The 71,604-nt window shown below is 47.5% G+C and overlaps 2 protein-coding genes, 2 long non-coding RNA genes and 1 pseudogene across 5 annotated transcripts; 3 read left to right on the top strand and 2 right to left on the bottom strand.

The window, feature by feature from the left end:
* Window positions 1-27,390: 27,390 nt before the first annotated feature.
* Window positions 27,391-46,768, bottom strand: LOC118473084 (uncharacterized). Its single transcript, XR_004851902.1, has 3 exons — window positions 46,629-46,768; window positions 31,513-31,586; window positions 27,391-29,706 (listed from the first exon to the last, which is right to left on the bottom strand). It is a non-coding gene; the product is annotated as an uncharacterized lncRNA (long non-coding RNA).
* Window positions 28,219-28,289, bottom strand: LOC111590030 (uncharacterized; annotated as a pseudogene).
* LOC118473083 (uncharacterized) lies at window positions 30,614-31,475 on the top strand. Its single transcript, XM_035961612.1, has 4 exons — window positions 30,614-30,714; window positions 30,798-30,922; window positions 31,013-31,084; window positions 31,184-31,475. The coding sequence occupies exons 1-4, from the start codon at window positions 30,635-30,637 to the stop codon at window positions 31,258-31,260; spliced, it is 354 nt and encodes a 117-aa protein (XP_035817505.1). The 5' UTR covers window positions 30,614-30,634; the 3' UTR covers window positions 31,261-31,475.
* On the top strand, window positions 38,459-42,495 carry LOC103634920 (uncharacterized). 2 transcript variants are annotated; one of them, XR_557007.4, is made up of 11 exons: window positions 38,459-39,346; window positions 39,436-39,590; window positions 39,686-39,898; window positions 39,979-40,104; window positions 40,185-40,318; window positions 40,393-40,468; window positions 40,553-40,968; window positions 41,051-41,249; window positions 41,333-41,449; window positions 41,526-41,945; window positions 42,043-42,495. XR_557007.4 is itself a non-coding variant. In XM_020542553.3 (10 exons), the coding sequence occupies exons 1-10, from the start codon at window positions 39,247-39,249 to the stop codon at window positions 41,814-41,816; spliced, it is 1,827 nt and encodes a 608-aa protein (XP_020398142.1). In that variant the 5' UTR covers window positions 38,459-39,246; the 3' UTR covers window positions 41,817-42,495. The 2 variants fall into 2 exon arrangements, 1 of the variants encoding a protein (XP_020398142.1); XM_020542553.3 differs by having other exon boundaries at window positions 41,526-42,495.
* LOC118473085 (uncharacterized) lies at window positions 43,598-46,567 on the top strand. The gene is made up of 5 exons (XR_004851903.1): window positions 43,598-43,815; window positions 43,947-44,914; window positions 45,558-45,725; window positions 45,837-46,143; window positions 46,245-46,567. It is a non-coding gene; the product is annotated as an uncharacterized lncRNA (long non-coding RNA).
* Window positions 46,769-71,604: the final 24,836 nt, after the last annotated feature.

Genomic DNA, 71,604 nt, shown 5'->3' with positions numbered 1-71,604 from the left:
CCGCCGAACTGCAGGCTACACCCTGGCCCCCGTCCTATAAGCCACCCCAACTTCCCATCTTTGACGGCCATTCAGACCCGAAGCAGTTCTTGATGAGCTACGAAGCAACAGTGTCTTCGTATGGTGGCAATGCTGCAGTCATGGCAAAATCTTTTGTTATGGCTGTCAGGAGTGTTGCTCAGACCTGGTATTCCTCTCTTCGACCAGGAACAATCACTTCATGGCAGAAGCTGAAGGATATGTTGTTAACCAGCTTTCAAGGGTTTCAGACGAAGCCGGTCACTGCTCAAGCCTTGTTCCAGTGCACTCAGGATCATGAAGAATACCTTCAGGCGTATGTCAGAAGGTTTTTGCGTTTGAGGGCGCAGGCACCAACGGTGCCCAATGAAATTGTCATCGAGGCCATGATCAAGGGGCTTCGTCCTGGACCTGCAGCTCAATATTTTGCTAGGAAGCCCCCTCAGACTCTGGAGAAGCTGCTCCAAAAGATGGACGAGTACATTCGTGCCGACAATGATTTTCGCCAAAGAAGGGAGGAGGCTTTCAGATTTTCTGAGTTGACCAGGGGCTTCGGAGGAAGATTCTATCCGAGGCATGTCAGGTCCATCCATAACTCTACTCAAAATGATGATAAGGGGAATCAGCAGCACAGGCCGCAGCCCTCCTCACAGGCTTCGGGGCAACAACAAAGCTTCTTCCGGCCACCAGCTCCAAGAGGAAGAGGCGCCAGGGGCTTTGGCGGAAGATTTGGAGATCAACCAAGGAGAATATTTTGCTTGTTTTGCGGTGAAAACAAGGGCCATACCACCAGGATGTGCCATGTTACCATCCAAAAGCAAAAGGAGATAGCCGAAGCTGCAGCACAACAAGCTCAGCCGAAGCAGGTCATGCATACTGCTTCGTGCCATGTGCCTTACATCCCAGAATACGTAGGTAACCACCCTGCAATTTCTGTTGCTTCGGCAAGTCAACCTCAAGCTTCCTGGCAACAACCTCCACCTCCACCACCGCTGCAACAAGGCCAACAGCCAGAAGGGAGCCAATATGCTCCACACCAAAGGGACTTCAGAGAGCAGTCCGAAGCTCGTACAGTCAACAGCACCGTGCCGGAGTCAAAGCACATTTATTGACAAGTATCCTACCTTGATAGCAGTCTTTTCCATTTAGTTCTATTTTCTGTATAATAAAGAACATTTCGATTTTCATGTAATGGTTTTGTGGTTGGTCATAAGGGAAATCTATTTTCTCCGAAGGCTTAAGTTGCTGAAGCTTGAAAGTTTGCGGAGGACCTTCGAATTATTAAAAATCCTTCGAAGTAACAAAAAGTCGTTCTAAGGAACGCAGAGTAAGTTGCTGAAGTTACAAAAAGCCGTTCCAAAGGGAGCGCAGTGTAAGTTTTTGCTCCAAAGACGTTCCTAAGGGAATGCAGAGCATACAGCGAAAAGTCAACGCTGATACCGCCTAAGTAAAAGGCGAAGAAGCTCCAAAGACGTTCCTAAGGGAATGCAGAGCTTATACCGCCTAAGTAAAAGGCGAAGAAGCTCCAAAGACGTTCCTAAGGGAATGCAGAGCTTATACCGCCTAAGTAAAAGGCGAAGAAGCTCCAAAGACGTTCCTAAGGGAATGCAGAGCTTACAGCGAAGAATCAGCGCTGATACAAAAATATTGTGTGGGGATATGTGTGTATCTTTCGGAACAAATGTCATCTACGTAACATAACATCATCACATCATTTTGCACAGCATAAGCATCATACATCATGTTGCATATGGCACAAGAAGGGGACACAATATTGATCTTCGGAAGTATGCTTTGAAAGAGTGAAAATCGTGTTAAGTCACAAGGAGACACAATCTTCATCTTCGGAGTATAGCTTCGGAGAATGTTTTCACGAAGCTTGGATATTCTTCATCTGAGCACTATGGACATTGTTGTGATACATAAAAATTTTTCTTCACGAAGCATGAAAAGAAGGGAAGGTGTTTTTTCGCCGAAGGCTCAAAAGCGGTACGTATGTAAAGTTTCATGCATCGTAAAGAATTGAATAATGAACAGAGACCTGTATATTACATTTAAATGTACCAAATATTACATAAATCACACTTCAACTGTTTTTCCTAATAACACCTAGTCTTCTCTTAATACTACTTCGGCAGCCTCATTTAGAAGCTGTTCAACAACTTTATCCACGATAGTTTCGGCCATTTGTTTAATTTCGTCATCCCCTTTTGTGTGAAGGTCAACAAACGATCCAGCAGGTTCTGAGGGAAGAGAATATTTTTGCATTACTATTACAAACCGCGAACAAAGTTTGAAATAAAAATTACAACACGATACAAACTATTAATTAATACCTAATTGACCTTCGGGCTCTGCGCTCTTTTCAGCAGCCTTAGCCACTTCTCTAGCATCGTGAATGCCCTTTTCACTTCTTTGAATAATTTCTCCTGCCATTTCTCGGCCACCATTATCCCAGACGTCGGTGAAAAATTTTCCACCAACTTGGCTAGCTTCGGTCGAGGGGTCTTTAATATCTTCAGCGGATAAAGTGGCTTCGGATTGCGCAAGCAGCTTAATATGATCACAACCTTTCTTCTCTAGAATAGTAGCAACTCCTCTGGCGCCCGAAAATGCGCAGATATCACCGCGGCTGCTCAGGATTTCCTCGAAAGCTTCTGCTTCATGACTAATCCATTCCAATGGACCTTCGGGATTGCCTCTGGAGAAACTTTCTTCACTAGAAAATGCGCCAACGCTGGCGAAGCTGGATTTTATCTTTTTGACGCATTCTATAGATTTAACATAGCATTTCCTCTGGGATGCACGAAGCTCCTGAGTACTTAACTCTAAATGATTAACCAACTGATCACTAAGCTCTCGTTTTGTTTCTTCAAGCACACGTTCCTCTTTAGCTCTAGCCAGCTGTTTCTGAAGATCTTTAATCTCACGTTTTTGGGCTTCGGCCTGGATCTTTGAGGCAGCTTCGTCCTTTTTAACCTTGTCTACCAATGTAAGCAAAATTTTATCCTTTTCCAGAGCTTCGTTTCTCAGTTTAATAACTTCTGACCGAAGGTTGTTGAACGCAATTTCATAGCTCTCATCTTCGGCACTCTTTTGTGCTCTTAATGCGTTGCTTAGGATTAAGCCCTATATGTAAAGACTTGGTATAAGAATAAAAGAATGAATTACGTATTGTAAATTTTTTTCAAAACGACTAATTCCCATACCTTTAGGCTGTTATACGCAAGACTGTCCGCGAGATCCTCCTTCGTCATAGCACATAATCCAGCTTCGAGCTTCGGGAACCCCATACTTCTAGCCATCTCTCGGCAAACAGATAATTCTTTGTTATCAGGGAGGCAGTATAGGAAGTCATCCTCATTTGTCCCATTGAACACCACTGCTCCCTTTGGATATTTTAACTCTCTGGCATAGTGATTGGCTTCATAAGTCTCTTCTTCAGATAATTTTTTCCCCGAAGCATGTCGTATGATATAATCGCATGTGCTGGCAGGAGCTTCAGGGACGGCAGTGTCAATCTTCTCAACCAAAACTGGTTCTGATGTTTTTTCGGTTTCCAAAGATTGTTCCTTGGTGGGCTCTGAAGGCCCAGCTTCAGCTTTAGCTTCAGCTTCAGCTTGTTGCTTCGAAGTTTCGATAGACGCTTCAGCAAGTTCGACAGTCTTCTTTGGAGTTGTGCTTGAAGACATAATTGTCTCCAAGACATCTAGTACGTTCACCATTCTTTTTCTTTTTGGGGTCATCAATGGGCCCTTTTGGATTTTTCCTGTTTCAGCATTCGCTGAAGGACTTAAGATTTCCAATACTTTTTGTCCTTCAATTCTCGATTTTTCCGCCTTCTCTGCTAAAGGCGCTTCAGATTTCTCTTCTATCCTCGGCACTGGAGCTGGTTCTGTAGTTTCAGAGGCCAAGGAAACTTCACCAATGAATTCTGGCACTGTGGCCGGCTCAATAAAGCGCGCTCGGTGGGTGAGCACCTTCATCTTTTTCCTTTGCGGCGCTGGCTCATTAGTGGCACTTGTGGTAGTTTCTGTTGCAGAAGAAGTATTCTTTCTTTTGCGACCCAACACCGGATAGTGATAGTCAGGGTAGACAAACCCGACTGCGTCAAATACCCGGTTGAGTCTTTTCTTCTTTCGGCCTCCGAAGGCTGCTGATAATGCAGTGTTCTCGGCCTTCGAATATGCCCCAAGCAGTTCGTCACTTAATGTTTCAATGCTTTTCAACCAGTCGTCATCAGGTTCAACAAATTTATCCCCGTATTTGAATGTGTATTTTAGTCTGACCAGTCCGCCTTCGTCGGACTCTTTGATGGTCTCCTTCGGCATTTCCCACTTTCCTGCAAGTGGCCACGCCCTGAAGGCAATATGTTCTTGAATCAAGTCCCTTGTCCCAATAAAAGAGCAGACTACGCCGAAGGCTCTTTGGCATTCCTCGGCTGCTTCATCCATTTCAACCTTCGGTCTTCGAAGTCCGAAACGTTGCCAGATGGGGCGCATAATGATACTCTTGACGTCTTCTTGCGTTGTTAGGTCATTTTTTACATAGAACCATTCAGTCATCCAGGCTCCGGGCCATCTCTTCCGAAAGGTCGGCACAGGGCAGCTTGACCCGGAGCGGGCAACGAAGCTGTAACACCCAAAGTTGTTGTGATATTGTTCTTTCCCCCAGGGCTTCGTCTCATATAACAACTCATGAATGTTGCAAAAGCTTTTGGCATTTGGTTCTAAACCTTGGCTTCTCGCAGCCCAGACAAACATCCCCATTCTTATGATAGCTTCGGGAGTAATTTGATGAAGGTAGATTTGAAATGTTTTCAGAACTTCAACAACAAAGTTGCTCAGGGGGAATCGAAGCCCAGCCTTGAGAAAGCTTCGGAAGATTACGACTTCATCTTCTTCGGGGGTGGGAGAAGTTTTTTCTCCAGCATCAGCTCTCACAATAGATATATCTTGAAAATATCGGCCCCTCATATTATCAATATGACTCTGCTTAATGGTGGTTTTCCCGAAAACCGCGTGACTTGGCCGCCATGGCCGATCTTCGGACTCTTCCCCACCGCTTTCTACATCATAACTGTCGCTGTCACCAGTATCTTCAGACAAGCCTTCCAGTATCTCCTTGGTAATTTTTTCCGTATTGGTCTCCGCCATCGCTATAAGGAACCCCAGGTTCTTCTCTTCAGAGAGACTCAGCTTCATCTCAGGACCGGCCTTTTTGTCTTCAGACATCTTCGGAAATGCTAAAAACTGTTTTCAATGCCGAAGCTTCAAAACTAAAAGCTCAGTAAATTTTTGCGCGCAAGAGATAAAATTGAGTAAGCAGGGGCAGATGGCAAGTGTGCGTACCAAAATGAGTTTGTGGTATGATCTTATTTATACGCCCAGTGCGTTGAAAGTTGAAAGACCCACTTGTCAGTGAATGTTGCTATTCTAGCAAAGGGAAGGTGTTTTTTCGGACCTTCGGCTTAAGGCCTTCGTCCATATCGCAATCTAAATTTATCATTAATAAATTAATATTGCGAGGGGCTACTGTTGGGGGCCTTCGTCCTCCGAAGGTCCTCAAAAACATGATTTGACAATATCTTCCAAGTGAAATGTATGAACATATATCTTCGGACCCAGATTGTGAACATGAAGTACGATCAGGACGAAGCTTAAGCTAGACGAAGGAAGATTGAGATGAAGGACGGGCTGATCATCAAGCCGTACGAGGGATGGTGCATAGCCGAAGCTATGCGCAGGGGAGCTTCGGCATAGTGGCAGAAAGGGGAACCGACTTAAAGATGAAAAGACTACTTAGGCTTTGACAGATCCTCATAAGTCATTAGCAAATGTAGTGGACATGAATGTAATTTTACATGGGCTGCGTCCCACGTCTATAAATAGATGAACAGTACTCCCGTACTGTTCACGCTGACTTGGCATTTGCTTTTGCGTCACATTTGTATTTTCATCTCCTTCCAAGCCGAAGGTACATTTGTAATTCGATATTGTCTCTATTTTTCTATGATGATATAAAAAAGCTAAATTGATGATGTTATATGATTATTCATGCTATCTTTTATGTTTCATATGCTTCGTCTTTCATTAATGTATACTGTGATGATGAAGGTTCGTCCTTCATGACCTTCGTCTGAAGATCGTTATATCCTAAGGGAAATAATGCTTCAAAGGACGAAGGATTTTATCGTTTAACATTCTCTGTGTTGCCTTGTTCTTAACTCATAGCACTTGAGAACAAGTCCCCAACACAAACCAAACAACAGACCGGTGTGTGTTCAAGGATTTGGAGGTAGCTAGGGTACCGTTCTTCTGCATATGCAAGGAGCATGTGGACTTTAAGGTGCCATTTGGTTCACATATTGCAGTGGTGTCGGGGACCATAATTAGGGGTACCCTCAAGACTCCTAATTCTCGGCTGGTAACCCCCATCAGCATAAAGCTGCTAAGGCCTGATGGGTGCGATTAAGTCAGGGATTGGTCCGTTCGAGCGACCCGATCACGCCTCGCCCGAGCCTAGCCTCGGACAAGGGCAGCCGACCCCGGAGGATTTCCGTCTCGCCCGAGGCCCCCCTCCGACGGCGAACATATTTCCGGCTCGCCCGAGGCCCTGCCTTCGCTAAGAAGCAACCCTGACTAAATCGCCGCAACGACCGACAAAATCGCAGGAGCATTTAACGCAAAGGTGGCCTGACACCTTTATCCTGACGCGCGCCCCCCGGCAGAGCCGAAGTGACCGTCGTCACTTCGCCGCTCCACTGACCGGCCTGACAAAAGGACAGCGCCGCCTGCTCCACTCTGACTGCAGTGCCACTTGACAGAGTGAGACTGACAAGCAGTCAGGCCCTACCAAAGGCGCCATAGGAAGCTCCGCTCCACCCGACCCAGGGCTCGGACTCGGGCTAAGCCCCGGAAGACGGCGAACTCCGCTCCGCCCGACCCAGGGCTCGGACTCGGGCTAAGTCCCGGAAGACGGCGAACTCCGCTCCGCCCGACCCAGGGCTCGGACTCGGCCTAAGTCCCGGAAGACGGCGAACTCCACTCCGCCCGACCCAGGGCTCGGACTCGGGCTAAGCCCCGGAAGACGGCGAACTCCGCTCCGCCCGACCCAGGGCTCGGACTCGGGCTAAGTCCCGGAAGACGGCGAACTCCGCTCCGCCCGACCCAGGGCTCGGACTCGGGCTCAGCCCCAGAAGACGACGAACTCCGCTTCGCCCGACCCCAGGGCTCGGACTCCGCCCTGGCATCTGCCGACGACCTCCGCCTCGCCCGACCCAGGGGCTCGGACTCGGCCTCGGTCATGGAAGACAGACTCGACCTCGGCTTCGGAGGAGCCTCCACATCGCCCAACCTAGGACGCAGGCCAGCCACGTCGACAGGAAGCGCCATCATCACCCTACCCCGAGCTGACTCGGGCCGCAGGGAACAAGACCAGTGTCTCATCTGGCTAGCTCCGCCAGATAGGCAATGATGGCGCCCCGCATGCTCTGTGACGACGGCGGCTCTCAGCTCTCTTACGGAAGCAAGAGGACGTCAGCAAGGACTCAACCGCTCCGACAGCTGTCCCTCCGCCAGGCTCCATCGCTCCTCCGACGGCCACGACATCACACCAGCTGGGTGCCAAAATCTCTCCGGCTGCCACATCGGCATGTACTTAGGGCGCTAGCTCTCCCCCGCTAGACATGTAGCACTCTGCTACACCCCCCGTTGTACACCTGGATCCTCTCCTTACGCATATAAAAGGAAGGACCAGGGCCCTCTTAGAGAAGGTTGGCCGCGCGGGGACGAGGACGAGACATGCGCTCTCTTGGGGCCGCTCGCTTCCCTCTCCCGCGTGGACGCTTGTAACCCCCTACTGCAAGCGCACCCGACCTGGGCGCGGGACGAACACGAAGGCCGCGGGATTCCCACCTCTCTCACGCCGGTCTCCGGCCGCCTCGCTTCTCCCCCCTTCGTGCTCGCCCTCGCGCTCGACCCATCTGGGCTGGGGCACACGGCGACACTCACTCGTCGGCCCGAGGGACCCCCCAGTCTCGAAACACTGACAGTTGGCGCGCCAGGTAGGGGCCTGCTGCGTGTTGACGAACAGCTTCCCGTCAAGCTCCAGATGGGCAGTCTCCAGCAACCTCTCCGACCCGGGACGGTGCTCCGTTTCGGGAGTCTTGAGTTCATGTCCTTCGACGGCAGCTACGACATGATACTCCTTCCACCACCGCGCGACAACGACAATGGCGACCGACAGCCCGCCCGCCGGCAGCGGAATCGACGACGTCTTCCCCGCATGGTGGAAGGACAACCTTCGGCCTCGTCCCGCCTTCTTCCCCGCCGACGGAGGGGAAGGCAGGGCAACCAAGGCCAAGCAGGGGGCAGGGCCTCGTTGGCTGTCGAGCGAGTCGACAGCGCCGGCACCCTGACGAGGGGCGCACCGGGTATCGACTTCGTGCCTGAGACGAAGACGAGCGTCGTCTCCCCGCGACACGCCAGTCCCGAGCGAGCGGACGACGCCAGCGCGCTCGCGGAGAGCTTGCTGGACGTCACCCTCGTACCTGAGACGACGGTGCAGTCAGCCCCCGACGTGACTTCACCGCCGCTCGTCGACCGAAAGGTACCGACCGATTCCCATCCCACGTCATTTGGATTCAGCCTCAACCCGCCTAGCGACCTCGCTTTGGTGCGCGCTCTCGTAGGGGCGAGTCCAAACCCTCTGGGGTTTCGCATGCGGTCGCCTTGGGACCGGGTGACGGACGTCTCGACCTACGGGCCCTCTGGGTCCGAGGAAGACGACGAGCCCAACATCTATTGGGATTTCTCTGGACTTGGCAACCCCAGTGCCATGCGGGACTTCATGACCGCATGTGACTACTGCCTCTCCGATTGTTCCGACGGTAGCCGCAGCCTCGACGACGAGGACTGCGGCCCAAGCCGCGAATGTTTCCACGTCGATCTAGGGGGTCCCTCCGAAGGCAATCATCTTGGCATGCCGGAGGACGGTGATCTCCCTAGGCCGGTGCCCCGCGTTGACATCCCACGGGAGCTAGCTGTGGTCCCCGTTCCGGCGGGGGGTCACGACCCACAGCTCGAGCAAATCCGCGGGGCGCAGGCCAGGCTCGACGAGGGAGCAGGAGCGCTTGAGCCGATCCGCCGGGACGTCGGGCAGGCATGGGCGGGCCAACCCCCGGCCGGAGAAATACGTCATCTGCCCCAGGGTTTCCAGCACCGCGTCGCCGACGACGCCAGGGTCAGGCCGCCACCCGCATCTAGTGGCGTCGGCCAGAACCTGGCTGCAGCAGCGATGCTTCTGCGCGCGATGCCAGAGCCATCCACCACCAAGGGTCGGCGAATCCAGGGGGAGCTCAAGAATCTCCTGGAAGGCGCCGCGGTCCGACGGGCCGAGAGCTCTGCCTCCCGAAGGCAGGGGTACCCCTCGGAACCTCATGTCGCGACTTCCCGATTCATGAGGGAAGCCTCGGTCTACACCGGGCGCACGCGCAACACCGCGCCTGCGGCCCCGGGCCGCCTCGGCAACGAGCACCATCACCGCGACCGTCGGGCTCACCTCGACGAGAGGGTGCGCCGAGGCTACCACCCCAGGCGTGGGGGACGCTACGACAGCGGGGAGGATCGGAGTCCCTCGCCCGAACCACCCGGTCCGCAGGCCTTCAGCCGGGCCATCCGACGGGCACCGTTCCCGACCCGGTTCCGACCCCCGACTACTATCGCAAAGTACTCGGGAGAGACGAGACCGGAACTGTGGCTTGCGGACTACCGTCTGGCCTGCCAACTGGGTGGAACGGACGACGACAACCTCATCATCCGCAACCTCCCCCTGTTCCTCTCCGACACCGCTCGTGCCTGGTTGGAGCACCTGCCTCCGGGGCAGATCTCCAACTGGGACGACCTAGTCCAAGCTTTCGTCGGCAATTTCCAGGGCACGTACGTGCGCCCCGGGAATTCCTGGGACCTCCGAAGCTGCCGGCAGCAGCCGGGAGAGTCTCTCCGGGATTACATCCGGCGATTTTCGAAGCAGCGCACCGAGCTGCCAACATCACCGACTCGGATGTCATCGGCGCGTTCCTCGCCGGCACCACCTGCCGCGACCTGGTGAGCAAGTTGGGTCGCAAGACCCCCACCAGGGCGAGCGAGCTGATGGACATCGCCACCAAGTTCGCCTCCGGCCAGGAGGCGGTCGAGGCCATCTTCCGAAAGGACAAGCAGCCCCAGGGCCGCCCATCGGAAGATGCTCTCGAGGCGTCTACTCAGCGCGGCGCCAAGAAGAAAGGCAAGAAGAAGTCGCAAGCGAAACGCGACGCCGCCGACGCGGACCTTGTCGCCGCCGCCGAGTACAAGAACCCTCGGAAGCCCCCCGGAGGTGCCAACCTCTTCGACAAGATGCTCAAGGAGCCGTGCCCCTATCATCAGGGGCCCGTCAAGCACACCCTTGAGGAGTGCGTCATGCTTCGGCGCCACTTCCACAGGGTCGGGCCACCCGCGGAGGGTGGCAGGGCCCACGACGATGACAAGAAGGAAGATCACCAAGCAGGAGAGTTCCCCGAGGTCCGCGACTGCTTCATGATCTACGGTGGGCATGCGGCGAATCCCTCGGCTCGGCATCGCAAGCAAGAGCGCCGGGAGGTCTGCTCGGTGAAGGTGGCGGCGCCAGTCTACCTAGACTGGTCCGACAAGCCCATCACCTTCGACCAAGCCGACCACCCCGACCATGTGCCGAGCCCGGGGAAATACCCGCTCGTCGTCGACCCCGTCATTGGCGATGTCAGGCTCACCAAGGTCCTTATGGACGGAGGCAGCAGCCTCAACATCATCTACGCCGAGACCCTCGGGCTCCTGCGTGTCGATCTGTCCTCCGTCCGAGCAGGCGCTGCGCCCTTCCACGGGATCATACCCGGGAAGCGCGTCCAGCCCCTCGGACGACTCGACCTTCCCGTCTGCTTCGGAACGCCCTCCAACTTCCGAAGGGAGACTCTGACGTTCGAGGTGGTCGGGTTCCGAGGAACCTACCACGCGGTTCTGGGAAGGCCATGCTACGCGAAGTTCATGGCCGTCCCCAACTACACCTACCTGAAGCTCAAGATGTCGGGCCCCAACGGGGTCATCACCGTCGGCCCCACGTACAAACACGCGTTCGAATGCGACGTGGAGTGCGTGGAGTACGCCGAGGCCCTCGCCGAGTCCGAGGCCCTCGCCGAGTCCGAGGCCCTCATCGCCGACTTGGAAAACCTCTCTAAGGAGGTGCCGGACGTGAAACGTCATGCCGGCAACTTCGAGCCAGTGGAGACGGTTAAGGCCGTCCCCCTCGACCCTAGTGGCGACGTCTCCAAGCAAATCCGGATCGGCTCCGGGCTCGATCCCAAATAGGAAGCAGTGCTCGTCGACTTCCTCCGCGCGAACGCCGACGTCTTCGCGTGGAGTCCCTCGGACATGCCCGGCATACCGAGGGATGTCACCGAGCACTCGCTGGATATTCGGGCCGGAGCCCGACCCGTTAAGCAGCCTCTGCGCCGATTCGACGAGGAGAAGCGCAGAGCGATAGGCGAGGAGATCCACAAGCTGATGGCGGCAGGGTTCATCAAAGAGGTATTCCATCCCGAATGGCTTGCCAACCCTGTGCTTGTGAGAAAGAAATGGGGGAAATGGCGGATGTGTGTAGACTACACTGGTCTCAACAAAGCATGTCCGAAGGTTCCCTACCCTCTGCCTCGCATCGATCAAATCGTGGATTCCACCGCTGGGTGCGAAACCCTGTCCTTCCTCGATGCCTACTCAGGGTATCATCAAATCAGGATGAAAGAGTCCGACCAGCTCGCGACTTCTTTCATCACGCCCTTCGGCATGTACTGCTATGTCACCATGCCGTTCGGCTTGAGGAATGCGGGCGCGACGTACCAGCGGTGCATGAACCATGTGTTCGGCGAACACATCGGTCGCACGGTCGAGGCCTACGTCGATGACATCGTAGTCAAGACGAGGAAAGCTTCCGACCTCCTTTCCGACCTTGAAGTGACATTCCGATGCCTCAAGGCGAAAGGCGTCAAGCTCAATCCCGAGAAGTGTGTCTTCGGGGTTCCCCGAGGCATGCTCTTGGGGTTCATCGTCTCTGAGCGGGGCATCGAAGCCAACCCGGAGAAGATCACAGCCATCACCAGCATGGGGCCCATCAAGGACTTAAAGGGCGTACAGAGGGTCATGGGATGTCTCGCGGCTCTGAGCCGTTTCATCTCACGTCTCGGCGAAAGAAGTCTACCTCTGTACCGCCTCTTAAGGAAGGCCGAGTGCTTCACTTGGACCCTCGAGGCCGAGGAAGCTCTCGGGAACTTGAAGGCGCTCCTCACAAAGGCGCCTATCTTGGTGCCTCCAGCTGCCGGAGAAGCCCTCTTGGTCTACGTCGCCGCGACCACTCAGGTGGTTAGCGTCGCGATTGTGGTCGAGAGGCAAGAAGAGGGGCATACATCGCCCGTTCAGAGGCCAGTTTACTTCGTCAGCGAGGTACTGTCCGAAACCAAGATCCGCTACCCACAAGTTCAGAAGCTGCTGTATGCAGTGATCCTGACGCGGCGGAAGTTGCGACACTACTTCGAGTCTCATCCGGTAACTGTGGTGTCGTCCTTCCCCCTGGGGGAGATCATCCAATGCCGAGAGGCCTCGGGCAGGATTGCAAAGTGGGCGGTGGAAATCATGGGCGAGACAATCTCGTTCGCCTCTCGGAAGGCCATCAAGTCCCAGGACTTGGCGGACTTCGTAGCCAAATGGGTCGACACCCAGCTACCGACGGCTCCGATCCAACCGGAGCTCTGGACCATGTTTTTCGACGGGTCGCTGATGAAGACGGGAGCCGACGCAGGCCTACTCTTCATCTCGCCCCTCGGGAAACACCTACGCTATGTGCTACGCCTCCATTTCCCGGCGTCCAACAATGTGGCTGAGTATGAAGCTCTGGTCAACGGGTTGCGGATCGCCATCGAGCTAGGGGTCCGGCGCCTCGACGCCCGCGGTGACTCGCAGCTCGTCATCGACCAAGTCATGAAGAACTCCCACTGCCGCGACCCGAAGATGGAGGCCTACTGCGATGAGGTTCGGCGCCTGGAAGACAAGTTCTACGGGCTCGAGCTGAACCACGTCGCTCGGCGCTACAACGAGACTGCGGACGAGCTGGCTAAAATAGCCTCGGGGCGAACAACGGTTCCCCCGGACGTCTTCTCCCGGGATCTACATCAACCCTCAGTCAAGATCGACGACTCGCCCGAGCCCGAGGCGCCCTCGGTCCAGCCAGAGGTACCCTCGGCGCAGCCCGAGGCACCCACAGCTCGGCCCGAGGCGCCCTCGGTTCAGCCCGAGGTACCCTCGGCCTCCGAGGGTGAGGCACTGCGCATCGAGGAGGAGCAAAGCGGGGCCACGCCTGATCGAAACTGGCAGACCCCGTACCTGCAATATCTCCACCAAGGAGAGCTACCCCTCGACCGAGCCGAGGCTCGGCGGGTGGCATGACGCGCCAAGTCGTTCGTCTTGCTGGGCGATGAGAAGGAGCTCTACCACCACAGCCCCTCAGGCATCCTCCAGCGATGCATCTCCGTCACCGAAGGTCAGGAACTCCTGCGAGAGATACACTCGGGGGCTTGTGGCCATCACGCAGCGCCTCGAGCCCTTGTCAGGAATGCTTTCCGACAAGGCTTCTACTGGCCGACGGCGGTAGCCGACGCCACTAGAATTGTCCGCACCTGCGAAGGGTGTCAATTCTATGCGAAGCAGACCCACCTACCCGCTCAGGCTCTACAGACGATACCCATCACCTGGCCCTTTGCTGTGTGGGGTCTGGACCTCGTCGGCCCCTTGCAGAAGGCGCCCGGGGGCTACACGCACCTGCTGGTCGCCATCGACAAATTCTCCAAGTGGATCGAGGTCCGACCTCTGAACAGCATCAGGTCCGAGCAGGCGGTGGCGTTCTTCACCAACATCATCCATCGCTTTGGGGTCCCGAACTCCATCATCACCGACAACGGCACTCAGTTCACCGGCAGAAAGTTCTTGGACTTCTGCGAGGATCACCACATCCGGGTGGACTGGGCCGCCGTGGCTCATCCCATGTCAAATGGGCAAGTAGAGCGTGCCAACGGCATGATTCTACAAGGGCTCAAGCCTCAGATTTACAACGACCTCAACAAGTTCGGCAAGCGATGGATGAAGGAACTCCCCTCGGTGGTCTGGAGCCTGAGGACAACACCGAGCCGAGCCACGGGTTTCACGCCGTTTTTCCTAGTCTACGGGGCCGAGGCCGTCTTGCCCACAGACCTGGAATACGGCTCCCCAAGGACGAGGGCCTACAGCGATCAAAGCAACCAAGCTAGCCGAGAAGACTCGCTGGATCAGCTGGAAGAGGCTCGGGACAAGGCCTTACTACACTCGGCGCGGTACCAGTAGTCCCTGCGACGCTACCATGCCCGAGGGGTCCGGTCCCGAGACCTCCAGGTGGGCGACCTGGTGCTTCGGCTGCGACAAGACGCCCGAGGAAGGCATAAGCTCACGCCCCCTGGGAGGGACCTTTCGTCATCGCCAAGGTTCTGAAGCCCGGAACATACAAGCTGGCCAACAGTCAAGGCGAGGTCTACGGCAACGCTTGGAACATCCAACAGCTACATCGCTTCTACCCTTAAGATGTTTTCAAGTTGTCCATATACCTCGCACCCACGCAAAGTTTAGTCATGAAGGAAGGGTCGGCCTCGCCTCGGCAAGGCCCGACCCTCCCTCGGGGGCTAAAAGGGGGGCAACCCCCTCTGCGTCGAAATTTTCCTCGAAAAAAGATCTCTTCTGCCAGAATATCTTTCGTGCTTTTTGACTACTTCGAAAAGTGGATCCTGAAAACGACGGAGTACACGTAAGCAACCAAGGCTGACCGAGCCGAGGGACTCCTACGCCTCCGGGATACGGATACCTCACTCATCACCTTCTGCGATAAGTAACTCACGTTCGGATAAGTGATTCCGCGGACCGGACAAGTCTTCACGTTCGGAAGTTCTTCTGCCGAAGCGACCCTTCGAGCCTTCTCGACTGAGTCGGTGACAGAGCTTCATGGACGGGTAAAAGTGCGCGTAAGCGGCAAGGCCGACCGAGCCGAGGGACTCCCACGCCTCCGGGATACGGATACCTCACTCATCACCTTCCGCGAGAAGCAACTCTTGCTCGCACAAACATCTCTGTTACCGACAAAAAAGTCCAGATACTCGAAACAAGAGGAAAAGAGACGCAGCTTTACAACGCAGCAAGGGTGTGTGTTCCGGCCTCGGCGGCCGTAGAAGGCACACGCTACAAGACAATCTGATCCTGCAGGCTCGGGTCTTGACGCTGGAAGGGGGCAGCAGCACCCTCGGCATCGACGACACCTTCGGCGAGGTTCGACCTAGCCTCGGACGGCGACGCGGTCCAAGGATCTCCGCTCTAAGGGACGACGTCATCGCCACGCCCGGGCAATCGCTGCCAGGGACTTCTCCGGGAATCCGGTCCGAGCAGGCGGCTCGGCCGGTCACTCCTGGGGCCTCGGCCAACCATCTTCCAAGGGCGCCAGCCCGACCCGAGGCCTCGGCTGGTCAACTCCGGCATCGGTCCCGCCAACGGACGACCCGGCTAGGCTCCGGCCAACCAGGTTTCATTTTCGAGCCAACTATGCCCCTGTTCATGCTGATGTCGCTACCCCTGGCCTCGGCTCATCGAAGAGCGGCCAAGGGGTCCCTTTAACTAAGCTAGAGAAGCCTCAGACAACAAGGCTGACCGAGCCAAGGGATTCCTACGCCTCCGGGATACGGATACCTCACTCGTCACCTTGACACGGGGCGACTCACGCTTGGTGAAGCGGTTCAGACAACCAACGGGCGAGTCTTAGTGCTCGAAAATGAGGAAAAAACGCGGCCCCGTGCCAAAATTACATACATGTTCAGGCCTCGACAGCCATAATGAACAAAAACACTGGCATTCAAAGTGCCGTTACAAACGGAACTCTGGTTCCGTCCCCGCGGGTATGAGCAACCTCGAGCCTGCGGGGCGACGAACGTCGGGAGACCTGCCAGCGACCTCTGCGGCAGCAGCCATGGTCCCGGGTGGACGCGGCCACCGGAGGGCTCTCGTTCGCGTTCCCGCTCATGGGACGCGAACCAGCTATTAAAGCCAAAGAGCGGGCCGCTCCCAAGCGCACCGGCAGGTCCTCGCTGCCGTCCTCGCCGCGAATGCGAGGGAGAGGGCGGAATGTTGCATCCTAGCTGGGCAGCAACAGTTCGCCTTCCCCGGCATGGCTGGAGGACGTCTCCGCCGCAGGGCTGGAGGGCGATTGCCACCACCAGAAGCTGGAAGAAGAGGTGGCCCGCCGACCCGCACAGGAGGTAGAGCCCCGGCTCGCCTCGCTTCCCGCCCTAGCGAGGATGACGAACACCCTCGACGCTGAGGGCGGGAACGAGATCACAGCCCGGCTTGCCTCTCCCCATCCAGGAGCTGGAGGTCACCGTCCTGGGTGACCACCAGCGGAGGGGCGCAACCGGGCTGTGAGATGAAAATCCTTGAAGCCGAACGATGGCTGAAAGGTACCAACTCCCACGGAGTTGCGTTCCTCCAACGATGAGGCGGAAAGACGGCGGGTATCCCCCATCCGGGGGCTTGGAAGGTGGAAAGACACGATGCATAAGGGAGCGCGAAGACATGGTCTACTTCCAAGGGGGTAACCCTCCTTTTAAAGGCGACTATCCCTACTCGCGTCCCCAGCCGTCACGAGCCGAGTCTTCTCCAACACGCTCCAAGGCCCTCCCCTGCGGCGGGGGCTGGGTCCCACACGTCATGCAAACCGGCTCAGAGCAGAAGAAGCCAAACCGCCGCGCGCGGTGCGCACGACCGCCCAGCGGTTACAAGTGACCCTCCACTTTTGCCCAGACCAGCGGGCGAAAGGGGCGGGCGGCCATGCAGGCGGCATGCAACCACGCCAAGTGGACGCGCTTCTCTGACTCCCGACACGCCCAGCATGGAGGCCTAGGCCCACGCGTCACGCAACCGGCACGCCGGATGCTTCATGCAAGAAACTGCACCGCCACTTGCGCCACCACCGTGCCTCCTCGATTGCGGAACCAATACCGCGACTCAAGGCGACCCAGCGCACGACCCAGCAGCGCCAGCCTGGCGCGGCGGTCAATGCGGCCAAAAATGGGCCGGCAGTAATGACGGTGGCAGGCGGGTGGGAGCAGTGGTCACATCGTCAGCCAAGCTCACGTCCCATCCGGGGGCAGCGAGAGAACCCCCTCTCACGGCATGAAGACAACGCGCATGTGATCCGTTCCTCGAACGGCTCGCGCACACGCAACGGCCGCCCCGCCAACACTCGCCCCGCCGCATTAACTCCGCGGCGGGACAGGCGGCGCCTCTGGCAGGAGAAGCGGGCGACGCTTCGCCTTCGCCATAATGACCGCGTCAGTAAAGGTACGCCGCGTCGTTCGATTTCGTATCCTTTTCCTTTTTTCCTCTTTCTCTCTCTCTTGCAACAGGGACCGAGGAAGGGGGATACCCCGGAAAGGATCCTTCCCCGTGAAGGAACCAGGCTCCAAGCCTCCCTACTGATCAGAGGTTCGAAGGCTGCCCCCCCGGAGGGTTCGACAGCCGCCTCAGATCGCGTGGGCCCTACCCCCACTACTAGTCAGAGGTTCGAAGGCCGGCCCCCCGAAGGGTTCCACGGCCGCCTCAGGCTACTCGGGCTCCGCGCCCATTACTGATCAGGGGTTCGAAGGCTGGCCCCCGAAGGGTTCACAGCCGCCTCAGACGCCGAGCGAGGGATGACCATGGGTATGTTCGATACATAACCAAGGCTCGGGCTGTGCTCCCGAGGTACCCTAGGACATTTCCGAGACCAGCGGGAGCGATCTTGTAACGGAATCCTATCAGAGGGAGGCATCGAGCCCTCGGACCCCGTCGCCAGGGGACCGGGTCCGGCAGATCACCCGCAGGTACTTTTGGGCGTGCCTCTGGGCCCCTAGCCGACCCCTAACGAACGGGGCACGGACGTCCACTCGGATTACCCGCTTGCAGCTCACCGGAGACACCATGTTCGGCGTCCATCGAGGGCAACATGGCGCTTCCCCCCCTCCTCCTTGCGGAAAGGCGACGCAGGGGCGTATGTAAAAAAGCCGAGTCTGTACCTGATCGTCCTCTCGCCCTATGCAGAGGCTCGGGGGCTGCTCTCGCAAACCCGGCTCCGGCCGAACCGTTGACAGCGTCAACATACCAGCCCGAGAACTTGGGACCCGACCGTACACCCGGGCTACGGCTAGCTCGCATGAGGGAACAACCAGACCAGCCGAAGCATTGCGCGAGGCATTAAGACCTCGAAGGAGTGAAACCAATCCTCCGAGGCCTCGGGGGCTACACCCGGCGGGTGCGCTCGCGCGCACCCACCGGAACAAAATGCAACCGAGAAAGGCTGGTCCCCTTGCAAAAAAGTGCGACGAAAGCCTCCAAGCGAGTGCTAACACTCCCTTCGAGGCTCGGGGGCTACTGTCGGGGTCCATAATTAGGGGTACCCTCAAGGCTCCTAATTCTCAGCTGGTAACCCCCATCAGCATAAAGCTGCTAAGGCCTGATGGGTGCGATTAAGTCAGGGATCGGTCCGTTCGAGCGACCCGATCACGCCTCGCCCGAGCCTAGCCTCGGACAAGGGCAGCCGACCCCGGAGGATTTCCCTCTCGCCCGAGGCCCCCCTCCAACGGCGAACATATTTCCGGCTCGCCCGAGGCCCTGCCTTCGCTAAGAAGCAACCCTGACTAAATCGCGCACCGACCGACAAAATCGCAGGAGCATTTAACGCAAAGGTGGCCTGACACCTTTATCCTGACGCGCGCCCCCCGGCAGAGCCGAAGTGACCGCCGTCACTTCGCCGCTCCACTGACCGGCCTGACAAAAGGACAGCGCCGCCTCCTCCACTCCGACTGCAGTGCCACTTGACAGAGTGAGACTGACAAGCAGTCAGGCCCTACCAAAGGCGCCATAGGAAGCTCCGCTCCGCCCGACCCAGGGCTCGGACTCGGGCTAAGCCCCGGAAGACGGCGAACTCCGCTCCGCCCGACCCAGGGCTCGGACTCGGGCTAAGTCCCGGAAGACGACGAACTCCGCTCCGCCCGACCCAGGGCTCGGACTCGGGCTAAGCCCCGGAAGACGGCGAACTCCGCTCCGCCCGACCCAGGGCTCGGACTCGGGCTAAGCCCCGGAAGACGGCGAACTCCGCTCCGCCCGACCCAGGGCTCGGACTCGGGCTAAGCCCCGGAAGACGGCGAACTCCGCTCCGCCCGACCCAGGGCTCGGACTCGGGCTAAGTCCCGGAAGACGGCGAACTCCACTCCGCCCGACCCAAGGCTCGGACTCGGGCTAAGCCCCGGAAGACGGCGAACTCCGCTCCGCCCGACCCAGGGCTCAGACTCGGGCTAAGTCCCGGAAGACGGCGAACTCCGCTCCGCCCGACCTAGGGCTCGGACTCGGGCTCAGCCCCAGAAGACGACGAACTCCGCTTCGCCCGACCCCAGGGCTCGGACTCCGCCCTGGCATCTGCCGACGACCTCCGCCTCGCCCGACCCAGGGGCTCGGACTCGGCCTCGGCCATGGAAGACAGACTCGACCTCGGCTTCGGAGGAGCCTCCACATCGCCCAACCTAGGACGCACGCCAGCCACGTCGACAGGAAGCGCCATCATCACCCTACCCCGAGCTGACTCGGGCCGCAGGGAACAAGACCGGTGTCCCATCTGGCTAGCTCCGCCAGATAGGCAATGATGGCGCCCCGCATGCTCTGTGACGACGGCGGCTCTCAGCTCTCTTACGGAAGCAAGAGGACGTCAGCAAGGACTCAACCGCTCCGACAGCTGTCCCTCCGCCAGGCTCCATCGCTCCTCCGACGGCCACGACATCACACCAGCTGGGTGCCAAAATCTCTCCGGCTGCCACATCGGCATGTACTTAGGGCGCTAGCTCTCCCCCGCTAGACATGTAGCACTCTGCTACACCCCCCGTTGTACACCTGGATCCTCTCCTTACGCATATAAAAGGAAGGAACAGGGCCCTCTTAGAGAAGGTTGGCCGCGCGGGGACGAGGACGAGACAGGCGCTCTCTTGGGGCCGCTCGCTTCCCTCTCCCGCGTGGACGCTTGTAACCCCCTACTGCAAGCGCACCCGACCTGGGCGCGGGACAAACACGAAGGCCGCGGGATTCCCACCTCTCTCATGCCGGTCTCCGGCTGCCTCGCTTCTCCCCCTTCGCGCTCGCCCTCGCGCTCGACCCATCTGGGCTGGGGCACGCGGCGACACTCACTCGTCGGGCCGAGGGACCTCCGGTCTCGAAACGCCGACAAGTGGCGGAGCCAGCCCAAAACCAGAGCCTGGGCACCTGTCAGGTTATTTTTACCGACTTGAATAGTCACGTTAAACTAAATCAAACGATATTGTCTGGATAGTGTCCGTTTGATTTGAAGCAAATGGATATTGTCAGGTAGTGAGTCTCCTAGTCTTTGTGCGCTGCTCCTCCTAGTCATTGCCCATCGCTGGCCAAAGCGTGACCGCCCCAAGCTCACAGGCTAGATGATTAATAAATGGCTGCAACGACGACGAATGACTTAGCACTCCGTATTAAGGGGGTGTTTGGTTGCTCCTGCTAAAGTTTAGCCCGGGTCACATGAAGCGTTTGACTTTTAAATAGGAGTATAAAATATAGACCCAACCAACTGGACTAGATTCGTCTCGTCTTTTAATCTTCGGCTGACAAATTAGTTTTATAATCTGACTACATTTAATACCCGGAACGGAGGTTCAAACATTCGATGGGACATGGGCTAAATTTTAGCGGGGTGTAACCAAACACCCCCTAAGCAACGACACCAGGCTCTTTTTAAGACCTCATGTGCTCTGCATTTACTGTAGCCAACGGCAGAGCCCGGGCACGTGCCCAGGCTAGCCAAGCCTTGGCTCCGCCACTGACATATTGGTAACGTAATAGTTAACCAATAACATTAGATCATGTTTGTTTAAGTTTAACTATAATCGATATCACACTACAAATAAATATTTTCTTATTTAAATTTGTTACCCCGGTATTCGAGTGTGAATCGTTACCATTACCACTTACGTTATATTTCGTGAACTAAACGGCACTTAAAGGGATCTTCTTTTTACAAACTTGAGCTTAGTATTTTATCCTATTTTTGTAATCGAGTTTAGTCTTAACATCGAAATTGAAATTTTATAGATTGTTTACTTCACAATTATTGCAGTATATGCGTGATAGCCTTATCTTGGATTCTATTTTTGTGTGCGAAGGCATGTTCCAGTAAAAATAATTGCTTTGTTAGCTAGCGCTAGCTCCAAAGGAACGAATACATTTCCATGTGAAAAGACAATATTTTTTAGAAACAAACATAGCTTTCGGTTTCCCAAAAGCTGATATCCTCCAAAAGTATCTAGGGTAGGAAAAGACAATACGAATAGATCAAAGAATTTTGTTTGTATGTTGGACATGTTGCAACTTTAGAGTTTAGACTGCCAATTTCACGCTACCCTACTACGCCTACCTCTGCGGCTCTGCCCTCTTGCTCTCACGCATATAATAAAAAGAAATTGATCTGATTATTTTTTTGTGCGTTTTATACAGTTATACCCATGCTAAATATCCTTAAAACTTTTTTGTATCAAATAAACACTTGAGTTACTGGTTAACACGAGCAGTTTCGCCACATGTACCACGATCACATCATCAATAATCTATACATCTATACCAATATAAATCTATCATTTGAAACTTTACAAAACCCACCTAACCAAATCAAGCAACGCCATTAAAACCCACCTAACTAAATCAAGCAACGTCATTAAAACCAACGGTTCAGATCGTATGATAACCTCTCCCTTATTCAAATCTAATAGATAATATTATTTGAATCATCTCACATTTATTATCCTTCCCTCTCTCCCACATTCCGCCTCCTCCAGCCTCCCCTCGTCCCCACCGTCTCTCCCCCTTACTCGCATCGCCGCCAACCCCTCTTCAGGATATAGCGTTAGCAATTTAGCATGATTTATATGCTAGTAAGCATAAATAAACGATTCACATATAAAACACATTGATTGATTACCCAGATGTCAGGAGTACATACCTGGCATTGTTTCTATGTATATACGTTTTTATAGGCAGTTTTGTAGTTTGTTTGATTGATGCCTTAGGTATTATTTCTCTTTTCTATAAATTTGCTTTCAAGTTTTATAAATTGATTTATTTAGAGATAGGAGTAGATAAACACGTAACTAGTCAACCATAAAGAAACGAGTCAACGCATGATTAGATTACTAGAGAAGTCTCAAAATTTTGATTTTGATTTTGATTTTGATCCCAAATCCCCAAAACCACCCACCGCCCACACCAGTTCATATACAGGCACGGCGAGCGCGGCGCGGCCACAGGCCACTCCTGCCTCCAGCCATCGCAGTCCCGCCGCAGCCGTCTCTGGTCTCCCCCCGCAGGCCGCAGCCGCTCATCGTCGCCATGGACGGCGGCGGCTACAGCTCCATCTCGCGCCGGGGGTTCGTCCGCGCGGGCTTCGACCTGGACGGCGACGACGGCTACTATTACGACGACGTCGTCGTCTTCCACCCATCGTCATTCTCCTCCTCCTCCTCCTCCAAGGCCGACGGCCCCGGCGCGCCCTACCACACCGCCGGGGCCCCGCGGCCGTCGGCGCGCGCCAGGCTGAGGGCGCTGTGGCGCCGCGTCATGCGGGAGAAGAAGCGCATCCTGCTCTGCTCCACCGGCTGCGTGCCGGCGCCGCCGCCGCCCCGGGAGCCCTACGACGCGTACAGCTACGCGCAGAACTTCGACGACGGCGAGGCGTGGGTGGAGCCCGACGACCACTCGCGGTCCTTCTCCGCGCGCTTCGCCGTCCCCTCCAGGGCGTTCCAGAGGGTCGCCGCGTAGAAAGTAGAAACCGCCGCGCGGCCGGTGGCCGGCACCCGGCGGCGAGATCTTTCTTTCTTTTTATCTTTTCACCCCCAAATTTTGGTGCCGTGAGATGTGAAAACAGAAGCATCAATCCCCATCTGTACATGCATTCATAGTTTTCGTGTCACTGATGGATGTCTCCAACAAATCTTGACTGCTTTCGGCCAAACTCTGTACTTTGCCAGCAATCAAAATGCCACCACACTTGACATAGCCTCAGGATTTGTTGCTGACTAGACGTGTGATGAACAATCAATTTGTTTTGAATATTGTTCATTGACTTGATGAAAAGATTGGTTTTTTACATGTTACCGAAAAAAATGACAAGTAAAGTTTATCGGAGTCTTTACACATCCCTTTTTCAATGCACCAAACGCTTGCAAATTTGACGACCAAACCAAGAAAGTGATTGATTCATGCATGCTGCTATGCGTGTAGCTCTCTGTTTTTTTAGTGTAGAGTGGAAAAAAATTGCAAAAGGGACTGGAAACGTACGGGCTCCTTTGCAACACAAGAAAACAACATAGGAAAAATCATAAAACATGTGTCTAGATCATCTACAGTAAAAACATATGAACGCAAGGCACACAGGGAAAAAAAAATAAACTTGGATCTCATACTTATTTACATCCAAAATTGCTATGGAGGATGTCATTGTATAGAAACTTTTAAAGAAATTGGTAGAATTCAATCCTTTGTTCCAAAGTCTAACTTTTTATAGAAATGGAATCCTCTAAAGTTCCTTTATTTTCCTCCATTCCAAAAGAGGCTGATGTGATGTGCGTCAACCACCATGGCTGGTGCTTAAGCATAACCGATTGCCCCTCCGGCCCTCCCTCTCCTCTTTGAAAGCGAGAGGTCGGTCACAGGCTAGCTCTGTTATATTAGCGTTTAGCAGGTTCATTACACGATTCTCCTCTGTTCCAACCTCAGATTCGTTGGTGCCTTGGACAGAACCCTGTACAGTGAACCAACAGGAAACATGCATGCACTGTGTTTTGCACAGTGCGTGATTCATTGTACAGTTGCCAATTGTCGATCCCTGACACATATACGAGAGATCGTCTTGTAATTCTAGCTACAGTGCCCTTGGTGATCCGTACCTAGAATTATTAATTACCCATATGTTTCAATTTATAATCTATTTGACTTTTTTTATTTGACAGATTTAAAAAGAAGGAATGCAATCTGATTTTGTTCGGATGTGGTTTATGTTCTTTGGAAAATGATTGGTGTTTTGGAGACAAAACCCTGTTTGACCCTACTAATGTGATTTTCTTATGTTGCTTCTGGTCGGATTCATTGGCTTTTTGACAGAAAGAGATGGAAAGAAGGACGATGGAGCTAGGAAGCAAGTTCATGAGAAAGACGATAAGTGAGGCGATGACAGACCATCGCTGGCTCATTCGGGTGTTCTGGTTCTACTTGTCTGGTCTACCCACTGGCGTTCCTTTTTGGCTGCTTCTCTTTTGGTGGTCAGTTGTAATGGTGCTAGTACTGGTGCTAGTACTCCTGATGTGTGGTTAGCCCGCCTCCTGTCCGGAGAGACGCTGTTAATAAGTGCGCTGCGTGCTTCCAGCAGGTTCTGCCTCTCTATATCTGTGAGAGTGCCTGGCTCGCAGAATTGATGGTTGTGTTGCCAATAGTTTAGGTAGTTTGTTGGTAGGTCATGACTCTCTCTGCAGTTTTGTGTCTTGTAATGAACTCTCTTGTCCTATTTCCTGATGAAATAGGGTGTTTATCCCCTTTATCAAAAAATGACTTTTTTTTATCTGGGCTCGTCTTATTCAAACAATTTCATAATTATTATTAGTTTTTCTATGATATTATTAAGCATAAAATATACTTTAAGTAAGGCTTTGAACTTTTTTTTTGCAAAAAAATAAATCTCTACTACTATTATGTGAGCAGTGTAGGCGTGCACATCCCGCGGTGCACGTTCTGCCGCTCCCCCACGCCCGCGGCCGAACGCTCCGCGAAGCCACCAACGCCATTTCCGCCGCCCGCCGCGCATCAGTCCCGCAGCCGCCATTCACGCCGCCCGCCGCCATTCCAGCCGCCCGCCGCGCATCACTCCCTCCGCGCTGAGCCGCTCGCCAATCACCGCTCGCGCAGTATTCTGGGCGAGGGTTTCCATCTTCCGCGGTGCAGGCCGCAATGTTTACAGCGCGATCCCCTTCCATCCAGCGCGGTCCCCTCCCATCAATCGCGATCCCCTTCCATACCCCGATATCACCGCTCGCGCATTCAATCGAGCAATCACCGCTACCGCATCCATGGCTTCAATCGGTTGCCCCCGCGATCCCCTTCCATCCATGGCGAGGTCGCTGGTTGTTTTCAACAGTCAACCGACAGCACTCGCTCGCCCAGAATACTTTCGCTATCAGATCCTGCCCCTCGCTCGCCGCCCAATCAACAGCTCAGACGTTGCCGCCACATCCGAGCAAAGGTGGAGGCGTCTGCCTCCACACACCTCGCCCTCGCCACCGCCGTCCCTAGAAAAGACACGACTGTGCAGAGAAGACACGGCGGTGCATAGAAGACAAAGGCGGTGCAGAGAAGACACGGAGGTGCGTCACAAGTTCATGTACTGTGAACACAATGTTGGTTAATGATTGTGGAAGTTTTCATGTATTTTTGTTATGAGTTCAAGGTGCAGTTTCTGTATCTGAATTAATTTGTGTGGCGTCGCAAAGAAAATGTGCTTTGTATTTGTGCCGATTTGCATGTAAGGTGAGGTAGATATAGAGTCTTTTGTTTGATCAAGATCAAGACATCTCAGCTGCACGGAAATTTGATTTTAATTAAAAAACAGATGATGCAACATATGAGAAATAGAGAAGTTTATAGTACATCGTAGAATTTTCCTTATTTTCCACATTTTCAAATTGTTCTATTCCCTCGCTGGATCTGAATTGTTATGAGTTCAAGGTGCAGTTTCTGTATCTGAATTAATTTGTGTGGCGTCGCAAAGAAAATGTGCTTTGTATTTGTGCCGATTTGCATGTAAGGTGAGGTAGATATAGAGTCTTTTGTTTGATCAAGATCAAGACATCTCAGCTGCACGGAAATTTGATTTTAATTAAAAAACAGATGATGCAACATATGAGAAATAGAGAAGTTTATAGTACATCGTAGAATTTTCCTTATTTTCCACATATGAGAAATAAAGAAGTTTATAGCATGACCTCTTTGAGTATTGATCAGTCTTAATTCTTATACATTTTTAATTCTTGTACATTTTGGTTCAGATCGGGCTTCAGGACAAGAACTGACAGCCCACCCCAGACTAAGCAGTGGAGAGGTAAAGCATCACAGTACTCTGGTGAGTTTACATTTTGCATGTGATTCTTAATGCTATTTCTGTTATATCAATTCTTTCTTAATTCTTATACATTTTTTCATCTCCGGCTTCAGGAGGAAACTGACAACACACCGGTGACCAAGCAGTAGAGAGGAGGAGCATCACAGTATTCTCGTGAGTTTACATTTTGCATCCTCATCTTTTTTCTATTCAGTTATAACATTTCATTGCTTGATATGTTACTGAATTTATCGCTCAGTTTCATTGCTTGCTAGGTTGTACTATACTTGTGACTTTTGTTTTATTATCATTAGTGTAAGGTTACGGTTCCAGCTCACATCTTTGAGTTTTGTATTACTTGATTTGCTTAGCAACTGTTGAGGTTTAAACGAGGGAATTCAATAGTTGACCTCTATATAAATGCCTGATTGTCCATGTTTGTGTGTTAATAGTCTTCTGGTCATTGTGTACTATTATTGTGTGTTAATAGTCTTCTGGTTATTGTTTGTTAATAGTCTTCTGGTCACTTGAATAGTCTTCTGGTCATTGTGTGTTAATAGCACAACTGCCACCAATGTGCCGATTTGCATGTAAGGTGAGGTAGATATATGCGTCTTTTGCTTGATCAAGATCAAGATATCTCAGCTGCACAGAAATTTGATTTTAATTAAAAAACAGATGATGCAACATATTATAGTACATCGTAGAATTTTCCTTATTTTTCACATTTTCAAATTGTTCTATTCCCTCGCTGGATCTGAATCAATAGTTGAATCTATCATTATGTATGGTGGTCTTCAATTAGGCTTTTTATACTTCTGATTTATAGCATGACCTCTTTTAAATTCTTATACATTTTGGTTCATATCGGGCTTCAGGACGACAACTGACAGCACACCCCTGACTATTAAGTGGAGAGGTAAAGCATCACAGTAGTCTGGTGAGTTTACATTTTTAATTCTTTTTTGTATTCACTTATAACATTTGAGAATAAACTTTTTCTGTTATACCAATTCTTTCTTAATTCTTATGCATTTATTTTCATCTCCGGCTTCAGGAGGAAACTGACAACACACCGGTGACCAAGCAGTGGAGAGAAGGAGCATCACAGTAGTCTCGTGAGTTTACATTTTGCATGTGATTCTTTTTTCTATTCAGTTATAACATTTCAATTATTAGTTCTCACTAGCATAATTTAGTTGCTTGATATGTTACTGAATTTATCGCTCAGTTTCATTGCTTGTGTGTATTGGGGTCTTTTATTGGGGTATAATAAAGTTTATATGCATTCTTCCGGTACATATCGGTTGATGCTAATTTTAAGATAAGGACCAATACGTGTCCAGTTTATGGGTCTCACAAAAATCATCATTTGGTCTCCCAGTTACTCCGGCAGCATTACAAACTTGAGTTGGCTACACCTTTCTGATCTCCTCCAACAGCTGAAAGCGCTCCTCCAATCGTCCTTTCCCATACTCATATGGTATCCTTTGCTTGTCACAAATCTTACCAAGGAGGCCACCAAGAAGTGGGCACGACACCATTCCCAGGCGCACTATTTATGCTACAGTTTTAACAACAAAACTACATGAGCAGATAAGACTAAAGTTTTATTTGGCCGCAGTGAAAGTAATTGAAGCTGTACTATCAGTAACAGAAGTTTATTTCAAACATATGGTGTCTTTCGGAAATGTAACAGTATAAACATGATCCTCGCTGGAACGCATTGCATTTAGTCTATGCGCTTATGTGATGTGACACATGCTAAATTTTAGTCAGGGGGACAAAACAACCCCTCACAGCAATTCTATATCCTTAAAATGGAAAGGGAAAGTAATTGACTAAACTGCATTTAACTGTGCATCAAGAGAGAAGTTAAATTCTATGCGAAGCCTGAGCGTTGCATCATCCATTTAGATGTCCTGAAGGGGCAATCCGAGTAAGATCATCATTTACGAAGCTCAAAGCCAAGGATATTGTCTCAAGATAACAGAACATAAACGGTGTATCCAGTACTTAGTTATAACCAAGTTCTTGTGGACTGAATCTCAACAGAATAAATTTCAGATTCTCAATAAGGCTACATATAACATACTCGGATCTAAGATGAGGAGATGAAAATGCTGCAAGGACCAAAGAAATTTAGTTATAACCAAGGAAATATATGAAGGAAATCAGAAACTCCTACAACAGAGAAATTTAGTTACATCCTTAAAATGCTTAATAACCAAGGACCAAAGAAATTTCAGTAACATGATGCTTAATAACCAAGGACCAAAGAAATTTAGTTATATATCCTTAAAATGCTGCAAGGATCTAAGATGAAGCAACAGTTTGTTCAGAGAACTGCTCTTAAGATCTAAGATGAAGATATGAAAATGCTGCAAGGACTAAATAAATTTTCACAGAAACTCCTACAACAGAGATACTCTTCTCACCTAGATTCTCTATGTCTGTCTCTTGCCAAATTCAAGAACAACAGATACTAAATAAAATACATGTGCCTTGTGACAATTGATAAGCATAGATGTAGCAGGTGTATTAACAATATACATTCATCGAACCTGATCAGTGAAAGTAATTGAAGCTGTACTATCAGTAACAGAAGTTTATTTCAAACATATGGTGCCTTTCGGAAATGTAATAGTATAAACATGATCCTCGCTGGAACGCATTGCATTTAGTCTATGCGCTTATGTGATGTGACACATGCTATAGAACATAATGAATTGTAAAGTCGTAAAGGTAAAGAACCTGCATCTTTGTGACAGATGCAGTTTGCCTCTCCAATGCACGTCCTAATCTACGTACTGATCAAACTATGACCTACACGACGTGACTGATGATGCTAAATCAATGATGGTTCACAAAAATATCTACACCAGCTAATCAAAATTTACGTCTTTGCTACAAAACTACATGAGCAGATAAGACTAAAGTTTTATTTGGCCGCAGTGAAAGTAATTGAAGCTGGACTATCAGAAACAGAAGTTTATTTCAAACATATGGTGCCTTTCGGAAATGTAATAGTATAAACATGATCCTCGCTGGAACGCATTGCATTTAGTCTATGCGCTTATGTGATGTGACACATGCTAAATTTTAGTCAGAGGGACAAAACAACCCCTCACAGCAATACTACATCCTTAAAATGGAAAGGGAAAGTAATTGACTAAACTGCATTTAACTGTAAGCACACATTGATCGAACCATTTCTTCTCTGTAAACTAATGTATTAACAAGATTCCAAGTGGGGTATAACTTGAGAGCAATGGACCTCCTTTAGGTGCTGATGTATCGTCCTTCTTATATTTACACTGTCCCGATGATGAAGAGGGCGGCACGCCAACCGCCACGGCCATATATGAACAAGAACTGCTACGGTGAAGCACGCATCATTCAACAAAATATCAAGTCCCAAAGAACAAGTGTCATATTAGTTATACTTTTTTTTAACATAAAAATATAGAGAAGCATAAACCATAGTGCAACCAGTAACAACAATAGAATATTGAACCGCGAAAGTATGACATGTGTTCTATTTAATTTTTTAAATTTTAATGCAACAAGGTTTTGATGGAACCGGTCGTATTGAACCGCGAAAGAGCCGCAGCGGACCGCCTAAAACGGATGCCTATGTAAGTTATTATATAAATATATTTACATCAAAGTTATGACCATTATTTAGTCGTATGTTTAATATAGCTTCAGGTTGTTTGACGACTACCGTGAAGAAGATTTTTATGGGCTACCGCGGAAATACAGTATTGTCGCTCGGGTAGAAGTTAAATTCCCGAAGGAACCACGTTTCCGTGATAGACAACATTTCGTTTTATCAGACATCAATGTAAGCCAACAATTCTTTAAGTTTCATTTTCAAATTTACACGATCTTCATACCATCGCATCTTCTCCTACTGAAATACTATTAGGGAGCCAAGATCGAAGCCATAACATATATGTATGAGACAGTCAAACATTTCGACAATTTGCTCCATGAAAAGCATGTTTACAAGATGCATAATGTAAAGTTCAGTCTTCATCCGGGTGAATTTAATTTTCGTTATCTAAATGGTCCCATGGAATTGTGTCTTGACCAACAAACTATCGTGGAGCCATACACTGTTCCAATTCAAATGGCGCCATTCCCAAAACAAATACTCTTGAACCTTGCTGATATTGCCGAGTTGCCAAACAGGACTTTAGTCGGTAAGAATGTATCGACCTCTTAATATTATTAAAATATCGTTAACATAAAGTTTTCAGTATTAATCCATTTATAAATTGTTATTTTTGTAGATATTATGGCTATTGTAGTCCACTTGGATACAATTCATCGCACAATGTGGGGCCCTTTCAGAAAGATTGTTATAATGGATGCTAGGTATATTCCGTTAATTGTATATTATATATATATATTCAAATCTAAATATTACTAACCTATTCTTAACAAAATCAATGTCGTAGAGGGTATTTACATATCATTAAAGTTTGGGGTGACCTACTAAACAAAAATGCACTCCGCTGGGCGTTGGCTAAGGAGGATTATGGCATAATAATTGGGACTATGTTTAGACGGTTCAGAAGACAAGGTACACCATATCTTACGCCTTTCAAAAACTTCTGTCACTAAGTTTTGCTTTATAATGATTCGTAACGGAGATTTAAATGTGTAATTCTAGAGTGCCTCGAGTCTTCGGATCATACCGCAATACACTTCAATCCGTTCCATCACAACACCCATCATTTTGGACGTAAGTATATTCTAAAAAATTAGTTACATTTAAATCGTGACTGTTATCATTATATCATGAACTACGTGTAGATGTGACTAATTGTGGCATTCATTGCAGCAATTCAAAAAGCTTTGGTGGCGCTGAACAACCGTCAATTTGCTGTTACATTTCTTGAAGAACAAAGGCGTAGATAGATTCTACAAATTCACAAAGAGCAATAATTGGGTCTATGTTTAGGCCTCCTGTGATTCTATAATGATAGAATACGTGTCGTACTGTTATTGATCAACCAAAAGCAACATGAGGCAAACTTGTATGTCTATGAATTTTGTTTGTAATACCTATGACATGGGTTTAATAAGAATTTTCTGGATTTTTTTGTTCCCATGATTAATAAATATTTTGTGCGAAAAATTGAATTCCCGTATAAATTAGTGCAAACTTACTTAGCATCGCCTGATGGTGAAACTACATGAAGAAGCTCCTGTGGAGTTGAGCCTGGATCCAATTCATAACAGCCCTTGGGAGCATCACGAGGTTCAAATCGGACGAGAAGTGTTCAAGTTAAAACTCTATAAAGCGTAGATCTAAAGCATATAGAGTTCCAAAGAATTCTTTTTGCATTTTATGTTTTTTATGAAAGGAAAAAAGGAAATCACTGAGAAAAACAACCATTAATCACATGCCCGATTTTTAGAGGTAAGGGAGTTGTCCCGTTTTTCAGTCCATGAAGTGTTGCTTCATACGCAACAAGACTGCTAGACTTGAGCAGATCGTAAAAATAGTTCAAATTACCATTTCAACCAACCTTTATATACGCATTAACCCTACTATAATATGTCATATTATACAGAAACAACAAGATCAAAATGTAACATCCATTGATGCTATTCTTTTTGTTGCACTATGGAAGCTTGCCAGATTTGATAGCCTAGCGTGCAGTGAGAGTTTCATAGTCAAGAGGCATATTTGGATGAACACGAGAATGAAGGTTTGTCTTCGGCAGATCAGGGAAATCTTGATCAGGCTCTTCGTCTTCAAAGTGACGGTTTTTGAAAACAGCTCACTCTTAGGAGGCAATGGCCTTTCCACATACTGAATTTCCACATCATTTTCACCTTCGGAATCTGAACACAGTCCCTCAGAATCATCAAACTTTATCTCTGAGTGCACCTTCCGATCAGCACGACAGTTCCTTCTCCGTGTCTTCGTTGAGTCCAATCTGCAGGGTAGCCGTCTTTGTCATATTCTACATGGTTCTTTCCACTTAACCTTCTTCTGCTGTATGTTTTCCCTTCGTGATGATTTTGTTCATCAAAGGCATTTGCATCTTCTTTCAAGGAGGATCTACTCGAGTTGCTCATCGACTGTCTCTTCAGGGTATGAGTGAATTCATGAGTTGCTCATCGACTGTCTCTTTTGTGGAATTTGCTTCTTCATTAGCGAGTATACTCGCTCCAACTGCATCCTTTTCTAATATTGTCATGTGTTTGTTGGACCGTATGTTTAGTACTTTTTGCACATGTTGCAGATTTGAACATTGTCGAATCACAATTTTTGATTGCCCTGTGCTTGAGTAAATAACATTATCAAATGTAGTTTAATAATTTATCTCTCTCATGTGATACAGATATTAATCAAACTTAGGATAGTCTGAACTAGAAGAAACGTTCCACTGTCCATCATAGGGTTTCTTTATGGAGAACGGAGAACCAATAGAAACAGATCAGATGGAACATAATGATGGTCGCACACCATTGACAAACATCTCAAACACCGTTACTATAGGTAAAGGTTATTACACGCGTGTCGATTAACGTTTGAAATGTAGTATGTAGGGGAACACTAATACACAAGGTTATATTGTAGCTGATGAAACTGGATCAAAATCGCTTGGTCCAAATGTCGATGCTAAGGAACGTAAGAGGCTAAGGGAAAGGGAAAGATATGCCGCGATGACCGTTGAACAAAAAAATGAGAAAAGTAGAAAGCGTCGTGAAGTAAGCCAACGAAATAAAGGACCTCCTATACAGCCAGAGGTATATGATCATCTTGGTTCAGGTATATGATCATTGAAACAATTATTTTAATATATCCTCTTGTGGATTAGTGAATATCTATTAATCTTATTTTTGGTTTTCATTGTGTTTCATAGTTAGTCTTTCAGATGGCTGTAGCACAATTGATTTCACAAACTTTGCAACACAAGGTATTGCGGGTATACCAACCACAAATTTTTTCACCCATCCTTTTCTGCTAGGGAGATTTGTAGCCATGAAAAACATTTTGACACTGTTGATTTGGCAGTTCCAAATAATAACACTTCACCGACCGATAATTTTAACGAACGAGAAAGGCAAAGGCATAGAGAAAGACGTGCAAAAATGTCAGTAGACCAAAGGAACGAGTTGAATAAGAAGCGTCGTGAGGCGCGACAACAAAACAAGGGACAACATATGATGTCCACTGTGTTAGGAGGTGATGAAACAAGTCAAATTTAAATTAATGTTTCTGTGCACAAACCTACACTTAGAAAGTAACGTGTGCATTGTTTTTTAGATGGAAAGGAAAATGTAAATGTGAATCAAGATGATGATAGCGATTGGTTGCATAGGAATGAGACATTCAAGGCAGACGATGTTTTCACAACTAGAGACCTACTGACACCAGGTACATGACTGTTCACTCAACTAATTTTGCAAAACAGCTGATTTCAGGCCGTTTAACGTATACATGCCTTATTCCAGGCGGTGTGCATGAAACTGTTGGTAACACGCCTAACCATAATTTGGGAAGGGCTGCCTACTTTAGAGAGCGGTACAAAAACTTAACTCCAGCCGAGAGGGAGCTTAATCGTGAACGCCTTAGGTTGTATAATAATACACCAAAGCGGAAAGGGTCAAAGATAGAGTACATAAGTAAACGTAGAGCACTGTTGGCTGACACATTGAGTCAGGAGTCCATAGCCATGGAGTCCCCAACATATACCCCTGAGGTTGTACACCCTACAACAGATGCAATTGAACCTAATGGATCCGCTCTTACCCCCTGCGACTGGGTTATCCCTGATATCGCCAGTAGCCCGTTCCTACCAGCTTCAACACAGACCGAGGATGCCGATTCACTGCGTATGTCTACTAGACCACTAAGACGTAAACAACATGTGCCACGTGGTGAAAGACAAGCTATCTTAGCCCGTCGAAACCGGCAATTTGAAGCATCCATTTCAAGGAACATGGCTACTGTGGCTGAGGATATCATTAGTGACGCCGAGGAAGGGGATGATTGGACACAACCCCATATGACTGAAAAGATCAACAACAATGGTAATTACTATCATTTTTATCCCCCCCTTTTATCCTGAATGCCTAGGTATTTTATGTGTCTTGTATTTTCACCCTCCAGTTGATGACGATGACGGTGTCGTATTTGAAGACGATGCTGATGAGAACGAGGGATACCTATTCGCTGGGCAATGTACTAATTTCAATCTTTTTATGATATGATACAAATGCTTATATAAATACATATATGTCTTACTCATTGTTTCCAACAAAATATCAGATGAGGATACCGATGAGGATATAGAGATCGATGGTAGTCACGATGAATCGAGTGCCATTGATGTTCCTGACCCGTACGACAAGGTGTATAGCAACATCCCTGAAGAAACCCATATGCTAAAGACTGTTCCCAACTGCGGTTATTGCACCGCGAAGAAGTTTGAGTATGAGACACCTGGTTTTTGTTGTCGTGGTGGGAAGGTTGAGCTAGCTCCACTGGAGACCCCTCCCCAACTCAAGAGGTTGTGGGATAGTGCAGACTCTGATGCTAGGCACTTTCGTGATAACATTAGGTTTTTTAATGGTCATTTCTCTTTCACTTCCCTATACTGTTGCCTCGATAGTATGACAACTAATGTAAGGGATTCTGGTATATACACGTTCCGAGCACAGGGCATGATGTATCACAATATCAAGTCATTTGGTAGGGATGGTGGGGCAGAGCATAAACACCTTGAGCTTTACTTTTATGATGATGATCCCACTCTCGAGCATCGGTACCGTAAGTGTCGCGAAGAGCATCAACAGAAAGACAAAGAGGTTATTCGACAGATAGTCGACATACTACGTGGAAACCCGTACTCCGAGCACCTTAGGACCATGGGTCACGTTGAGAACCTTGATGACTATCGTATCGCGTTGAACCTAGACCAGACGTTGAACCAGAAGACATATAACACACCTCTCACTTCGGAGGTGGCCGCTGTCTGGATCGAAGGGAGCGAAGGGCGAGGCCAGTTCAGCAAGAGTGTTATGCTCCATGGGAAGGACAGTTCAAGCCACTGCATCCGCTCATACCATGGATGCTACGATGCACTATCATATCCATTGTTCTTCCCTAGAGGCGAACTTGGCTGGCACGCAAATATCCCAAAGGTTGGAGTATCCATGGACGAAGTGGATGCATACCGTGCGACACATAGGGCAAGTAATGCAAATGATGAAGATGCGGGTTAGTTGTTTGTTTATATTTTGAAATATTTGCGCATTATTAACTATTTTTTCATCATCACTCACTTTATAATCCTTGCGTATGCAGAATCTCCTAGCCATTTATGTGTGTCTGTACGTGACTACTACTGCTACAAATTCCAGATTCGCCCCGGGGTATTCAATCCTATACTTCATGGAAAGCGGCTTTTTCAGCAGTTCGCGGTCGACACGTACATAAAGATTGAGAACTCTCGTTTAGATTACATACGCAAGAATCAGGATCGGTTAAGGGCAGACCTGTACCAGGGCTTGGTGGATAGCATGCTAGATGGAGATATTAGAGGAGAGAAGGTCGGCAAGCGAACTGTGCTGTCGACGTCGTTTATTGGCGGTCCTCGTGACATGAGACGTCGGTATATGGATGCTATGGCTCTGGTGCGGAAGTTTGGTAAACCAGACATATTTCTTACCATGACATGTAACCCTAACTGGGATGAGATAAGGAGGGAGCTTCTCCCTGGGCAGACACCGCAAGATCGTGCGGATCTTGTAGTGCGTGTCTTTCATGCGAAGCTACAAGAGTTAAAGCATCGGCTGACTAAACAGGATATTCTTGGTAAGGTCCGAGCCTACGTCTATGTCGTGGAGTTTCAGAAGCGGGGTTTGCCGCATGCCCATTTTCTACTTATAATGCAGAGGAAGTACAAGCTCACATGTCCTGAGCAGTACGACCTTTTGATCTCAGCCGAGATCCCAAGCAACAAGTACCCTGAACTACGAAAGATGGTTATCAAGCATATGATGCATGGCTCGTGTGGGTCGCTAAACCCAAACTGCCCATGCACTAAGGGTCGTAAATCGTGCAAGAATCATTACCCTCGGCCTTTCAGTGACACAACCTTGCAAGGGAAGGATTCGTACCCTATTTATAGACGTCGTGACGATGATCGTAAAGAAAAGGTCCGAGGGTGCGAACTGGACAATAGATGGGTTGTCCCTTATAACCCATACCTCCTTCGTCTCTTCAACTGCCACATCAATGTTGAGGCATGTGGGAGCATCAAGGCTGTTAAATATCTGTTCAAATACATATACAAAGGCCATGATCGTGCGTCTGTTGTTATGAGAGATGCGAGCAAGGCAGATGATGATGTTGATGAGATCAAGCAGTATAGAGATGCAAGGTGGGTGACTCCTCCGGAAGCCTTGTGGAGGATATACGGCTTTGAGCTTAGTCAGATATCTCCACCTGTTATGCAGCTTCAACTCCATCTTCCAAACATGCACATGGTGGCGTTTCACGAGCGGCAAATGGTCGAGCGAGTCGTCAACCGTCCAGGTGTTGATAGGTCGATGCTCACATCATATTTTGAGGCGAATAGGTTTAATAAGGAGGCTCGTGGCATCCTATATCGTGACTTCCCTGAGTGGTACACTTGGCAGAGTGGTAAGGGAAAAGTATGGCAACGGAGGAAACGAGATACAGGTGGACAAGTCGGTAGGATAGTCTCTGCTCATCCGGCTGAGGGGGAGCGCTACTATCTTCGTGTTCTCCTAAACCACGTGACTGGCGCCGCCTCCTATGTGGATCTAAGGACAGTTGATGGTGTCACCCTACCGACTTTTCGTGAGGCAGCAGAGAGAAGGGGACTACTTGAGTCGGACAACACACTAGATGAGTGTCTCACTGAACGTGCTCTTTTCCAGATGCCATCGTCGCTGCGACGGCTTTTTGCCACAATACTGGTTTACTGTGAGCCAAGCGATGTGGCTGTACTCTGGCAGAAACACAAAGATTCTATGTCAGAGGACTATCAACACAAGAGTCAGAACAAAACTCATGTTGAGCAGATGGTATTGATTGACATTAGGAACATGCTGCAGTCAATGGGAAAGGACATAAAGACATTCCCTCTACCTCCTATGATCGACGCGTATGACGATGCTATTGGTACTGCTCGAGAGGTTTACGAGGAGGAAAGTATCCAACCGACAGTGGAAGATGTGGCTCTTAAAGACTCTTAACGAGGAACAGAGGGCCGCCTATGATAAGATTATGTCTGCCGTTGACACCGATCAGGGCGGATTATTCTTTGTGGATGGACCTGGTGGCACCGGGAAGACTTATCTATACAGAGTGCTGCTCGCGACGCTACGCAACCAGGGCAAGATTGCAGTGGCAACAGCTACATCTGGCGTTGCGGCTTCCATAATGCCTGGAGGAAGAACCGCCCATTCACGCTTCAAGATACCACTCACTATTGACGATGGCGCTGTATGTAGCTTCACGAAGCAGAGTGGAACAGCAGAGTTGCTACGAAAAGCATCTCTCATTATCTGGGATGAGGCTTCTATGACTAAGAGACAAGCCGTGGAGGCACTGGACAATAGCATGCGCGATATAATGGGTCGCCCCGCACTACCATTTGGTGGTAAAACCATTGTCTTCGGTGGAGATTTCAGACAGGTCTTGCCTGTTGTTCGTAAAGGGTCAAGGGCTCAAGTGGTCGCGTCTTCGCTACGAATGTCTTACCTATGGGAGTCCATGTCCCACTTAAAGCTTGTTAGCAACATGAGAGCAAAAAACGACCCTTGGTTTGCGGAGTTTTTGCTGCGCGTAGGCGGTGGAACTGAGGAAACAAATAGTGACGGCGACATTCGTCTTCCTGATGATGTGTGTGTGCCTTACAGTGGGAGTGACAACGATCTTGACAACCTAATAGACTTTGCTTTCCCAAATCTCAACGAAAATATGTCTGATTCCACCTACATCACTTCAAGGGCGATACTGTCAACACGGAACGACTGGGTTGATATGATAAATGTTAAGATGATTGATCGTTTTCAAGGGGAGCATATGGTGTATCATAGTTTCGATAGCGCCGTGGATGATCCCCACAACTACTACCCACCCGAGTTCCTAAACACATTGACGCCTAATGGGCTACCACCTCATGTTTTGAAGCTCAAGATTGGATGTCCTGTTATATTGCTCCGGAATATAGACCCTGCAAATGGACTTTGCAATGGCACCAGGCTGGTCGTTCGTGGCTTCCAAAGAAATAGCATTGACGCAGAGATTGTACTGGGTCAACACGTTGGAAAACGGATTTTCCTACCGCGTATACCGTTGTGTCCCTCCGATGAAGAGATGTTCCCTTTCCAGTTCAAAAGAAAGCAGTTTCCTGTACGGCTTAGCTTTGCAATGACGGTTAACAAAGCACAGGGTCAGACTATTCCCAATGTTGGTGTATACTTGCCTGAACCAGTGTTCTCTCATGGCCAACTATATGTTGCTCTATCTAGAGCGACGGCCCGATCGAACATAAAGATTCTTGTCATCCCAGCTGTCGATGGGAGGAAAAAGTCAAGGAAGGGTGTAAAGACAACCCCCACCGTATATTGTGGGACATATACCAAGAACATCGTCTACAAAGAGGTCCTAACAAATTAGACCCATGGTAAGAGTTGCATGTTCAGCTAACAAACTAATAGGATGATGTTTGTCTTATGTTTGATTGGTCTGGTGTATTATCGAGTCATGTTTGCATGCTACAATTGTTTTTATTAGAGACGCACATGTTTGTGTATTATTAGAGCATGCATACTATCTTAAAGTATTGTTGAGTTTTGGATCATTTGTGAAATTAGCAATAATAATTTTTATGCATCTAACAATTTGTTATGAATGTAGGTTTTTGTCCCGCGAGAATGGAATCTCTATTTGTAGGCTTGTCTCATAACAAGCCAAAAAAATCGGTGGCAACCGCAATAGTTCGAGAAGGTATTAAAATTTTCATAGTTCTGTATGGATCAATTTGTATTTTTTGTAATAACTAATTTTAGTTTTATCTCATGACTGGTTGCTCCTAGACTATATTTGCACGCAAGGTGATCTTGCTCTCATCGATTTTATCAAGGAAATCCCTTGTGAACCAAGGGTAGAAGTCGTTCTTATTGATGATGCCTTTGTTGAAAGGAAGTGGATGGAGTGTTTATTTCAGCCGAGCGCATATTTAGGTGACGAGGTAATGCATGCTTAGTTTTTATATTTGGCGACGTTGTTATGTATAAGTTTTTTTACTCATCCTGGTATTTTTAACCACAACTTACACACTTGCAGGTTATAGACTGTTACATAAATTTGATAAAAGCTCAAAAGCATCTAAAGTGCCGATCTGGAGGTCGCGTTCACATAGAAAATGCTTTCCAGTTCAATTTCCTGAAGCGAGATGGTGATCTTGAAATTAAAACAGAGGAGCTATATCCAATTAAAGACATGACACACATATGTAGCGCTGAACGAAGGGTGTTACTTTACCTAGACCATGACATGGTACATATGAGTTTGCAATCTGAACAGTTAGTGTTTATATGTATTTTATTCTTATGCAAGTATTTATAATTGTTTCGTAGGTGTTTATTCCGATAAACATCCGAGAGACGCATTGGTATCTTGCTGTGATCCATGCAAGAAATATGGAGATACAAGTGCTCGATTCACTTGGTACTTCACAAGACCGCAAAGACCTCACTGACTCTGTGAGTATGCACAAACTAAACAATTATGAATTCAATATTAACTTATCCCAATCTCTAATTTTATTTTACCATATATAAAGATTAAAGGACTGCAAAGACAAATAGATATGATATCTCAACGTAAGGAGTTAAAAGACCACAGGTGGCCAGACCTCCAAGTTGCTTCTTGGCCGCTCAGAGAAATAGACATGGGATATGCAAAGCAGACAGATAGGTACGTCCTAAAATCTTCTTTACCAATTTCTTCATTCATACTAATGTTTATGTTGGTATTAATGTATATTGTAGCTCTTCATGTGGCCTCTTTCTTTTGAACTATATCGAATATTGGACAGGGGATGAACTGTCTGACAGTTTTACCCAGGTATATTATTACTACTATGACATATATGGACATCTACAGTCGGTGTTACATATATAATGCTAAATAATTGTTTCTTATTTGTAGGATGACATGTCACACTTTAGGAAAAAAATGGCTGCTATATTACTATCTTCAGACCTGAATAAGAGAAGGGGGTGTCTGTTATACAAAAATGAAAAAGAAGTTGACTCTGGAAGCCCATCTGATGTTGAGATATTAGAAAACCCAACAGATTCTAATAAGAGGAAACTACTCCACGTGCTTGATGATAGCGAAGTAGTGTTTGAAGATGAGGAAGGCCCTATTACTCAAGCAGACTTGCAAAGGTGGTTTGTTGATGATTGGGATAAAAGAGCTCCTGTAAAAGTCTCTAACGATGGTTGCACCAATGACTTTTTAATGGTTGGTCTTTCCACAAAGGACATGCCAGTGACCAAAGCCGATTCAATAGATGTTTTATGTGATTATATCATGGCAATAGAAGACGATACGACACTAGAGTAAGTGCTCATTGATTTATTTATTTTATGTATATCGACTACTTAGATTCTTGATATAGAGTTTCGTCATGCTACATTACAGGAGAACATGGGTGCGAAGTTTCAATCCTTTTAAGATAGAAATATCTGTCAAAGACCTGCAAAACATATTAACGACAACTCAAGATATGATTCTAAGATGTTTTGATATGGCTGTTCGGCTGCTTGCCAATAAAGAGTCACGTAAACCGAAAGAAGAAATCATAAATAATAGAAAGCATTATATGGACATGCGTTTTTGGGTAAGTTTGTTTCCAATCATTAATGTATTAATATATAGTATCTACATCTAATCATCATGTGTACATTTATATATACTGTCTAGAGAATGGTTGGTTTTGGTAAACTTCCAAAGTACCATCAGGATCCTACAACAGAAGAGTTGGCCAAAACATTAGATTGTTGGCCATCAATGAATTATTATATCACGGGTTGTAGATATGTAAGTATGTGTTCATTTCGAATGTATTTATAAAGGACACTTCTGTTGTAGGATCCTAATGACTGATATTTTGCAGGTTCTCATGCCATGGAAATTCAATGGATGTCACGCCCTTTTCGTAATAGATCATGTTAAAAAGCATGTGACTTTTATCGATTTTACACCGACTCAAAATTGGTGTAAACACATGCCATACAAGAGGTTCGCGGAAGCGATTATCATGGCCTCAAAAAAATATAAGATTGCTTACAACAAGAAACGTTCTGGATGGGCGGAGGATATCTTTAAGTGGGAACATACAATTCAGACTGGTGTTCCAATTGACTTAAGAGGGTATTTTCTTCGTACCACCTTCTCAGCAGTTTAAATTTTTTCTATGATAATCATTGTATAAAACATAGTTGCCCAAATATTATTCTATAGGTTTAATACCAGCTACCTCGTTCTACAAGCTATGGCCATGTGGGGGAATGACAAACGACTAAAATTTGTTGGGGTGAGTGTAGTACGTTTGTTTTATGTTCAAAACTTACATTCTAGCTATCTCGTTCTACAATATAATATATTTTGTTATCTTATCTCTTTGTCTGTAGGATGCAAAGACTCTTCGAAGGAACTTTGTGATTGATCTTTTAAGTTATGAGGACAATTCGTGCCGATATGCCATCCCTGCAAACATACAACAAAGACTTGCCGATATCGCTAAAAAGGATTAGCTGATTAGTGAACAGTTGTCGACACATTTGTGAACACATTTGTCCAAAACATTACTTGAAGATGACTTTGTTAGTTCCTAAGTTCATATAATGTCGTAGATCTTGGTAGCCAATTTCATGTGTGTGTTAGTGCTGTATATTTGGACCTGTCATTTACATTTACATGGTGTGTGTTATTATTGCAAGTGCTCTATAGTATGCCTTTTGATCTATGTCAGGTTGCTCAACTTTATTCTGGTTTGGTGAAGGTTTGTTCCTTCAACTTAATGCATCAGTAATGGTTGCATTTTCTGGTAGATAGAACAATACCATTCTGTTCTCCATTCCAAATTTTCACATTATGTTGCCGCCATAATAGGTACCACATGATGTCACTGGTTGTATGATAACAACTAGAAAAAGAATGCCGGTAACAGCCAGTGAGCGGGCAATCATCATTTTAAATCCTATATTTTGACTAGAGAGCTATGCTGGTGAAGTAACTTTGTTTTTTTACTCGTGCAGGAGATATGCACAGCCGATACATTCCTCAGCAAGATTACTTCTCAGAGGGACTCTACACGTTCGATATTGGGCAGAATGACCTTGCTGGTGAGTTCTATTCAAGAACAGAGGACCAGGTCATCGTTTCCATTCCAACTATTTTGTTGGAATTTGAGAATGGTCTCAAGGTTTGTAAACGATATAGCACTTCTATCTATCCTTGCAGAGCTTCCTATGCCTCTTTCCCCAAAGCTGACTAATTGGTGTACAGGGATCCTACTCTGATGTAAATGTAATTCACTTAGTTCTCCAAGTTCAGAAATTTCATTCTTTCCATACTCTTCCTTCTATATGTTGTCTTGGTGTAAGGAGGTGCTTCACACCTGACCCATTTTCTCTGTTCCTTGATTTCAGAAACTGTATGACCAAGGTGCTAGCAAGTTCTGGATTCACAACACAGGCCCCCTCGGCTGCTTGCCTCAAAACATCGCCCTGTTCGGCAAAGACCCATCCCAACTGGACGAGCTCCACTGTGTGGCGAAGCACAATCGTGCCGCAAAGCTTTTCAACTTACAGCTGACTAACATTGCATGCTTTGTTTGCTGCAGACGGTTATCTCTAGCAGACGGCTGAGTAATTATTTATCTACTCTAGAGCATCACTCATCCGAGTTAAATGCCTCTGCTGACCTTTTAAACCACCACTTTAAAAGGTATACCAAAGTAACTCATAATCCAATGACCATCGTCTTTCAGAATGTATCCTGTTCTTGGTCTAGCAGCTCTGTTGCTGAGCTGAACATAGTTCTCAGAGATATATCTTTGCAGCTACAAAAAGGGCTCTTTATTGCAATTGTAGGCGAGGTAACTATTCTGATTGTCACATTTTCGTTTTTGTACTAAGGTGTTCTTGGAAAGTTATGTGGTGGGGGTACACAATTTCGTTAATGGTTTGTTTGGTACAGATCTTTCATTTTCCCCATGTACGATCTTAAAATTTCAGTTAGGTACAGATCTTTGATTATTGCTTGTTCCAGCATTTGAGCAAGCATGCAAGACAATGTTTGAGCAAGTAGATGGTGCATTTCAAAAGGGAATGTCTGAGCAAATGTATGCTATTCAGCAGCAAGTTGAGGCTGCACATACTCCGTTAGCGCTAACTCTAAAAGTAAGTTCAAGCCCTATTTTTGATATACTTGTATGTTAAATAACAAGAACTTCAATTGATGGATGCTCATTTCTTTCCAGCCATCTGCTAAGTAATGATTTCTGTATTTTGTTTATTTCACTTACTCCCAGGAAACCATCAATTCGCGCAGATGGAGATGGGCACAACTGGGTACGTGAAGCTGCCTCCGATGAGGCCATGTCGGAGACGGCCGGCAGGGCTAAGGCCAATTTCAGGGTAAGCTTAACGAAGCTGGTCAACTATAGCCGCTAGCAAGACCATGCCGGTGGCAAGGTGGGCAGGTCAATGAGTTGCCCGGAGCGATAGAGAGCAGGTGAGCGCTGAATTTCCTAGGAAATCATCTCCGTATTATTTCCATTAATCCGCATTAACTATATCCAAAGCTATTTATTCTTATATTTCAATGAAGGGCCACATAATCATTCCACGTTTTGACACTGGGGTATGTCCATTGTTTCTACTATTTGTTGAAGTCTTAGGTACATTTGCGGTCAATTGTCCTTCCTAATTTTAGTGACATTACATTCTCTTTTAAACAATATCCTGAAAATTTCCCCATGTACGATCTTAAAATTTCAGTTAGGTACAGATCTTTGATTATTGCTTGTTCCAGCATTTGAGCAAGCATGCAAGACAATGTTTGAGCAAGTAGATGGTGCATTTCAAAAGGGAATGTCTGAGCAAATGTATGCTATTCAGCAGCAAGTTGAGGCTGCACATACTCCGTTAGCGCTAACTCTAAAAGTAAGTTCAAGCCCTATTTTTGATATACTTGTATGTTAAATAACAAGAACTTCAATTGATGGATGCTCATTTCTTTCCAGCCATCTGCTAAGTAATGATTTCTGTATTTTGTTTATTTCACTTACTCCCAGGAAACCATCAATTCGCGCAGATGGAGATGGGCACAACTGGGTACGTGAAGCTGCCTCCGATGAGGCCATGTCGGAGACGGCCGGCAGGGCTAAGGCCAATTTCAGGGTAAGCTTAACGAAGCTGGTCAACTATAGCCGCTAGCAAGACCATGCCGGTGGCAAGGTGGGCAGGTCAATGAGTTGCCCGGAGCGATAGAGAGCAGGTGAGCGCTGAATTTCCTAGGAAATCATCTCCGTATTATTTCCATTAATCCGCATTAACTATATCCAAAGCTATTTATTCTTATATTTCAATGAAGGGCCACATAATCATTCCACGTTTTGACACTGGGGTATGTCCATTGTTTCTACTATTTGTTGAAGTCTTAGGTACATTTGCGGTCAATTGTCCTTCCTAATTTTAGTGACATTACATTCTCTTTTAAACAATATCCTGAAAATTTGATTTCATACGTGAGGTGTTTTAACTATTGTAGCATTGATTTCCCCCAGTGCACCTGATAGGCTATCATCATTGGCCTTAGAGATATCTTCAATTGGATGTGAAGAAGGGCATGACCAAAACGGTAGCAAAGATAACCTAAATAAACAAATAAGCAATTATCAAGTCTTTCAGAGACCAAAGTTACCAGAACATTGAGCAAATCAATTTACCATAATATAGCCCAGTTCCAGTAGTAGAAAAAGGAATGTGTTATGGTATGACTATATTCCTGTAAATACAATGTGTTACTAATAATTGTTAATAATAACATTTTAATGCCACTGTTTTTAGTTATACATTTTACTTTACATACCTAGGCACAAACATGTTATTGATTCTTGTGTTTGTATGTTGACTTGAAGATAGAGTCAGCAATACATAGTGTCTCTGGGGGCGCTGTGATAAAAGGCCTGGAAGCAATGGCAGTCACTAGCCTGATGATGTTTGTTGAATCCTTGCAAGTAAACATTAAAGCTGCCATGAAGCTGGATGAAGGCTCATGTAGTCGATTAACAACACTTACAGAAACAGTAAGTGCATCTTGTTTTTTTTGCAATCTGGCATCTTTTCATCACTCATTATTTAATTTCAAAAAACATTCATGACAGTGCACTGCTGAATCTACTTGTTCTGACCTGCAGATTTTAGATGCTGTCATTAACAAGTCACTGCTGAATCTATTCGAGTTGCTGCACTTAGGAACTCAATCTTTGTTGAATAAGTCCTTGACTCTTTTGCTTCTCCCTATTGTTAATTAGCATACCAGGCAAAGTTATATTGAATTTCTTGGGGATCTCTTATTTAAGGTTAGTAATATATATGGTGTTCGTTTTTATAAAATTGTTGTGTACTAATATTTTGTTTAATATTTTGTATAAGTTTGACGAAGCATTTACAATGGCTCTTCAAAGGAGTGATGTTTCCATAGTATCGTGGCTGTGCTCCCAGGTATCTTCCTTCCACCAAATTGATCAGCTAAGATCGACCCTACTTTTCCATATTAGAACAATCTTGTTTTGGCTTTGTGATGCTTACATCCCCTTGTACAGGTTGATTTGCGGGCACTATGTGCAATGGTTCCAGTACCTCTTAACCAGGGGGTCTTTCTGGCCTTATTGCAGCAGCTAGCAATTGACATTCACAATGAGACATCACGGAAGGTTCAATGGATGACAGATGTTGCCATGGCAATCAACCCAGCAGACCAGATCATCGCGGTGCATGTGCCACCAATCTTTGAGCAAGTCTACAGCCAATTGGCCCACCAACGGACACTCCCCACGGCCGCATCAGATGGCACCAGTATCCGTGTGATCATGCATGTAATTAACTCGGTTCTGCTTAGCTAAGTATGTGTTTTGTTGCTTAAGAACATGTATGTACATACATAGAAGCTTGTCAATTGTGTGAACTTGAGTTGATCCATGTCTAACCTGAGTATATATATATTTTTTGTTGCTTGAGAACGAGTCATATATATTATAATTACAAGGGGAGTGCCCGTGCGTTGCAACGGAGACATATATAATACATAAGTTACCGTGATATTATATGTCCCCGTTGCAACGCACGGGCACCCACCTAGTAAATAAGATAAGACAGTTAAACTCGATAAAAAATTCAAACGAATTATAAATTATGACAGACAGAGTAATTAAAAGCATTATTATAACTACGCATACTAGGTAGCCTGCCCTGAAATGGACTACCTGACTCCTGGAGGAGAGATAGAGACAAGTACGACAAAACAGAAGTTGCTTGGAAGCTTAATGACATACGAACGAGTGGCTTGTGGCTAGCCATCAACCATCATGCATGGATTTGTAGTGCAAGTACCTGTGCGCATGTGACCATGCGTAGCCCATGGCATGCATAATAAACAACCTGCTCTCTGTGGACTCTGCGTCGTTAGCCATTGCAAGGAAGTTGATCGATCGGAGAAGACGACGACGATCCCGTGATCAGTTGAGCGCAGGTGGTGGTCAGGCAGCTGTCACTGCGCCTGTTGAGCGTTGATTGCGTGCATCAGCAATTAGCTTGGCGCCATCCAGGATTGCCTTTTGCTTTTCATCGTCAGCAAAAGGTCTACGCGCGCGGTTTCTGACTTCAATTTCTTCCCCGCCCCGGCCGGCCCCTTTTGCTTTTCATCGTCAGCAAGCTTTAGGCTTGATCCAGAATATATTGGAATGTGATCCTGTTTTAAGGTAAGACCACACAAACTTCATGTTCTTGTTGGTCTTTTTCTCTATTGAAGCTCCCAACCACCTTTGTCCAAATCTTGGTGATTTCTCAACATGATTGGCTCCTAGAGAGAGTGGGAAAGATAGAGAAGATCATGATCATTCATTCTTGAGTACTTGGTGAAGCCATAATCACCCGGTGTATTCATTACTCTTGGAGATTTGCTCTTATACAACTACATGTTACCTAGGAGCTCTTAGATAGTTGTGGTTGAGCACCGGGCAATTTGTATTGCCATTTATGACTTAGTAGAACCCTCTAACCCACTACCTTGGTTGTGGTTGGAGAAGGGGAGTGGGAGTGGGTTGAGACTCCATAACCTTTGTGGCTTCCTTAATAATGTGAACGTAGGCAATTCTTGGTGGCGAGGTGAACCACAAGATAATTACTTATGTCTTATGTCATTATGTGATGTGCTTGTTCTCACATATTACTTGTGTCTGAATTTTCTTCACTAGGGATTGCACCTGGTCTACACTCTCTATAAGTTCTAGGTGCAATCACTGCTTTGAGAAGGCCAACACACTCTCCAAGAAGGTTGGTCTTACAATTGATCTAAAGTTCACATATTTCATTCCATTATAGTTAAAATTTATGCTCTAGTGCACGGAGGCACCACACTGTAAAGGCTCCATGATTTGATAGTTGATCAAGTTTGTAAGTTAAAAAAACAAGCCTATCCACCCCCTCTAGGCCATCTACATCCTTTTACAATCGCTTGATGCACCACCCCTGGCCACCATGACAATGGAACCCACTCCGGTTTGTGGCGCCCATATGTGGCTAGATCCTATTGTTTTTTGATCCCTAGTCCTCCATGTAGGGGTGGTAATGGATCACGATCCAAACGCTCATTCACAAAAGTTAGGGCCCTTAAATAATTCTAGTTCAAAATGAATAGGAATAGGGCTCGATCCTAATCTGATTTGATCCTTAAAGTTTGTAGTGTAAAATCTATAGCCCATTACCACCCATACCTCCATGTCAAGCTATCGATACTCACTTCGCCAAGCCCCACCATGTCATATTTAGTCGAGCTGAGCTATGGTACACATGTCATTGCCATCGCCATGCCTACCTCATCGACTTTTGGTGGTCTAGGCATTCACGCGGTCCACTGGAAGTCGGTGCACCTAAGCTATTGAGTCTACAAGTGGTGTGAGGTAGAAGGTAGATGGTAATGGATGACACTCTGAGGGTACATGCAATACGCCACCATAGTTGTGGTGAATCCTAGTGGCAACGCATCGCACACTGTGAATCATCTAGGTCCCTTAGTGATGTTTTGGTAATTAATGACAACTGCTTGTGGACTAACAGTTCTTGGAGAAATAAGAATGCAGGGTTGGACCACATAGAACAGGAAATCTTGGAGATTCATAAGCATTGGTTGTGGATCAAATGAAGGCAAAGGTATAACATAGGTTTTGTTTTTGCCGGTCTTCAGAAGCTTAGAGAAGATACTTGACCGGATTAGTAGGTTAGATAGCCGTACTATTAAGAGGGGTCAATGACTTTGATCTGTGTAAAACTTAGTGCCTCATAGAGCATCTAGTGGTTGCATTTGCATGAGGACTAACAACGCTTCAAATTTCATGAGTTAAAAGTCCTTTCAAAAGCTTGTTCGAAAAGTGCAAAGTCTTGGATGCGCGGACCGTCCGGGCCTTGAGGGCGGACCGTCCGCGATCCTCCAGTGGGGTCCGAAGTCTATCCACTTCGGACATGTCCTGTTCATTAGCACTGCGGACCGTCCGCAGTCCTGACCAGAGGAGGCTGCTCTCGGCACAGTACCTGAATTATAGTGCGGACCGTCCGGCCTTGATGGGCGGACAGTCCGCAGGTGCCAAATTTGGTTTGGGCAGGGACTGTGTGGTTTTTGGGATTTGTACTATGGACTGTCCGGAGGATAAGTCCGGACAGTACTGTCTCCAGGTCTCGGACCGTCCGGCCTTGTAGGCGGACCGTCCGCCTATGTTAACTGCACTTAGTCAGAGGTCTGGGTGCTCCAAGTTGCCAGGTCACGGACGGTCCGGCCTAGGTGGGCGGACTGTCCGGACCTTACTTTTCTGACAGCTCTGACAGATTTCAAACGGTAAATATAGTCGTTATGTGTACGGTGGACCGTCCGGCCCTAGGGCGCGGACCGTCCGCGTGTGCGCAGAACAAGTGTCTTTTGCTCATAACGGTTGGATTTGAGTGGGGGACTATAAATAGAAAGGTAGCTCGTGTGTGAGGGCTCTCTTGGCCATTCCTTGTGAAAGGGAATTAGGCTTACACCTAGTTCCTATATAATTTTGGTGGTTGAATTGCCCAACACAAATTTTTGGACTAACTAGTTTGTTCTAGTGTATAAGTTACACAGGTGTAAAAGGTACACACATAGCCAATAAAAAGACCAAGTGTTGAGTTCAAACAAAGGGCAAAGAGGCAACCGAAGGCTCCTCTGGTCTGGCGCACCGGACTGTCCGGTGCACCACCGGACAGTGTCCGGTGCACCAGAGGACTCGCACTCCAACTCTTCACCTTCGGGAAAATCCAGAGCCGGCGCGCTATAATTCACCGGACTGTCTGGTGTACACCGGACAGTGTCCGGTGCTCCACAGAGGCGCGGCTTAAGAACTCGCCAGTCTCGGGAAATTCACGAAGGCTGCTCCGCTATAATTCACCGGACATGTCCGGTGTGCACCGGACTGTCCGGTGCATCCTCGGGGCAACGGCTACTTCGCGCCAACGGCTACCTGCGACGGCATTCAATGCGCGCCAGTGCGCGCAGAAGTCAGAGACGCCCATGCTGGCGCACCGGACAGTGAATAGTTCATGTCCGGTGCGCCACCGGACATCAGGGCGGGCCCAGAAGTCAGAACTCCAACGGTCAGATTCCAACGGCACTGGTGACGTGGCGGGGGCACCGGACATGTCCGGTGTGCACCGGACTGTCCGGTGCGCCATCGAACAGACAGCCTCCACCAACGGTCATCTTGGTGGTTGGGGCTATAAATACCCCAACCACCCCACCATTCATTGCATCCAAGTTTTCCCACTTCTCAACCACTTACAAGAGCTAGGCATTCAATTCTAGACACATACAAAGAGATCAAATCCTCTCCAATTCCACACAAGGCTTTAGTGATTAGCGAGAGAGATTTGTTGTGTTCTTTTGAGCTCTTGCGCTTGGATTGCTTCTTTTCTTTCTCACTTGTTCTTGAGATCAAAACTCCATTGTAATCAAGGCAAGAGGCACCAATTGTGTGGTGGCCCTTGCGGGGAAGTTTTGTTCCCAACTTTGATTTGAGAAGAGAAGCTCACTCGGTCCGAGGGACCGTTTGAGAGAGGGAAGGGTTGAAAGAGACCCGGCCTTTGTGGCTCCTCAACGGGGAGTAGGTTTGCGAGAACCGAACCTCGGTAAAACAAATCCGCGTGTCACACTCTTTATTTGCTTGCGATTTGTTTTGCGCCCTCTCTCCCGGACTCGATTATATTTCTAACGCTAACCCGGCTTGTAGTTGTGTTTATATTTGTAAATTTCAGTTTCGCCCTATTCACCCCCCTCTAGGCGACTATCAATTGGTATCAAAGCCCGGTGCTTCATTAGAGCCTAACCGCTCGAAGTGATGTCGGGAGATCACGCCAAGAAGGAGATAGAGACCGGCGAAAAGCCCACCACAAGCCACGGGAGCACTTCATCGGAAGAGTCCCGCACCAAGAGGAAGGAGAAGAAGAAGGACTCCTCCAAACGGAAGGAGAAAAGATCTTCCTCTTCTCACCACAAAGAGAAGAAGGAAAAATCTTCTTCTCACAAGTCGCATCGGAAAGGCGACAAGCACAAGAGGATGAGGAAAGTGGTCTACTACGAGACCGACACTTCATAAACATCGACCTCCGACTCCGATGCGCCGTCCGTAACTTCTAAGCGCCAAGAGCGCAAGAAGTTTAGTAAGATCCCACTACACTATCCTCGCATTTCAAAACATACACCTTTACTTTCCGTCCCATTAGGCAAACCACCAACTTTTGATGGTGAAGATTATGCTAGGTGGAGTGATTTAATGCGATTTCATCTAACCTCGCTCCACAAAAGTATATGGGATGTTGTTGAGTTTGGTGCACAGGTACCGTCCGTAGGGGATAAAGACTATGATGAGGATGAGGTGGCCCAAATCGAGCACTTCAACTCTCAAGCAACAACAATACTCCTCGCCTCCTTAAGTAGAGAGGAGTATAACAAAGTTCAAGGGTTGAAGAGCGCCAAGGAGGTTTGGGATGTGCTCAAAACCGCGCACGAGGGAGATGAGCTCACAAAGATCACCAAGCGGGAAACGATCGAGGGGGAGCTCGGTCGGTTTCGGCTTCGCAAAGGGGAAGAGCCACAACACATGTACAACCGGCTCAAGACCTTGGTTAACCAAGTGCGCAACCTCGGGAGCAAGAAGTGGGACGACCACGAAATGGTTAAGGTTATTCTCAGATCTCTCATTTTCCTTAACCCGACTCAAGTTCAATTAATTCGTGGTAATCCTAGATATACTAAAATGACCCCCGAGGAAGTTATCGGGAATTTTGTAAGTTTTGAGTGCATGATCGAAGGCTCGAGGAAGATCAACGAGCTTGATGATCCCTCCACATCCGAAGCTCAACCCGTCGCATTCAAGGCGACGGAGGAAAAGAAGGAGGAGTCTACACCAAGTCGACAACCAATAGACGCCTCCAAGCTCGACAATGAGGAAATGGCGCTCGTCATCAAGAGCTTCCGCCAAATCCTCAAGCAAAGGAGGGGGAAAGACTATAAGTCCCACTCCAAGAAAGTTTGCTACAAGTGTGGTAAGCCCGGTCACTTTATTGCAAAATGTCCATTATCAAGTGACAGTGACAGGGATAACGACAAGAAGGGCAAGAGGAGAGAAAAGAAAAAGGCACTACAAGAAGAAGGGCGGCGATGCCCATGTTTGTCGGGAATGGGACTCCGACGAAAGCTCTAGCGACTCCTCCGACGAGGAGGACGCCGCCAACATTGCCGTCACCAAGGGTCTCCTCTTCCCCAACATCGGCCACAAGTGCCTCATGGCCAAGGACGGCAAAAAGAAGGTTAAATCTAAATCCTCCACTAAATATGAAACATCTAGTGATGATAATGCTAGTGATGAGGAAGATAATTTGCGTATCCTTTTTGCCAACCTTAACATGGAACAAAAAGAAAAATTAAATGAATTGATTAGTGCTATTCATGAAAAGGATGACCTTTTGGATTCTCAAGAGGATCTCCTAATTAAGGAAAACAAGAAACATGTTAAGGTTAAAAATGCTTATGCTCTAGAAATTGAAAAATGTGAAAAATTATCTAGTGAGCTAAGCACTTGTCGTGAGATGATTGACAACCTTAGGAATGAAAATGCTAGTTTAAATACTAAGGTTGATTCACATGTTTGTAATGTTTCAATTCCCAATCCTAGAGATAATAATGATGATTTGCTTGCTAGGATTGAAGAATTAAACATTTCTCTTGCTAGCCTTAGGAGTGAAAATGAGAAATTAATTACTAAGGCAAAAGATTTTGATGTTTGCAAAGTTACAATTTCCGATCTTAGAGATAAGAATGATATACTACATGCTAAGATTGTTGAACTTAATTCTTGCAAACCCTCTACATCTACCATTGAGCATGTCACTATTTGTACTAGATGTAGAGATATTGATGTTGATGCTATTCATGATCACATGATTTTAATTAAGCAACAAAATGATCATATAGCTGAACTAGATGCTAAAATTGCCGAGCACAACTTAGAAAATGAGAAATTTAAATTTGCTCGTAGCATGCTTTATAATGGGAGACGCCCTGGCATTAAGGATGGCATTGGCTTCCAAAGGGGAGACAATGTCAAAATTAGTGCCCCTCCTAAAAGATTGTCAAATTTTGTTAAGGGCAAGGCTCCCATGCCTCAGGATAACGAAGGTTACATTTTATATCCTGCCGGTTATCCTGAGAGCAAGATTAGGAAATTTCATTCTAGGAAGTCTCACTCTGGTTCTAACCATGCTTTTATGTATAAGAGTGAGACATCTAGCTCTAGGCAACCAACCCGTGCCAAGTTGTCTAAGAAGAAAATTCCTAATGCATCAAATGATCATGACATTTCATTTAAAACTTTTGATGCATCTTATGTCTTGACTAACAAATCCGGCAAAGTAGTTGCCAAGTATGTTGGGGGCAAGCACAAGGGGTCAAAGACTTGTGTTTGGGTACCCAAAGTTCTTGTGTCTAATGCCAAAGGACCCAAAACCATTTGGGTACCTAAAGTCAAGAACTAAACTTGTTTTGTAGGTTTATGCATCCGGGGGCTCAAGTTGGATACTCGACAGCGGATGCACAAACCACATGACAGGGGAGAAAAAAATGTTCTCCTCCTACGAGAAAAACCAGGATCCCCAACGAGCTATCACATTCGGGGATGGAAATCAAGGTTTGGTCAAAGGTCTTGGTAAAATAGCTATATCTCCTGACCATTCTATTTCCAATGTTTTTCTTGTAGATTCTTTAGATTACAATTTGCTTTCCGTTTCACAATTATGTCAAATGGGCTACAACTGTCTATTCACTGATGTAGGTGTCACTGTCTTTAGAAGAAGTGATGATTCAATAGCATTTAAGGGAGTGTTAGAGGGTCAGCTATACTTGGTAGATTTTGATAGAGCTGAACTCGACACTTGCTTAATTGCTAAGACTAACATGGGTTGGCTCTGGCACCGCCGACTAGCCCATGTTGGAATGAAGAATCTTCATAAGCTTCTAAAGGGAGAACACATTTTAGGATTAACAAATGTTCATTTTGAGAAAGACAGGATTTGTAGCGTATGCCAGGCAGGGAAGCAAGTTGGTGCCCATCATCCACATAAGAACATCATGACGACCGACAGGCCGCTTGAGCTACTCCACATGGATCTATTCGGCCCGATTGCTTACATAAGCATCGGCGGGAGTAAGTATTGTCTTGTAATTGTGGATGATTATTCTCGCTTCACTTGGGTATTCTTCTTACAGGAAAAATCTCAAACCCAAGAGACCTTAAAAGGATTCTTGAGACGGGCTCAAAATGAGTTCGGCTTAAGGATCAAGAAAATAAGAAGCGACAACGGAACGGAGTTCAAGAACTCTCAAATCGAAGGCTTTCTTGAGGAGGAGGGAATCAAGCATGAGTTCTCTTCTCCCTACACCCCACAACAAAATGGTGTAGTGGAGAGGAAGAATCGAACTCTATTGGATATGGCAAGGACCATGCTTGATGAGTACAAGACTTCGGATCGGTTTTGGGCCGAGGCAGTCAACACCGCCTGCTACGCCATCAACCGGTTATATCTTCACCGAATCCTCAAGAAGACATCCTATGAACTCCTAACCGGTAAAAAGCCCAACATTTCATATTTTAGAGTTTTTGGTAGCAAATGCTTTATTCTTGTTAAAAGAGGTAGAAGATCTAAATTTGCTCCTAAAACTATAGAAGGTTTTTTACTTGGTTATGACTCAAACACAAGGGCATATAGGGTTTTTAACAAGTCCACTGGACTAGTTGAAGTCTCATGTGACGTTGTGTTTGATGAAACTAACGGCTCTCAAGTAGAGCAAGTTGATCTTGATGAGATAGGTATTGAAGAGGCTCCGTGCATCGCGCTAAGGAACATGTCCATTGGGGATGTGTGTCCTAAGGACTCCGAAGAGCCTCCAAATGCACAAGATCAACCATCCTCCTCCACTCAAGCATCTCCACCAACTCAAAATAAGGATGAAGCTCAAGTTGATGAAGTAGAAAATCAAGCAAATGAGCCACCTCAAGATGACGGCAATGATCAAGGGGGAGATGCAAATGATCAAGACAAGGAGGATGAAGAGCAAAGGCCGCCACACCCAAGAATCCACCAAGCAATTCAACGAGATCACCCCGTCGACACCATCCTCGGCGACATACATAAGGGGGTAACCACTAGATCTCGTGTTGCACATTTTTGTGAGCATTACTCTTTTGTTTCCTCTATTGAGCCACACAGAGTAGAGGAAGCACTTCAAGATTCGGATTGGGTGGTGGCGATGCAAGAGGAACTCAACAACTTCACTAGGAATGAGGTATGGCATTTAGTTCCACGTCCTAACCAAAATGTTGTAGGAACCAAATGGGTCTTCCGCAACAAACAAGACGAGCATGGTGTGGTGACAAGGAACAAAGCTCGACTCGTGGCCAAGGGGTATTCACAAGTTGAAGGTTTGGATTTTGATGAAACCTATGCACTCGTAGCTAGGCTTGAGTCAATTCGCATATTATTGGCCTATGCTACTTACCATGGCTTCAAGATCTATCAAATGGACGTGAAAAGTGCCTTCCTCAATGGACCAATCAAGGAAGAGGTCTATGTTGAGCAACCTCCCGGCTTTGAAGATAGTGAGTATCCTAACCATGTCTATAAGCTCTCTAAGGCGCTTTATGGGCTCAAGCAAGCCCCAAGAGCATGGTATGAATGCCTTAGAGATTTCCTTATCGCTAATGGCTTCAAAGTCGGAAAAGCCGATCCTACTCTATTCACTAAAACTCTTGACAATGATTTGTTTGTATGCCAAATTTATGTTGATGATATCATATTTGGGTCTACTAACGAATCTACTTATGAGGAATTTAGTAGGATCATGACACAGAAATTCGAGATGTCAATGATGGGGGAGTTGAAGTATTTTCTAGGATTCCAAGTCAAGCAACTCCAAGAAGGCACCTTCATTAGCCAAACAAAGTATACTCAAGACATTCTAACCAAGTTTGGAATGAAGGATGCCAAGCCCATCAAGACACCCATGGGAACCAATGGGCATCTCGACCTCGACACGGGAGGTAAGTCCGTGGATCAAAAGGTATACCGGTCGATGATAGGGTCATTACTTTATTTATGTGCATCTCGACCAGATATTATGCTTTCCGTATGCATGTGTGCAAGATTCCAAGCCGACCCTAAGGAAGCTCACCTTACGGCCGTAAAACGAATTTTGAGATATTTGGCTTATACTCCTAAGTTTGGGCTTTGGTACCCTCGGGGATCCACATTTGATTTGATTGGTTATTCGGATGCCGATTGGGCGGGGTGTAAGATTAATAGAAAGAGCACATCAGGGACTTGCCAGTTCTTGGGAAGATCCTTGGTGTCTTGGGCTTCAAAGAAGCAAAATTCAGTCGCTCTTTCCACCGCCGAAGCCGAGTACATTGCCGCAGGCCATTGTTGCGCGCAATTGCTTTGGATGAGGCAAACCCTGCGGGACTACGGTTACAAATTAACCAAAGTCCCTCTGCTTTGTGATAATGAGAGTGCAATCAAGATGGCGGATAATCCCGTCGAGCATAGCCGCACTAAGCACATAGCCATTCGGTATCATTTTCTTAGGGATCACCAACAAAAGGGAGATATCGAGATTTCTTACATTAATACTAAAGATCAATTAGCCGATATCTTTACCAAGCCTCTTGATGAACAAACCTTTAACAAACTTAGGCATGAGCTCAATATTCTTGATTCTAGGAACTTCTTTTGTTGATTTGCACACATAGCTCATTTTACATACCTTTGATCATATCTCTTTCATATGCTATGACTAATGTGTTTTCAAGTCTATTTCAAACCAAGTCATAGGTGTATTGAAAGGGAATTGGAGTCTTCGGCGAAGACAAAGGCTTCCACTCCGTAACTCATCCTTCGCCGTCACTCCAAGTCACTCTCCATTCTTGAGGGAGAAAGCATGAGCACAAGGACTCCATCTTTGGTATAATCTTCACTCATTTATTTATGACCAAAGGGGATAGAGTAGTTCAATAGGGCTCTAATGATTCCGTTTTTGGCGATTCATGCCAAAGGGGGATAAAGGTTGAGCCCAAAGCAAAAGGACCGCACCACCACCTAATTTTAAAATATAATTTTCAATTGCCAATTTGGTATCTTCTTGTGTTCAAAAGGGGAGAAAGTAGTATTTCAAAATTGATTCATCAAAACCCTCTTGAACACTAAGAGGAGGATTTTTATTTAGGGGGAGTTCTGTTTAGTCAAAGGAAAAGCATTTGAAACAGGGGGAGAAAATTTCAAATCTTGAAAGTGCCTTGCAAACTCTTATTCATTTACCTTTGACTATTTGCAAAAGAACTTTGAAAAGATTTACAAAAGATTTTGCAAAAACAAAACATGTGGTGCAAGCGTGGTCCAAAATGTTGAAAATGAAGAAACAATCCATGCATATCTTGTAAGTATTTATATTGGCTCAATTCCAAGAAACCTTTGCACTTATATTATGCAAACTAGTTCAATTATGCATTTTTATATTTGCTTTGGTTTGTGTTGGCATCAATCACCAAAAAGGGGGAGATTGAAAGGGAATTAGGCTTACACCTAGTTCCTATATAATTTTGGTGGTTGAATTGCCCAACACAAATCTTTGGACTAACTAGTTTGTTCTAGTGTATAAGTTACACAGGTGTAAAAGGTACACACATAGCCAATAAAAAGACCAAGTGTTGAGTTCAAACAAAAGGCAAAGAGGCAACCGAAGGCTCCTCTGGTCTGGCGCACCGGACAGTGTCCGGTGCACCAGAGGACTCGCACTCCAACTCTTCACCTTCGGGAAAATCCAGAGCCGGCGCGCTATAATTCACCGGACTGTCCGGTGTACACCGGACAGTGTCCGGTGCTCCACAGAGGCGCGGCTTAAGAACTCGCCAGTCTCGGGAAATTCACGAAGGCTGCTCCGCTATAATTCACCGGACATGTCCGGTGTGCACCGGACTGTCCGGTGCATCCTCGGGGCAACGGCTACTTCGCGCCAACGGCTACCTGCGACGGCATTCAATGCGCGCCAGTGCGCGCAGAAGTCAGAGACGCCCATGCTGGCGCACCGGACAGTGAATAGTTCATGTCCGGTGCGCCACCGGACATCAGGGCGGGCCCAGAAGTCAGAACTCCAACGGTCAGATTCCAACGGCACTGGTGACGTGGCGGGGGCACCGGACATGTCCGGTGTGCACCGGACTGTCCGGTGCGCCATCGAACAGACAGCCTCCACCAACGGTCATCTTGGTGGTTGGGGCTATAAATACCCCAACCACCCCACCATTCATTGCATCCAAGTTTTCCCACTTCTCAACCACTTACAAGAGCTAGGCATTCAATTCTAGACACATACAAAGAGATCAAATCCTCTCCAATTCCACACAAGGCTTTAGTGATTAGCGAGAGAGATTTGCTGTGTTCTTTTGAGCTCTTGCGCTTGGATTGCTTCTTTTCTTTCTCACTTGTTCTTGAGATCAAAACTCCATTGTAATCAAGGCAAGAGGCACCAATTGTGTGGTGGCCCTTGCGGGGAAGTTTTGTTCCCAACTTTGATTTGAGAAGAGAAGCTCACTCGGTCCGAGGGACCGTTTGAGAGAGGGAAGGGTTGAAAGAGACCCGGCCTTTGTGGCCTCCTCAACGGGGAGTAGGTTTGCGAGAACCGAACCTCGGTAAAACAAATCCGCGTGTCACACTCTTTATTTGCTTGCGATTTGTTTTGCGCCCTCTCTCCCGGACTCGATTATATTTCTAACGCTAACCCGGCTTGTAGTTGTGTTTATATTTGTAAATTTCAGTTTCGCCCTATTCACCCCCCCTCTAGGCGACTATCACCTTGCATACATTGAGCTCAATTGTGATCCTCCAACTCACTCTCTCACACTCTTTGCTTGAGATTGCATTCTAGTGAGAGATTGAGTGTTCCTAGTGCATTTGCATCCATCGGTGATTCTTGAGGCACTAGGTGGTACACCGAGCAAGCGTCATCGGCTTGTTACTCTTGGAGGTTGCCGCCTCCTAGACGGCTCGGGTGATTGTCTCCGTCGAGCTCTCCAAGAAGATTGTGGAGAAGCCGCAGTGTTGATTGTGAGGGGTTCGCGCCTACCTCGCCGGAGCAGCAAAGGTGACATTAGTGGAATCGAGGTATTGAGTGATTTCTTGTCCACTTGGCTCAAAGATCAAGCCGTGTCTTGATAGAGAAGCAAGTGAGAGTTTGAAGTCCACCTCAATGTGGATTAGGGGTGATCGGCAAATCACCGATACCTGCACGGGATAAAATTCGGTGTCTTTACTTTCTTGCATTACTTATTGTCGTGCAAATGATTACTATTTTGCACATTGTTCTTCAAGTTTTCAATCTCACTAGTTGATTCTCATAGATTGTTTACTTGTTATCACTAGAGAATTTATACCTCTTGTTATATTGATTAAATTTCCCTAGTGTTTTTGATTTTAGTCAAAACGTCTATTCACCCCCCTCTAGGCGGTGTCCTAGATCCTACAAGTGGTATCAGAGGCAAGGACTCCATTGTTTGTGGATCTAATCATCCCGGAGTGGGACAAAATGGCTAGTAACAACAATGTGCACATTGGGAAGCCACCACATTTTGATGGGAATAACTACGACTATTGGAAAATAAGAATGTCAATGCATCTTAGAGCAATGGGTGGAAAAATTTGGCCAATTGTCAGGGATGGATTTGTTGTGTTCAAGGAAGATGAACCATCTGTTAGTGACAATGAGAATATCCTTACAAATGATTAAGCCATGAATGTATTCTATGATGCTCTTGATATAAATGAGTTCAACCGTATCAAGAATCTCACAACCGCTCATGAGATTTGGATTAAGCTAATGGAAATTCATGAAGGAACTACAATTGTGAAGAGTGCCAAGCTATATGTGTGCAAAGGGAAGTTTGAGTAATTTATTATGAAAGAAGATGAGAGTGTATCTGATATGTTCAACCGGTTAAATGAGATAGTGAATGAACTCAAGGGACTCAGTTTTAATGTACCGGATGTGGACTTCACTCATAAGTTCCTTAGATCACTTCCGGAGAAATATGAGACTATTGTGACAATGTTAGTAAGAAGTGATCTATCTACAACTTCTCCAACCGAAGTTGTCGGCGTTTCGACCCCGGGGGGTCCCTGGACCGACGAGTAAATTGTCGCCGCGTGCCCCAGCCCAGATGGGTCGGCGCGAGGCGGAACGCGAAGGGGGGAAAGCAGCCGGAGGGAGACAGGCGTGGGAGGTGGAACCCGCGGCCTTCGTGTTAGCCCCGCGCCCAGGTCGGGTGCGCTTGCAGTAGGGGGTTACAAGCGTCCACGCGGGAGGGAGCGAGCGGCCTTGCGCGAGCGCCGTCCCGTCCTTCCCCGCGCGGCCAACCCTCTGTAAGAGGGCCCTGGACCTCCCTTTTATAGGCGTAAGGAGAGGATCCAGGTGTACAATGGGGGGTGTAGCAGTGTGCTAACGTGTCTAGCGGGGGAGAGCTAGCGCCCTAAGTACATGCCATCGTGGCAGCCGGAGAGGTTTTGGCACCCAGTTCGTGTGGTGTCGTGGCCGTCGGAGGAGCGCTGGAGCCTGGCGGAGGGATAGCTGTCGGGGCTGTCGAGTCCTTGCTGACGTCCTCTTGCTTCCGTAAGGGGGCTGAAAGCCACCATCGTCATAGAGCATGCGGGGCGCCATCATTACTTGTTTAGCGGAGCGAGCCAGATGGGACGCCGGTCTTGTCCCCCGTAGCCTGAGTCAGCTCGGGGTAGGGTAATGATGGCGCCTCCTGTGATGTGGTCGGTCCGAGCCATGAGTCAGGCGAGGTGGAGGCTCCTCCGAGGTCGAGGTCGAGTCTGTCTTCCAAGGCCGAGGTCGAGTCCGAGCCCCTGGGTCGGGTGAGGCGGAGACCGTCGGTTGAGGCCAGGGCTGAGTCCGAGCCCTGGGGTTGGGCGAAGCGGAGTTCGTCGTCTTCCGGGGCTGAGCCCGAGTTCGAGCCCTGGGGTCGGGCAAAGCGGAGTTCGTCGTCTTCCGGGGCTGAGCCCGAGTCCGAGCCCTGGGGTCGGGCGAAGCGGAGTTCGTTGTCTTCTGGGGCTGAGCCCGAGTCCGAGCCCTGGGGTCGGGCGAAGCGGAGTTCGTCGTCTTCTGGGACCGAGCCCGAGTCCGAGCCCTAGGGTCGGGCGAAGCGGAGTTTCCTATGGCGCCTGAGACCGGACTGGGTTGCTGACAGCCTCACTCTGTCGAGTGGCACAGCAGTCGGGGCGGCGCAGGCGGCGCTGTCCCCTTGTCAGGCCGGTCAGTGGAGCGGCGAAGTGACTACGGTCACTTCGGCTCTGTCGACTGGAGGGCGCGCGTCAGGATAAAGGTGTCAGGCCACCTTTGCATTAAATGCCCCTGTGATTCGGTCGGTTGGCGCGGCGACTTGGCCAAGGTTGCTTCTTGGTGAAGACTGGGCCTCGGGCGAGCCGAAGGTGTGTCCGTTGCTGGAGGGGGTCCTCGGGCGAGACGTAAATCCTCCGGGGTCAGCTGCCCTTGCCCGAGGCTGGGCTCGGGCGAGGCGTGATCGCGTCCCTCGAATGGACCGATCCTGGACTTAATCGCACCCATCAGGCCTTTGCAGCTTTGTGCTGATGGGGGTTACCAGCTGAGATTTAGGAGTCTTGAGGGTACCCCTAATTATGGTCCCCGACAGTAGCCCCCGAGCCTCGAAGGGAGTGTTAATACTTGCTTGGAGGCTTTTGTCGCACTTTTTTGCAAGGGGACCAACCTTTCTCGGTTGCGTTTTGTTCCGGTGGGTGCGCGCGAGCGCACCCGCCGGGTGTAGCCCCCGAGGCCTCGGAGGAGTGGGTTGACTCCTTCGAGGTCTTAATGTATTTCGCAACGCTTCGGCCGGTCTGGTTGTTCCCTCATGCGAGCTGGCTATAGCCCGGGTGCACGGTCGGGTCCCAAGTTCTCGGGCTAGTATGTTGACGCTGTCAACGGATTGGCCGGAGCTGGGTTTGCGAGAGCAGCCCCCGAGCCTCTGCATAGGGCGAGAGGACGGTCGAGGACAGACTCGTCTTTCTTATATACGCCCCTGCGTCGCCTTTCCGCAAGGAGGGGGGGAAAGCGCCATGTTGCCCTCGGAGGGCGCCGAACATGGTGTCTCCAGTGAGCTGCTGACGGGTAATCCGAGTGGACGCCCGTGCCCCATTTGTTAGGGGTCGGCTAGAGGCCCGGAGGCGCGCTCCAAAAGTACCTGCGGGTGATCTGCCGGACCCGGTCCCCTTTTGACGGGGTCCGAGGGCTCGATGCCTCCCTCTGATGGGATTCCGTTACAAGATCGTTCCTGCTAGTCTCGGAAATGTCCTAGGGTACCTCGGGAGCGTAGCCCGAGCCTTGGTTATGTATCGAACGTACCCGGGGTCATCCCTCGCTCTGTGTCTGAGGCGGCTGTGAACCCTTCGTGGGCCAGCCTAGGAACCCCTGATCAGTAGTGGGCACAGAGCCCGAGTGGCCTGAGGCGGCCGTTGAACCCTTCCGAGGGGCCGGCCCTCGAACCTCTGACCAGTAGTGGGCGCGGAGCCCGAGCGCTCTGAGGCGGCTGTTGAACCCTTCCGAGGGGCCAGCCTTCGAACCTCTGATCAGTAGGGGGGCTCGGGGCCCGTTTCCTTCGCGGAGAAGGATCCCTCTCGGGGTATCCCCCTTTCTCGGTCCCTGTTGTAAGAGAGAGAAAGAGGAAAAGGAAAAGGACACGAAATCGAAATGACGTGGCGTACCTTTTTTGACGTAGTCATTATGGCGAAGGCGGAGCGTCGCTCGCTTCTCCTGCCAAAGGTGCCGCCTGTCCCGCCGCGGAGTTAATGCGACGGGACGAGTGGTTCGCGGAGTAGCCGTTGCGCGTGTGCGGGCCATTCGAGGAACGGGCGTTTCGCTTTGAGTCTTGAATCTCGCTGCGGGTTCAGGCGACGCATTGAACGGGTCTCGCCTGGGTCTTTATATATTCGGGAGAGGGTCTGGTGATGGTTCTTTGCTCTATTACTTGCCTTCTCCTTAGGTTTTCGCAACCTAAGGGATTAGCCAGAGAAAGGGAAACCGCCCACCCAGTCCTTTCCGCCGCCACCTCCTCTGCTCGGTGATGGCCGACCGGGTGACCATCATTCCGCCGCGCGACCCGTGGCCTTTCTCCACAGTCACGGCGGATGACCTGGAGGCCCTTGTTGCCGAGGGTTTACTTCGCCCTCTCTCCGATGAGAGGCAGCCGGAGTGGATCCTCCCCCCCCCCCGAGCGGAGCCGCTCCGTCCCCGCCGCCGGGGTATGTCGTGAGCTTCGTCTCCTTCCACGAGCGGGGGTTTGGAGTGCCGGCAAGCCGCTTTATGCGGGCGATTCTGCACAACTACGGGGTGGAGCTGCACAACCTTAGCCCCAACTCCATCTCGCAAGCCGCCATCTTCACAGCGGTTTGCGAAGGATACTTGGGGATTGACCCTCACTGGGACCTGTGGACTCATTTCTTCTCCGCGGAGCTTTTTGCTTCGCCGACGGGGGAGAGAAGGGTCCGCGCGGCAGTGCGAGCCAGTGGCTGCATCCTCCAGCTGAGGCAGTCGCGGGCGTCACAGTATATTCCCGCCATCCTTGCGTCCTCGAACAAGGGGTGGCGGCGCCGGTGGTTCTATCTCCGAAATGACGATGGGAGGCTTCCATCATTTTCTCAGCGAGTGGTGACCATCGCCGCCGATGCTTGGCGCTACGGTACCCCGCACGACAGACAGAAGAATCTCGAGCCCCTTCTCAAGGCCCTAGAGGTGTTGCGGAAAGGAGGGCTCACCGCTGCGGGAGTGATTGCCGCCATTCATCGCCGGAGGGTGCTTCCCTTGGCGGAGCGGCGGTTGTCGCTTTGGGAGATGACGCCAGAGGCTGACTTGGAGGGCTCGCGGATGTCCTCGGATCCCCTTCTCGTCGACGTCCTCCACGGGCGGGTGGCCGTCACGTTGGGAAAGCCGGACGCCAGCGCCCTTTCTCAACCCTTGATGCGTCCCGACCGCGGGTGTGTGTCCCTGGTGAGTGTCCGCTCCTTCTTTCTCCTTGCGTCGGATTGTCCCTGGTCCTTACGGCCGAGACTTTTCATCTGTCTCCAGGAGGTAGGGTGGCACAAGCCTTCCCGGCCACGGGTCCCGGAGGACGCGATGGACCGAGCTGCGCGGCGGGTTGCCGCGGAGAAGGAGAAGGAGAAGGAGAAAAAGGACGCGAAGAAGGCTCGGGCCCGTGAGCGAGCGCGGGCCCGAGACGCCTTGGAAAAGCTCCGTCGTCGGCAGGAGAGGGATGGACTCCCGAGGGAGCCGTCGCCGGAAACGCCTGACGACGACGACGACGACGACGATGAAGATGATGACGAAGATGACGATATGGCTGCCCGCCTTGGCCTCAGCCCGAGTTTGAGGCTAGGCCAGGAGTCACCAAGCCAGCCTCCGAGCGGGCTAGCGCCGCCGGTCCCTGGGGTCGGGACGCCGAGGTCCCGGTCCGAAGAGCGGGGGCAGACCGAGGGGGTGCTCGACCCCTCGGCTAGGGGAGTTGAGGTGACCCCAGGGGGTCAGGCCGAGCCGTCTGTTCCCCGAAATCTGTCGCCTGTGCCGGCTGCGCAGGAGGGCGATCCCCAGGTCGCCGTGGCGGCGCCTGGCCAGTCCGTCTCCCGGGCGCCTAGGGCGTCCAAGGCGAGGGTCGCACCGAAGTTGGCAGCGAGGCAGACCTCGGCGGTACCTTCGGGGGTCGAGGTTCGAGAGACCTCCCCACAGGCACGGTTGATCATGGCCCGGAGTGGGTAAGTGAAAGTCGCCTAGAGGGGGGTGGATAGGCGAAACCTGAAAATTAAAACTTTATCCCCCAACTAGATCCCTTGATTAGTGGTTAGAACAAGATATACAAATATAGGAGTATACAAACTAAGTTCTTGCTTGAAAAGAGTATTGCTAAATAATGCAGGAGTGATAAATCAATACAACTAATAAGTTATAGAATAACAAAGCAAGAAGCCTTAGATGAGAAGAGCACTAGGACAAGTTCTTTCTTGCAACGTGTTGCTTCACTAAATGGGAATTTAACTTGAAGCAACACCAAATGATATTAGCAAATAATGGTGCAAGAAAACTTAGAGCAAGGGAAAACAAACAAATCACAAGCAATAAACACAATGGACACGGGTGATTTGTTTTACGAGGTTCGGCCCTCGAAGGCCTAGTCCCCGTTGAGGAGTCCACTTAAGGACGGGTCTTTTTCAACCCTTTCCCTCTCTCCCCCGGTCACACAAGGATCGGTGAGCTCTTCTTCTTCTCAAGGATCACTCTCGATCCCACAAGGACCACCACACTCTTTGGTGTCTCTTGCTAGCTTTTACAAGCCTCCAAAACTTTGGAGGAAGTTCGATGGGAGTCAATACTCCACGCACAAATGAACACAAAGATGTAGCACACACTATCTCTCAATGAATCTCACAAGGCGCTAGGGCTAAACTCAATTGAGTAGCTCTCAATTGCTTGCTCTCTCTTTTGTGGCACTTGTGTTGGTTGTAGTGGACTAAATCTTGTGTATAGGATGGATCAATGAATATATGTGGTTGGGAGGGCTTGAGTATGTCAACTAGATGATTTGGAATGTTGCTTGGGCTCCCACACTTTGAAGTGGCCGGTTGGGGTGGTATTTATAGCCACCAACCAAAATCTAGCCGTTGGTGAAAGCTGTCTGTCGAATGGTGCACCGGACAGTCCGGTGCACACCGGACATGTCCGGTGCGACAGCCACGTCACCCGACCGTTAGGGTTTCGACCGTTGGAGCTTTGACGTTGGGCCCGCCTGGATGTCTGGTGGCGCGCCGGACATGCACTGTAGAGTGTCCGGTGCGCCTGTACGCGCGTGCCTGACTTCTGCGCGCTCTGGCGCGCATTTAATGCGCCTGTAGGTAGCCGTTGGCGCCTAAAGTAGTCGTTGCCCCGTAGTTACACCGGACAGTCCGGTGTACACCGGACATGTCCGGTGAATTATAGCGGAGCAGCCAATGAGAATTCCCGAGACTGGCGAGTTCAGAGCCGCGTCCCCTTGGAGCACCGGACACTGTCCGGTGTACACTAGACAGTCCGGTGAATTATAGCGCGACGACTCTGAGAATTCCCAAAGGTGAAGAGTTTGAAGTCGATCTTCCCTGGTGCACCGGACACTGTCCGGTGGCGCACCGGACAGTCCGGTGCGCCCGACCAGGGTACCTTCGGTTGACCCTTTGCTTCTTTGTTTGAACCCTTTCTCTTGATCTTTTTATTGGCTTATGGTGAACCTTTGGTACCTGTAGAACTTATAAACTTGGGCAAACTAATTAGTCCAATTATTTGTGTTGGGCAATTCAACCACCAAAATTAGTTTAGGAAATAGGTGTAAGCCTAATTCCCTTTCAATCTCCCCCTTTTTGGTGATTGATGCCAACACAAACCAAAGCAAGTATAGAAGTGCATAATTGAACTAGTTTGCAAAGTGTAAGTGCAAAGGTTACTTAGAATTGAGCCAATAAATATTACTTACTGGATATGCATGGATTGTTTCTTTATTTTTAACATTTTGGACCACGCTTGCACCACATGTTTTGTTTTTGCAAATTCTTTTTGTGAATCCTTTTCAAAATCCTTTTGCAAAATAGTCAAAGGTAAATGAGTAAGATTTTTGCGAAGCATTTTCAAGTTTGAAATTTTGTCCCCTTGTTTCAAATGCTTTTCCTTTGACCAAACAAAACTCCCCCTCAATTAAATTCTCCTCTTAGTGTTCAAGAGGGTTTTAAGACATCAATTTTTTTGAAAATACTACTTGCTCCCCCTTTAGAACACAAAGAGATACCAATTTGAAATTTACCAATTGAAAATCATCAATTTTAAAATTAGGGTGGTGGTGCGGTCCTTTTGCTTTGGGCTCATACTTTTCTCCCCCTTTGGCATGAATCGCCAAAAACGGATACTTTGAGTGATAATCTGATATATAAGCCCGTAAAAACTACTTTCTCTCCTTTGGCAAATAAAACATATGAGTGAAGATTATACCAAAGACGGAGAGTGGAGCGACGACGAAGGATGAGTAGTAGAGTGGAGTGGAAGCCTTGTCTTCGCCAAAGACTCCAATTCCCTTTCAATATACCTATGACTTGGTTTGAAATACACTTGAAAACACATTAGTTATAGACATAAAAGAGATATGATCAAAAGGATATGTCAAATTAAGCATGATCATAATTCTATATAACATAGATTGCTCCCCCTAAATATGTGCATGGAGAGGGTCATATATTTTGGCCTTAAATGACAATTGCACATAATTAGGTTAATGAGAACATATCTATATTATATGGAATGTGAAGTGCATTGTGTCATAGTATAAGTGTGATGCTCATGACAGTTTATGCACTTATGAAGGCATGTTGTAAACATTTCAAGCAATTTCCCCTAAGGATTTCAAAGAGGCTTAAGGACCATCCACCTTTGGAATAAAGGCAGCTTATCCTCGTTACAAGGTTAAGCTTTAAGCTCTTTGACAATTAAATCACTTCATCTAGTTTCAACAAAGATGCATTAAAGCATGAATGAAATATTTGAAAGGTTAAACTAGAAATGAAGCAGGGAAATGCATGGACATGCTTTCTCTTCCTTTTATACAAGATATGTAAAGAAAGTATAGAAAAGGAAGATTTAGGTACAGGTTTAAATGAAAATGAAGCAGTTTTACCCTTTTGTACCTTCACATAGAGACGCTCTCTTCATTGTGCTTTGTCCTTTGTCTTAGTTGCTTAAGACCTATTCTTAAGACAATATATGGAAATATTTTGCACAAAAGAGAGTTCTACAACTAGTGATCCTTTTCTAAGACATGATTTAGCATATATCGAGTGGATCACAAATTGCATAGATGAATCATGAATTCTCCTTTTAACTTAGTGCATATCAAAAGAGATATTGATTGAGAGAATATACGGCACTAAGAAGCATGATTGTTAATAGAAGTCATTCAATGATCAAACAAATAACATATATGATCAAGAGAACAACATACACAATAAATTATCAATTAAGCTTTAGAGTAGGAGAATCCAGCAAATATGCTACTTTAGAGTGAAAGACAAGAATTTTTAAAAATAGTAGCATACTACATGAGAAACTCATTCTCATGCAAGAGACTATATGAAGTTACTAAGATAAAGCAATAGTCTCAACATAATCAAGATATAGAAAGAGCCCCCCCTAAAGATATGCATCAAGTATTTGAATGAATTAGATGGATGCATTTACTTTAAGGACAAAATAGAGAGAAGCATTATACATCTTGATCAAGGCTCATTAAATTTGCAATAAACAACTTGAGCCTAGTATTCTCATTATGAAAGGATTTAGAATACTCACAACCACACCATTGATTGTTTCGTAGAAGTAGGTGGTGTTGTTCTTGATGTTCTCCTCTTTCATTTGAGAGTCCTCCCTTTGCAGTGGCTTCTTTTTCCTATCAAACTTATTGAAAATACTCAAGAAGGATGTTAGTAACACAAGGGAGTATATAATGAAGGATGATTTCTTTTAATTAGGAAATAAGAACAATTCATCATCCATAAGTCACACAGACATGAAGTAAAATCCTTAACATTAGTGCACTTTTACTTGAAAAGAGGAACATGCACTATTTAACAATTTGATCAATCATAGGAATTTACTTCTTCATATTGAACTTTAATAATTATTACATAAAACAATTCAATATGAGAACATTTATTGCAAAGGTATGAATAGATTCTAATGGATAAGTGCATTAATGAGAATAAGATTGAATGCACAACTTAGCCAATTTAAATTTAATAAAGAATCTATTTCTTCACAAAGACATAATTTAGAGTAAACAATCATTGATGGGAACTATATTAAAGAGATGAGTTCCCATACCTTTGCTTTTTACCTTTCTTCCTTTGGGTGAAGAGCAACCCATGAGGCTTGTGCACTTTCTTTTGTAGATATTCAAAAGTAAGCTCAAGAGATGCTTTGTTAGTAACACAAGCACTAGTTTCCATTTTTGTAATCATTTTGATAAGGAATGAAAAGCTAGATTACTAAAACATGGAAACTTCATAGCATGAACTAGATTATCCTAGATGATGTTATGCTCAATTTTAATTCTTAAAACAAGCATAAATAATCTCTTAAGATTATAGGAATAAATCTAATTCATGATATGGAAAGCGGTAAATGTGAAAGAATCAAATCCAATTTAAGCAAGTAAAAACACATCATAAATTATTGGATTGATTTTTTTCTTTTCATGTTAGATTACACATTTCCAAAGAGAAACTTATTCTCTACAAGTGAGACTATTTGGGTTACTTAGAGAAAATCATTAGTCTCACTATTCTAGTTATGGAGAGAGTTTTCCTTTTATAAGTGTCCTAGGGATTTGAATTCCTTTCATAACACCTTATTCTTTCAAGAACATGAAAAATCTTTCTATATCTAGAATCATGGCAATACCAAGATAATTAGTGAAAAACATGCCATGAGATACATGCAACAAATTAAAGCATGTAGATTGCCATAGTATGGAAATGATAAGAGTGCAATCTACCATATGAGAGGAAATTCTTCAAAGAATGGTAATATAATTTTAAAGACATTTGAAGTGCTTCAATTTTTCTATGTGACTACACACGACACATAAGAAATGATATTCTAAAATACTTGCACTTAAAAGATAAGTGTTACCATCCTTTGGCTTTCCTCCATGTTGTAGGCCTTGATTTTTCGTACATGATATTTCTTCATTTCCTACAACATATAATATCTTCCCCGAGATGATATGAATTTTAGACATAATAATTTGAAAAATAACCTTGGGTCAATCACGGATATAGATCATTGAAGATTGATAGCTTGAGTTATTGAGTATTAAATGGACTTTCTCAAGCACCCCAAAGCTTCATATCATCTCCTTCTCCTGCAAAGCTAGTCAAGCATATTTTGGTACCCATCGCTTGATGGGTCCATCACGGTTAGTCAACAAAGATCTAGGAACCCAAAAGTCCTTTGTGTTAGCACTAGGTAAACTCATTACCTTTCTAGCACAAGTTGCAATTTTGGGTTGCCTAGTTACATGGGAATTGATTGACAAGCTAGGAGTGGAATTGTTACCAATGGGACAATCCTTGCATTGATGTCCCTTTCTCCGGCATGTGTAGCATAGGCGTTTTTCAAGTTTTGAAGCTTTCTTCTTTCCTTATTTGTTGCTTGCTACATGGTTAGTAAAAACTTTCTTTTCTAACCCTATGCCTTTTTGTTTTAAATGGGGACAAGATCTAAGCAAGTGTCCCTTCTTGAAGCATTCAAAACAAAGTCTATCATCCTTGTTAATAATCAAGCCATTTTTAATGTAGGGACATGACCTAATCAAGTGCCCCTCTTTAAAGCATTCACTACACCTCTTACTGTGAAGTGTGGCTTGATCATTACCTTGGATGTTACCTTTTGTGGAGGCGTGGTTGAGGCTTTTGGAGGAGGTGTTGAATTTCATCTTTTGTTTCTTCCTCTTGGCAATCCTCAAATCCTTGACATTTTCTTCAAGGGATGTAGTGCATGCCACGGTTGTTCCCGTCTCAAGCTTCTTCACCATGTGATCACGGTTATCTTGAGAAGGTTGAGCAATGCACTTCCCTTTTAGTTGTGTCAAGCTTATTTTTAGCCTCTCATTTTCTTCCTTGAGCTCTTGATATGTATCATTATTTGTTCCTGCAAGTTCTAACTCAAAAGAAGATTTGCTTGTCGACGAACAACAAGCATTAGCACATGGTAATATAGTATCAATTTGAATACATGTGCATGAGTGAGGTTGTTGGGATTTTAAGTTTTCTATCACAACCTCATGAGCAATGTTTAATATGATATGATCATCTCTAAGATTTTCATGAGAGCATAGGAGCATATCATATTTTTCTTGAAAAGCTAGATTTTCAATTTTTAGCTTTTCTACTTGGTCCTTAAGCAAGGTATTTTTATTTACTAATTGAGCTATACAATGTAAAGCATTATCTTGCTCAATTGAAATAGTTTCATACCTTTGGACCAAATTAACATGAGAGCACTTTAGCTCCTCATGTTCTTTAGTCAACTCGTCAAAGTATTGCATCTTCATGGAGAGAATACTTTCTAGCCTTTGACGAGCTTCGCCTTGCTCTCTCGCTCTTTCTAGAAGTTTGAGCATGACCGCCTTATCTTCTTGGCTTAGGCGAGCGTAGAGTTGCACAAAGCTTCTTTCTTCCTCCTCATCCTCATTTGTGCTTCCGCTATCATTTGCATTAGCC

Source organism: Zea mays, chromosome 8 (assembly GCF_902167145.1).
Source record: "Zea mays cultivar B73 chromosome 8, Zm-B73-REFERENCE-NAM-5.0, whole genome shotgun sequence".
In the NCBI taxonomy this organism is placed as follows: domain Eukaryota; kingdom Viridiplantae; phylum Streptophyta; class Magnoliopsida; order Poales; family Poaceae; genus Zea; species Zea mays.
This window is presented reverse-complemented; position numbering and strand designations above follow the sequence as displayed.

Excerpts from the sequence above, each read along its gene's own strand:
- LOC118473083 (XM_035961612.1), top strand. The coding sequence starts at position 30,635 with ATGGCTATTGTAGTCCACTTGGATACAATTCATCGCACAATGTGGGGC. Across the intron at positions 30,715-30,797 it reads ATTGTTATAATGGATGCTAG|AGGGTATTTACATATCATTA; the intron begins GTATATTCCGTT and ends TCAATGTCGTAG. Across the intron at positions 31,085-31,183 it reads CAACACCCATCATTTTGGAC|CAATTCAAAAAGCTTTGGTG; the intron begins GTAAGTATATTC and ends CATTCATTGCAG.
- LOC103634920 (XM_020542553.3), top strand. The coding sequence starts at position 39,247 with ATGAATGTAGGTTTTTGTCCCGCGAGAATGGAATCTCTATTTGTAGGC. Across the intron at positions 39,899-39,978 it reads TTTACCTAGACCATGACATG|GTGTTTATTCCGATAAACAT; the intron begins GTACATATGAGT and ends ATTGTTTCGTAG. Across the intron at positions 40,469-40,552 it reads TGTCTGACAGTTTTACCCAG|GATGACATGTCACACTTTAG; the intron begins GTATATTATTAC and ends TCTTATTTGTAG.